The 68789-nt window shown below is 39.2% G+C and overlaps 2 protein-coding genes across 5 annotated transcripts; one reads left to right on the top strand and one right to left on the bottom strand.

The window, feature by feature from the left end:
• Nucleotides 8213-22789, top strand: LOC109837892 (zinc finger CCCH domain-containing protein ZFN-like). Of its 3 annotated transcripts, XR_002246476.1 has the most exons (8): nucleotides 8214-8439; nucleotides 8742-8899; nucleotides 13873-13935; nucleotides 17843-17962; nucleotides 18152-18442; nucleotides 20207-20530; nucleotides 21353-22044; nucleotides 22198-22580. XR_002246476.1 is itself a non-coding variant. In XM_020406272.1 (7 exons), exons 1-7 carry the CDS (start codon nucleotides 8367-8369, stop codon nucleotides 22225-22227), a joined length of 1059 nt encoding a protein of 352 aa, XP_020261861.1. In that variant the 5' UTR covers nucleotides 8213-8366; the 3' UTR covers nucleotides 22228-22789. The 3 variants fall into 3 exon arrangements, 2 of the variants coding, with proteins under 2 accessions (XP_020261861.1, XP_020261860.1); XM_020406272.1 differs by lacking the exon at nucleotides 21353-22044 and having other exon boundaries at nucleotides 8213-8439; nucleotides 22198-22789; XM_020406271.1 differs by having other exon boundaries at nucleotides 21353-22580.
• On the bottom strand, nucleotides 23852-27936 carry LOC109837890. 2 transcript variants are annotated; one of them, XR_002246475.1, is made up of 4 exons: nucleotides 27455-27936; nucleotides 25597-26940; nucleotides 25367-25446; nucleotides 23852-24023 (listed from the first exon to the last, which is right to left on the bottom strand). XR_002246475.1 is itself a non-coding variant. In XM_020406270.1 (3 exons), exons 1-3 carry the CDS (start codon nucleotides 27703-27705, stop codon nucleotides 25431-25433), a joined length of 1611 nt encoding a protein of 536 aa, XP_020261859.1. In that variant the 5' UTR covers nucleotides 27706-27936; the 3' UTR covers nucleotides 25290-25430. The 2 variants fall into 2 exon arrangements, 1 of the variants encoding a protein (XP_020261859.1); XM_020406270.1 differs by lacking the exon at nucleotides 23852-24023 and having other exon boundaries at nucleotides 25290-25446.

Below are 68789 nucleotides of genomic sequence, written 5' to 3'. Positions count from 1 at the left end.
TATATATATATATATATATAAAAAAGGTTATGTGCAAAATCCCAAAAAGTTTAGAGCATTTCTGTGGAATTAAATTAGTCATGAGAGATTATCTCAAAAACAACTAATGCTAAGGGGTTTTTTAGAAATTTATATATATATATATATATAAAAAAGGTTATGTGCAAAATCCCAAAAAGTTTAGAGCATTTCTGTGGAATTAAATTAGTCATGAGAGATTATCTCAAAAACAACTAATGCTAAGGGGTTTTTTAGAAATTTCCCTAAAATAAAAGTCAATAGAATTTTTTGTACCCGACATCATCGGAAGAAAAGGGTCAGTTATTGCTCCACTTTTCTCACAAGGTTTACGAGTAAAAGCTCGGTGATTCAAGATGCAAATATACATTATTTTGAGCACTAAAGAAAGTGTTCATGGTGAGTACATACATCTAAAATAAGTGCTTAGGACTACGGAAATTTTAAACTTAAGAGGCAGCAAGTAAAACAGACGACTTTTCGATCACTTTCAGCCGTCCTTGTGATGACAAGGAGGGACCAACTATTAAGATTGATGGTTATTGATTGGTGAGAATTAAAGTTGTCAATCGCTTTTATTTTTATATTCAGCAAATAGATTTTACATATTATTTTTTTAGATAAATTGGAGATAACCCTTCATCTATTAAATAATGCTAGAAGCACACTCCAAACCACATCTCTAACCACACCCCCTCTCTCATTCGCTACAGTACTCCGGGCCCGACATGACTTTTTAAAATTTAAAAACTCATGTGGGGCCCGGAGTACTGTAGCGAATGAGAGAGGGGGTGTGGTTGGAGGTGTGGTTTGGGGTGTGCCCCTAGTACCACTCTCATCTATTTTGGATGACAAGGAGGGACACAAAATATTAAAATTGATGGTTATTGAATTGTGAGAATTGTAGTTGTCAATCACTTTTACTTTTATATTAAGCAAATAGATTTTACATATTATTTTTTCTTTTTTAGATAAATTGGAGATAACCCACCATCTATTTTGGAACGATAATCCTTCATCTATAAGTTGAGGAGCACATACCACCTCCCCCCCAAAAAAAAAAAAATATACTTTGGGGCCCTCATAAAACCCCTTTGAGCTTTTCTTACTCGATACAACTGCATGTAACTTTAAATAAATAATATTTCCTTGAGAGAAAAAAAATAAAAATCTAATTAGCCGAGAATGTTATCTGTAAATAACAAATGATAAAATTTGAGATTTCTCTTTCTTTCAAATATATTTTAGTTGTTTACAGTGTTCAAATAGAAAAGCTCTGAGGAAAAAATGTTAAAGTTCAACAATATTATGTGAAATTGGCCCTACTTTTAGGACTTCAAGTTTACTAATCGAACTATAGGACTTGGTCTACCATGTGAACAAGCCGTTTGATTTTCCATTTTCAAATATTTAATGTTCCATTGTATTTACTGCATGGTCAAAACTATAATTTGTCCACTATACCTTACCTTATGACTTTTGGCGAATAATGAATATATTTTGAAAGACTCTTTTGGCAAGCTTACAGATCATATATATGTATAAAAAACAATGCCCACTATCATAATGGAATTTTGAAAAGAAAAGGAAACCCCGTTGACTTGTAGCACATGCTTTGTTAAATATATTATATACTTCCTTCATTATAGAGCACAATTATTCTTGTGCTCAATATATTTTTTGAAATTTACTAGGGCTCTTTCTCCTCCCTTCTTGATCAATCAAAATACTAGATCGACTAAATTGCACGTGCTAACTCTTTAGAATTTACAAGGAGATCTAAAACCTTCTAATTCTTTGAAGAGTAATTAAATAAGTAGTCTAGGATCTTAATAATTTTTTAGATGTTACAATAAGATTTTCTGCCAATCTAATAGAAATATGTAATTTCTCGTTGAAATATGACCCTAAAAAAATTTCTGAAGGAAATCTAGATTCTCTAAATCTATATAGGAAATAAATTTTAATTTATCTAGCCATTCTCATGCAATTTTAAATGAATTATACAGCTATGTATGAAAAGAAGATTTTGGTACATCCACGAAGTGTTCTTGATAATAAGTAAGAGATCGCTTTTATTCGTATGTATTTGATAATTACTCGAGGTCTTCTTATTTGTGTTTCATCACGTATGAAAAAAGGATTTAGTGTACAATCTCTTGCTCACGTACTTGTATGAGAAAAATGTATTTTATATATACATTGAGTGATATTGTGGTCCTTATAATCCTTAAGGAAAGCAATAATTATCATAATGGAAAGCCTGAAGCTTCTTTTGTTAATGACTATAGACCAATAAGTCTTCTTAATGTGATATACAAAATTATCATAAAAGTATTGACAAATAGGTTAAATCCTTTTTGATCTAGTTCATATTGGCTTTATAAAAGGAAGATATTTGCATGTAGGGGACAGCTAGGCAAGAGATAATGTTAATTACTTTTAGAATAAAAAGAAGGGTGGGATTCTTTTAAAATTAAATTTTACAAAACGCTATGATATTCATGATTGGAATTTCATTCTTGATGTGCTTAAAGCTAAAGGTTGTGGAGACAAATTACTTAGTTGGATAACTTTATATCTTAAAGGGAGGCTTGTAGGCTTGTAGCTGTAGTTTTAAATGGTAAACCCGGAAAATGGATTATGCCCAGGAGAGAGATTCGTCAAGGGGATCTATTATCACCCCTTTTTATTTGTTCTTGCTTCTGATTCTTTTACAAAAATGTGGTCTTTGACTACTGAGGCAAATCTAGTTAATGGCTTAGGGCCTGATAATATGTTACATGAGGTCATCTCCCTTCAGTATGTACATGATACTCTAATTTTTTATTAATATAAAAAAGAGCACCTAATAGTTTTGAAACTGGTCCTTTATGGTTTTGAGCTTGCAAATCTAATTGAAGGGTTAGGTCCTAATAATATGTTACATGAGGTCATCTCCCTTCAGTATGCAGATGATACTCTAATTTTTTATAAAAATAAAAAGAGCGCCTAACAATTTTGAAACTGATCCTTTATGGTGTTGCGCTTGCATCTGATTTATAGATTACTTTAATAAAATCCATCTTATTGCTTTGGAAGAAAATGTACCCCTTCAACAACAATTGGCTAATATGATGAATTGTAAGAGTGGATGGGTTCCTATTACACACCTAGGGGTGCCTCTTATAGACTTGGAAGATTAATTAGATATGATTGGTTTTATTTTTTTTTATTTTTTATTTTTTAATACAAAAGTTAAAAAAGATTGGTCATTTAGAAAGGTAGATCTTTGTCTAGAGGGTGAAGGCTAGTGTTGATTACCTGTAATCTTGTACTCTATGCCCATTTTTTTGAATGAGATTTTTCTTATTCCATTCATGAGTTTGTGAAAAAATTGACAGGATGAGAAGAAGATTTAAATGGACAAGAAATATATGGAACTTAAAGGTTTGTCTAATTTGGTTAATCGGGAAGAAGTTTGTAAACCTAAAAAAGGGGAGGAGCGGGTGTTCTTAAAATAAAACTTTTATATGGAGCTATGTTTGGCAAATGACTTTGGAATTAGGTTGATGGTTCTCCTACTCTTTGGAAATATACATAAAAAATTACGAGAATAGGAACTTCATGAGTTTTCAAGATGCTGGGAGAATCTGTTTATCTCATTTCTAGAAGAGTAACTTTGTTAACTTAGATTGTTTTCTTGCTAGTACTCAAGTCCTAATTGGTAATGGCATCCAAGTTTTATTTTGGTTGGATAAATGGACTGGGTACTCCACTCTATCCTCTCTTTTTTGCTTCCCCGTTTAAACTTGTTGCAGATCCTTCTCTGCTACAGTTTCTTCTTCGAGGAGAATGAGACATGGGATATAGGAATGGAACATTGCCTTTAAGAGATAGTCAATTGGTGATTTAGTTGTTTAATCTTTTTTAAGCTTCTCTCTGTTATCAATTCTATTCAGTCATATCATACTGAAGATAGTAGAAAGTGGATGGTGGTTTAAGATTTGGTTGCTTTTCTATTTGGTGGACCCCCCGCCCCCCCCAATCCCTCTTGAAGTCAAATTGTGGGTTGGTCAACACTGAAAAATAAGTTGAATACTATAAGCATAATTTTAAATAAAAAAAAGCATGCAAGTTTCTCTTACTTGTTGTCTATGTGAAGAGAAAGATGAGTGAGGCACATCTATATTTATTTTTGCAATGCAGATTTGTTCTTTCTTTATGGGGGGTGAACAATTCAATATAGGTTAGGCGTTCGTGAGGGATATTGTGAAACGTATTTGGCTTAAGTAGGGAGTTAATTTGGATTCCGAGGCTAAATTGAAAAGAGATGCGTTTTTTTGTGCCATTATTTGGTGTATTTGCTGGGAGCGTAATGATATACTTTTTGCTAATAAGAAGAAGAGAGCCTTGATCTTTTGCATATATAAGATCGTTTACTTTTTTAAAAAATTTAGGGCTACTTTCTCTGCCAGATTCCATGCATCATGCGCAGAAACACCGAAAAATAAAATTAAAGCGAAAATAATAGGAGGCTCATTCCAAAAGATAGCAATTCTATTGCTGGGGTGAACAGAGAGGATTGCTCACAAATCCTGCCTTCCTTGACTAGTGGAAAGAGAACCTTGGTTTTTATTTTTATTTTTTTGATGATATTGTTTTCTTCTAAGATGGAGATGGAGATGGTATGAGAAGTTAGCTTGCATTGGTTTGTACTGCTTATTTTGTGCAGGCATGTGTTTGTATTAAGGGAAAACTATGCGGTGTGTCACTTCGTAAGTCATGTAAAGACTATGAACTTGTGAGTAGGGGTGGTAAACGATCGAATCGAATCGAATACTAAGGTGTTCGTATTTGTATTTGTTTAAAATTATCGAATTCGAATGCGGACTCTAATATTCATATATCTAGGTTTTCGAATTCGAACTCGAATACTTGGTATTTGATAAATATTCATGAATATTCATGAATACTTATCGAATATTAAAGTATATTTATTCTGCTAAAAATTTTGATTTTCAAATAATATTAAAATTCATAAATAAAAATTATTCCTTTTTAATATATGATGTATATATATTTAAATCAAAATTTTAATTAGAAAATAGATTTAAGATTATTTTAGACTTAAAATCAGTATATAAAAGTTAAGTAGAAATGGTAAGTGAATTAAAAATATGACATCATATGTGCAATAATACAAATAATAAGCTGTGATTAAATTTTAAACGAATATTTAATAGACAAACGAATCGAATATACATCTGGTTAAATTCTATTCGTTAGTAAACTCGAATACTAAAAAGTATTTGTTTAGTAGTAAATGAACTACCAAATCGAATATGATCGAATAGTTATTCGAACAATTATCGAACTATTTGTTAATTATTTAGTTTATTTCCACCCCTACTTGTGAGCCTTATCTTTGGAGTTAGTAGTTTAGCTCTTTTTTATAACAACCGTTTAGTTAATTTAGCTGGCTAGGGGCATCTTTGATTTTCCATCCTCTTCTATCAAAGAAAAAAAATCATCATGTCATAATGAAATATCTATATGTTCTATATATTTTATATTAATGGTAATGCTGTCGTGAATCTTAATAGGGTGCTCTTAGGGCCTCGTGTGTCTCTAAGAAAGGATCTCTTTTTTTCGTATGTGAAGTCTATGTGGATTATATACAATAAGGTTAATTTTGACATAAAAAAAAAAGAAAAGAAAAGACCTCTGTAGGAACATTAGCATTATTAAGATGCTTGTGTTGTGTGTCTCTCTCGTCTTTGATACCTCAATTGTAGCCTTGGAAACAAAAGTCAGCGTTGAAGTCTAAAGGAAACATTGTGATCGGTGCTCACGTTCCCTCAAAGATGCTGATAACAATTTCTATAGGCTTCTCTATCGCTAGAGTCGATATGAGAGGGGCTGTTTGGTTGTTTTTTTTTAATTTAATTTAATAAAATGGGAGGAAAGTTAATGTAGCAGTAAATGATATACATCCTACTAAAGAGTCATAGAGTGCACTTTCAATAATTATCCTATTTTAGCTCAGAAAAATTTCCCAATAACCCAAAATATGGGACAAACAGGGAGGACAGGTGAGGTGTCCCCCTCATATTGCATAATGAGTTAGTCATCATTAATGATGGCCAGCTTATTATGCAATAGGTCGGGGACACCTCACATGTCCCCCCTATTGGTCCCATATTTTGGGTCCCTGTAGCAAAGTCATTTAGCTTGAAGTTAGGAGGCTGTTTGGTTGTTGTTGGTAAAGTTGTGTATTTATGACACAACTTGGAAAGTTGTTGTCCACCTCATCAATTTTACTTTTATACTTTTCTTTGTTTATTTTTGATTCCATTGGAATCATAAATTGCTTGTTTGGTTTGCAAATATAACTTTAATTGTTTGTTTGAAAAGTGTAAAAAGTGGTCCCTACACAAATGATCATATTGGTTGGAATTAATTTTTATTATTTTTTCCTGATTTTAATGCCAGCTTTCTCCTAAAATCATGTCTTTTTTTTATGAAATCACTTTACAAGCCACATCAGCATATGAAATCACTTTACATTATTTTCACAACTACAAACAAACAATTGAAAGTGATGAAAGCTGACATTAGGACCCACTTTTTTACACTTTCCATCCTTTTACATGGTAAAAACATACAACCAAACAGCCCCTAGAGGGAAAATATGAGAACAAGCCGTATCCACATCAGCTTTTCTTTTGTCAACCGAATAGTATAAAGCATGAAAAGTTACTTTGGTCCTACTTTGTCACTTCAAAAACTGAACAAAACCAAACACCCCCCTGAAAATCTCTCTAGCTCTTATTATTATTACCTTTTTTCCAAAGAAAAGAAACAGAAGCTTATGATTTTGATTAGCTGAAATAACTGATACATTGTGGAGAACGACATTATTCATAATTTTAAGTTGTAATTCAACTATAAGTTGGTATTGTATATCAAACTAACATGAATTCTCAAAACTAATAGACATTTCCCAATCGGTCGCAATATTATGTTTTTCATCCCATTGCTCTTCGGAAAAAAACTCGAGCTGTTTGCGTATTAATGTAAATTCTCCAACTGAGCATTATGAATTGCACGCTGCATTTCAATTTTTATTGAACAATCTACATCCCTAAAAGTGACCTTATTCATTATGGTCAAGAGATATTGATGTTAGAAACATACAACAAACGGAATATGCACAGTGTGACTATCAATGTTTAAGGGCATACTATTACTAATTAATCTAGCAATTGAATGATCTTTTGAGCTTATACTCTTCCAATAAACACTCCTCAATTCAAATATTTGCCAAAGCATGACAAAGTTCCGGTTCACAAATTTCATGGCATTGACAAATTAAGGACTAAAATATGATTCGTTTTGTTTTTGTTTGAAGTTTTTTTTTCCCTCTCATATGGCTATATATATCATATCTGGCAGCCGAAATCTTCTAAAACTTTGTTTCTCTTCATGGATCAAACCCCCCTGATGATAACAACTTACAAGGGGTTACATCACCACTTCAAACAATGAAATAAAGTAGCAGTGGATTTATCGTGAAAAAGAAGTTGCAAAAAGACCCTTAATACTGTTAATTACGGTTTGATCAAACTGTAAGACAATCCTTCTTGTGCAATTTTTAGATTTGTCATGGAAATTCTCAGTTTCTATCTTAGATTAGGGGTTTTATTTAAAATTTCCCTAGGTACAAACGTTCTTAAATAAAGTATGAGTTGTCCGAGATCTCTAACGATCTGGGCTTTTGCAAAAAAAATTTTCTGTAGTTCTTTCAAGAATATTTTAGTTTTTTCAATTTCTTGACATATACAAGCCACTCAAATTTGATAGATAATATTTTAAAAATAATTATTTAGACAATGGTTTGAGGGGGGGAAAACGAAATAAAAGACGCATGACATGCGATGGCCGATCATCTAAATTTTAAATGCTTCACGTGTTTCATAAATTTATTGTCACAGTCAAACGAATATGTAAAAACTTACATTTCCTATGTAAAATCGTACAATCTTTTTTTTTAATTACTGAGCAGCTATTTTAATAAAGAAAAACAATAATAATTGCAGTCTGGACCCCGGTTGAGGAAGGAAGGGCGAAAAAAAAAAAAAGAAACGACTGGCTGTCGGANGAGCGAGCGAATGGCTCGCTTTTATTCCTCCCCCCTCGTTTCTGAAGAGAGAAAAAAAAGAAAGAGAGAGAGAGAAAACAGAGACCAAACAAAAAGAGAACCTCCACCTCTTTCTCTCTCCTCTCATCTCTCTCTCATCGTCGATTCTCGTCGATTTTGATATTTTCCCGTCGGCAATCGCGTCCCCCTTGATGCTGTGGTGTCGATGGAGTACGGTTCTAGGGCGTCGGCCGTGACGGAGGCCTCCTCCTCCCTCTCGCCCACCGCCATTGACCAAGGTTAGGGTTTCACTTCTTCACTTCTCTGCTCCTTTTGACAAGATCGTGAATTGATGTAGAAGATTTGATTTTTTTAAAAAAAAATTGAAATTTCCGGTTTAAGCGAAGGTAATTCCTCATCTTTAGATGAAATCGCGAGCTCTCAGCCTCTTGTCACTTGAATTTTGCTTGAAAGACCAATTTCATTACAATTTTTCATTTTGCTTGCAATTATTCCCAAATTCTGCTGGATACACCAATGCCAATTGGTAGTTTATAAGGTTCTTTCTAATCTAATGAGAAGTCCCGTGGTAATACTGCAGAGACACTTTGGCAGATGAGGTTGAGAGGGAACGAAACTCTGGAGACCGGAGAGTATCCCGAGCGTCCGGGAGAGCCCGACTGTGCTTACTATATGAGGACCGGGATGTGTCGATTTGGGATGACATGCCGGTTTAATCATCCACCCAACAGAAAGCTGGTAACTTGATTTCTCACTCGATTGCTACTTGTGTCATATTGTATTAGGTGTGTATAATTGTCCTTGGTTGGTCCTGTGTAGTTGGATTCTGATTGTATCTGCAATGCAACTGCACGCTGATAAATTATCCATGTTGGTTGTTGGGTTTGGTTGGAACACTTTCTGTAGTCCCAACCAACCCTCTTAAATTCACTTGTGTTGAAACCTAAACTCGTCTGAAATTCATTATTAGTAGCAACAGTGGCGGAGCTTAGTTGTTCTTTGGGGGGGCGATCGCCCCCCCTTCGTTTCAAAATTTTTTTGATGTATTATATATATTTGGGGGGGCGATCGGCTTGTTGACAAATATTATCCTGCTGATTTTGATGGTCAAGATAAGCTCATTTTGAAGTTTCAACTGGAACATTTTGTCCTCGACGCCCGCAATGATCCAAAATTGAGAAGTCTTTCAATTATTTCCGAGTTATGTGTGGCATTGGCTGAAACTGAAAAGAAAAGTGAATATTTTCTTGTTGACCGCTTAATTCGCCTTGTTCTAACTCTTCCGGTGTCTACAGCTACTACCGAGTGAGCATTTTCTGCCATGAAAATTGTAAAAACAAGGCTCCGCAACAAGATGGAAGACACATTCTTAGCAGATAATTTAGTTATGTATATCGAGAAAGAGATTGTTCAAGAAATTGATACTGATTCTGTGATTGATTATTTTAAGAAGATGAAAACTCGGCATGCAAAGTTTTAGATGTTTATATAACATTGAATTAGTGATTATTTTGAATGAATTAAGTATTTATGAGTTTATTATGTAACTTCGCCCCCCCAAATTATTTTTTCAAGCTCCGCCACTGAGTAGCAATTGCATGGGTTTGGTGGTTCTTTTCTTCAGTGGCATAAACTTTGTAGGAGTTAGTTAGGCCATGTGGTGTTTAAGTACTGTCCTGATTTCTCACTATTTCCTAGCATTTACCCGCTTTGTTTTTGTGCATAGCATATGTACTTTGGGACATTGGGAACTTTGCCAGATTGTGCTTGTGGATCTTTTACAACTTTCTCTCAAATAAGGGGGAGTGTTTGGATTGATGGGAATGGGATGAAAGTGTGAAAAACTTTTCATTTGCAAGCGAAGCCCCATTATTCTGGTCACCAAATCAGTGAAAACTCTTTTTTTCCCCTTCTTTTTTTCATATGGAAGATGAAATAGGCAGTGAAAGAAGGGAGAAAGTGTGGTATTTTACAGTGTTTTTTTATTAGCTGTTCTTTATATAACATGTTCTTGGGCCCATTTTTCACTTTTTGATGATGATTTCTGGACTTTCAGGGATTAGTCACTCCTCTGCTTCTAAGACTTACTTTAATCAAAACAAACTCCCAAAGTGGTTGTGCTGCATCTTCACACTTCCGCTTTCAATCTAGTCAAGTCAAGCACCAGCGAAGCACTTACTGATTTTGACATGTGTCCTTTTTTTTTGCTTTCGCATGAACATTAATCTGTGTTAGTGCTGCCAGATTAACAGAATGCAGTTTCAACTTACTTGAGAAGGGAGAATATAAATAAGTACATTATGATACACTAGTAGCCTTCACATTTCCAACTGCATATTGGGAGATATCCGAAGTGTTGGTGTGGGATTAATATTGTTAGAGTGTCCTCTTCACATGATCTGTATTTTCTTTTCTCCTTTCCCCCTCATATCTTAATTAATTATCCCAGACTGCTCACATTTCACTTAGATAAGGTTGTCACTATTAAAATTGAAGTCTAACTTATCTTTAGAGGGCCACCAGTAACTTGTTTCCTCCACTTCTTTGACCCTGTTGTTTCTTTGTTAAAATGAAGGTCATTTTTGAATGTTGTGTTTGAGGGAAGAATAGAAAGCCAAAGGAAAAAAGAAAAAAGAAAAAGAAAAAGAAAACATACAGTCAATAGAAATTGGTATATGTAATTTGATAGACTTTGAATGATCTTCGTGAACTTTTTATGAGCGCTGGTTAAAACCAGATAACCTATGACTCTATCAAACTTTTGATGCAGACTGAGCCAGATAGTGAACTTGACATATTTTGGCTGTAGAATCCATTGTTTGGACATAGACGCAGTGCATACTTCTGTCCTGTCCCTTAGGACTTGCGTTGCACATGTTCATTGAATTACATTCGAAAAAATGTGGCCTACAGAATATTTTGGAAGCTCATGCATACAAAATTTGTAGGAATCTCGTTGATGATCATGGAACTTTTGATCATTTTACTAGTGCATCCGACCCAATTTGAATTACATCTTCTTGATTGTACACATTACTGCTCAAGACCATCTTGTTTGTTGTTTACTCGGACATTCTGAGGTGAGACCTTTATAATTTTTTCTCTCTAGAGATGACAGCTAACAGCTTGCTCTAAGTAACTTACACTTTGAATGTATCAATCCAATTTGCTTGCTTGAAATGTAAAATTAGTTGTTGAATGTATCTTTTTCAATGGTTCCCTCATCAATCATGTTTCAGCTCTGTTTTATCAGCATATCCTCGATCGAAGTTGAGCATCACTATGTCGATGCCCTTTATAATATTAAGATGGGCTGTAGCTTTAATTTTTCATATGACCATGTTGGATGTAAAACACAGCGGGATCAATATCTTTTGACTTGTCTTATGCTTCTTGAGAACCGGTCTTTGGAGTGGTACCTTTGATCTTGGTGGTTTTTAAATTTACGATGTATCTAGAAGCAGAGGGCTAGTCAATAGAATTCCTATTTGACTTTTACTTGGCAGCCAATATGACCTGCTTAATCTCTATCTAGGTACACCAGAATAGCTTTCTATAGGGCTGTTTGGTTCACTGCAACTGTAGCTGGGACATTTTGAGACAATTGCAGCTGTTTGTTTACTGCAAACTAATAAATAAAATTGCATTTGCAGTTGGAAAAGGTATCCCATTGTGATTGTAGTCAACGACTTGTGTGGATTTTGCATAAGTCATATTTGCATCTTTTTAAGCTATAAATGGGGATATATTTATGTATATGTATGTATGTATATATATGTATATATGTATATGTATGTATGTCCCAATAACAGGAATATATTGAGCTTCCAACCTTTTTATACCTCCTGGGTTAGTAGATTTAATTTGTGCTCCAGTGCAATTTTATGGTCAATTGGACTCAAAAGATAGATTTAGCTGAGAAGCCAAATTGGTTTATACGTAAAACCACTAAGGTCTTTTTTAAAATAAAAGTGAGAGGTAAAACCAACCATTCAGATCCTTGCTGATGTGGAAATTATCCACAGATTATTGCATACTGAAACTTTAAAATCGAACTCCCACCTCTGATTATCCATCAAGTAGCAGGGGAGTTGAACCATTCTTCACAGAGCAACATGCACTATACTATATATATATATATATATATATACTATATATATATATGAGGCCGAATGAGTCATGCCTTGGTCACCAAACACAAAAAATGGGCTAGTTTGTGAGGCTGGCCCATAATCCCCTCCACTCATTCAAATGGCTTGCATATCCCCATGTAACTCAATTCAACCCATGTTTGAATATGGTTCCCCATTTGAATGAGGCGAGGGCATATCCACCTCGCTACCAAGCCACAAAATTTGTGCTTGTAACCAAGCATACCCATATTTCTCTCTCTCTCTCTCTCTCTCTCTATATATATCATAATATATAATATATATATATAATATATATAATATAATACATATATATTATATAATATATATATATAGAAAAATGAGAAACTCGGTACAAGTTGCCAAGCAACTTCCGTACGCTGATATTGGCCTAATCTTCTCCCGATATCTACATTTCAGTGGGTGAAGCCGTGCGTTGAGCTCTATTCTCGCACATGGTTGATGTAGGACGGGCAAAATTAACGGCCACATCATTACCAAGGTTACTTAAGCAACTTGGTACCAATAGTCCCCATTTTTTCTTCATATAATAATATAATATTATATATATATATATATATATATATATATATATTATATAATATATATATATATATACATATTGAGGAGTTATGTCTCTATAAGTCACGAACAAAATGAATGTTTATAGCACGCCTCGGGAACCTTCGAATCTGTCTAACTTATAAGACCAAATCTGACTAATATGAATCCTAACAAAAACGCCTGCATGAAAAATGCGGTTGTCATCTATACAATGGGGATGGAAAATTCCCATTTTACCCCCTATTGTTCCGATGCATGGATGAGAACAACCGACTTGCATGCGGACGGTTTTGATGGGATTTGGACTCAAATCTGATATAGCCTATAAATATAGATTGTGAAATTCTACTAATTTTTTTAGCATATTCCAATCAACCAACTAAATTCATCCTTTCGGTATGTGATTTGGAACATAGTGGCAAACATATATATAATTTTTTTCACAGGCTTCTGCTGCTTTATATCAAGTTAGACTAAAAAAATAAAAACGGACTATACCATTTCTGCTTTTCACAATTTATCCACTGGATTATCGTATTGATAATAGTTCACTTTAACAAGTAAAACTTGATACTCCCTTGTGTGTGTACTATATAACTGGCTCTACACACCTGAACACAGGAATTTATGTATTCTGGTATCTAATTTTTTACTCAACATGGGTATGTATAGGCCATCATTGAGATTTGAGTGAATATTAATGAATAACTGCAAGAATGTGAGAATATATTATTCTCCTCTTTTTTGCATGTCCCTTTTGAATTAATTGCCATATCATTCATCCTAGAAAAAGTCTCATTTCAAAATAAAACTTCTATATCCTGGATAAGCCTATGCCGGAATTCCTCTGCCAGCAGTTTGTTTAATGTCCTTCACACATATAGACACTCTAAAGATTTACATGATACTTTGGTTTTACAGGTTTCTAGTGTTATTGACTGCTATATGAGTATTCTGTCTAATTATTGATCTTGACTAAACCTTGTTAATTGTCAGGCTGTTGCTGCTGCAAGGATGAAGGGTGGATATCCTGAAAGAATAGGGCAACCTGAATGCCAGGTATACATGTGCTATATCCTTTTTCCTTCACACATAAAGGAGGATATATTGTATCAACTTGTTGATGCAAATCTGTAAGAAAATTTTTTGGTTGGTAACTTATGAGTTTGAAGATGGTTTACTCATTCTCAGCATCTGACGTATGATACCTTAAATTGTAAATGTCGTGTATATATATATATTAAGTAATTTCCGAACATAACCTTCTCCAGAATAGGGATTTGAGACTTTCAGTCCATTGCTTGTGGTATGCTTCTTTTTTATTGTGGTTGACTTTGGGGTAAACAGTTTACTGTTCAACAATGTTTATATTGAATTCTCATCCTTTGAACCATCAGGTAATATAATTCAATTTTCTTTCTTACAAAGGTTTGACATGTGCTCCATGAAAGTGACACCTCCAAGCTATGCAACTTTTGTCTTAGAAAGGCAACCGGTTTACTCATTTACCTGGTTCATTTTGAAATTTTAAATATGAGGTGTATCCTTCTGACCTCCGCCCTATAAAGGCTAGAAAATTTCCTCTCATAATGTTTGTTTTGGCATATGCCTTGTACGTATGCTCTCCCTATCACAAGTCACATGCCTTCCCTCTACCAAGTTTCTATTTCTTAATTATTCTTTTTTATTTGGAGACTTGCCTTTTCCATTTGAGGGTTAATTTGGAAAAGGCAGAAGGTCAGAATCAGAGGGCTTTCTTGCGAAGCTTTAATCAACAGAACTAGGGCCCAGAAGGATGACCAGGTTAAGAACCACAGCTGATGCTTGAATTGGGATTTAAGATATAAACACTGTTTCTGGATGAGATGCACTGCAATTTTTTACGCTTACAATCAGTAATAGCACACTCAGACAACTATCCATGCCTATTAACATGATGTTCGAATAAGTGACACAGTAACTTACCTTTACATATAACAGGCTTTTATATTGTTGTGATACCTGCATTGTTGTCTTGATGACTCAACTTCTTGATTACTTGCTTCACATGGTTTGTGTTAGCCCCCCACCCCACCCCCAACCCTATAATTTCAATATGCTGTGACATTTTTCTCAGTGTCTGGTATTTCATCTATGCATATGCTTCTACTGCCATCACTTGTTATTTGTTTGTTACGTTCAATTGCAAAATTACTCGCTAGGAAATGAAATATCATGGTTAAATGATATTGTTTTGTAACTTAAACCAAAATAGAAAGTCACCATATTTGGTATGGTCTCATGTCATTGAACTGATAAAACACAATAGTTCAATAGATCAATTAACTAAGGGTTTCTTTGGATCTATATAAGTCTACAATAGGTACTTGGGAGTAACTCTTTGTAGAATCACTGGTCTTCAATTTCTGATGAATACTTTATTTCATGAAGTCTTTGTGACCTCTAAAGATAGCTCAAAAAATCAGCGAGCTTTACAAGAAACTTATATTAGGCTCGAGTCGAAGGGTTTCAGAGTTCCTAAACATTTCTGATATTATTGGTTCATAGATTTCTCCCCTCAATTTGGGGCATGTTGTGTATAGAATATCTTTTTGTCCTCTTTGGGTGATAGCCGAGACCCCTGAAACTTGTGTTTTAATGCCTAAAGAGAGGCCAGCTAGAGCCCTTTATCTTTTATAGGACAGGTAGTAGATGTGCCATATATATTTATATGATTAATAGCCCTCCCTTGCCCCTCCTACTTCTAGCTGCCATACCACTTTTGAGAGCGGGAAAATGCTTTTAAAATATTGAATTTAGGCGTCTAATAAATTATGTCCCGAGGGTCTAAACAATTAATAATGACTAAAAAGTTATGGATTATAGCTCACGAAATCGTGAATTTTGACCTCCACAAAATTATTTGCTAACTGGTCGAAACAACTAAAAATGATAAAAAATCGTGTGTTATAGCTCATGAAATTGTAAATGTTAGCCTCCGTAAAATTATTTGTCAATGGGTTGAAACAACTAATAATGGCTAAAAAATCGTGGGTTATAACTCATCAAATCATTATTTTTGGTCTTCACGAAAATAATTGCTAATAGTTCGAAATGACTAAAAATGGCCTAAAAATCGTGGGTTAGCTTACAAAATTATGAATGTTGGCCTCCACAAAATTATTTGCCAATGAGTCAAAGGGACTAAAATGAAATAACTAAAAATGGCTAAAATGATGGATCATAGCTCCGGAAATCTTGAATTTTGGCCTTTGCGAAATTTTTGTCAGAAGGTCAAAACAAGTAAAAATGGCCAAAAATCGTCGGTTATAGCTCAAAAAATCATGAATTTTGGCATTTGCAAAAATTTTTACCAGCTAGTCAAAACAACTAAAAATGACCAGAAATTGTGAGGTCTAGCTCAAAAAATTATGAATTTTAGCATCTGCAAAATTATTTGCTAGTGGGTCAAAATGAATATAAATCGCTATAAATCGTGGGCGCTCACGAAATTATTTTCAAACGAGTTGAAATAACTAGAAAAGACCAAAAATTATGGGTTATAAGCTCACGAAATTTTGAATTTTTTCCCTTGCAAAATTATTTCTTGATCGGTCAAAATGACTAAAAATAGCCAAAAACTATTGGTTAGCACACGAAATCATGAATTTTGACCTCCGTGGAATTATTTACCAACTGGTCGAAACGATTAGAAATGACCAAAAATTGTGGGTTATAGCTCACTAAATCGTAAATGCTAGCCTTCGCAAAATTATTTGTGAACATCGAAACAACTAATAACGGCTAAAAATCATGGGTTATAACTCATGAAATTATTATTTTTTGCCTTCACGAAATTAATTGCTAATAGTTTGAAATGACTAAAAATTGCCTAAAATTGTGGGTTATAACTCACAAAATTATGAATTTTCGCCTCCATAAAACTATTTGCCTACGGGTCAAAGGGATTAAAATGGTGAAAAATTGTTGATTATATAGCTCATGAAATCGCGAATGTTTGCCTCAATAGAATTATTTACCGACGTGTTGAAATGACTAAAAATGCTTAAAATTTGTGCATTATAGCTCATAAAATCATGTATTTTGCCCTCTATAGAGATATTTGCCAGTGGGCTCATGAAATTGTGAATTTTGGCTTCCACAAGATTATTTGCTAACCGGTCCAAATGACTAAAAAATAAAAAAACATCATAGGTTATAGCTCACAAAATCTTGAATTTTGAACTCCGCAAAATTATTTATCAATGGATCGAAACAACTAAAAATAGCAAAAAATCATGGGCTATAGCTCTCGAATATTTACAAAGTAAATGAATTAATGTTTCAAGATAGGTTAAAGCTGTGATACTGTAACGATGCCGCACAAGGTCTTTCTAGGTAATAAATGCCGTTTCTATATATTAATAGAAAGGGAAATGCTCCTATGAGGAAAATGGCATGCAGGAATTTAGTCCATGATTTGTCCAATAATTCAGCTAAAATGGAGATCATACTCTTCTTAGGGAGGGGGACAGTCTAACTACATATGCTAAAATAAGACAGCTTGGAATCTTTTTAAAGTCGATATTTGAACTTAATATAATCTCATATTTTGAATGTTAAAAAAGAACATAAAGGAATTAGCTTGGTACTTTCTGTATGGAGAAAACAGAAAGCTACATAAGAGTGACTACTATCTTGAACATTGGATCTCTGTGTTTTACATTGGGTAGGAGGGGACTCAGAGGCGTTCTGGGGTCTGATCCATCTGATGATAGTTGAGTTTGTGAGGCTGTTATCTGTTTGGATCAGATCAATATATATATCTTTGTATGCAGTCTATTTGTCTAAAATTTATGTCTAAAAACTTTTTCTATTAATCTTTAGGCTCATGCTTTTTAATGTCTTTGTGATTATTTCAGTTTATTTCTGTTGTTATTTTGTATGGTACATTGTGGTTAATTTCTTTCCTTTTTCCCTTTTTCAGTATTACCTAAAGACGGGTACTTGCAAGTTTGGTGCGACATGCAAATTTCACCATCCTAAGGACAAGGCAGGAATTTCTGGAAGAGTTCAGTTAAATGTTTTAGGCTATCCATTGCGTCCGGTTTGTGCTTCCTCTAGCTAATATCTTAGCCTTATACAACTTTTTTCATTTATATTTTAATAGATGCTTAATTTAATTGATTTATGCACTTTTTAAAAGTTCTAATATGTATGTCATACATTGCTTTAGTAGAATTTTTCGTCAAATTATATATGCTTTTGTTTTCATTATTGTCTTTATGCATTGTAGAACGAAAAGGAATGCACGTATTATTTAAGAACTGGACAGTGTAAGTTTGGGAGTACTTGTAAATTTCACCATCCGCAACCATCAAATGCGATGGTTTCACTCCGTGGTTCTCCTATTTATACTTCTGTACATTCACCTGCAACGCCTGGTCAACAGTCTTATTCTGGGGGAATGGCAAACTGGCAAAGGGCTTCTTATATTCCAAGTCCTCGCTGGCAAGGTCCATCAAGTTATGCACAACTAATACTTCCTCAAGGACTGGTTCAAGTTCCTAGCTGGAATACATTTTCTGTAAGCTCTGCATCCCCTCTATATTATGTTATTTTCTTACATCGTCCTGTTCATAGAAAAGCAGATGTATCTAGTCATGGTTTACAATGAAGTTCAAGATATATTCTTTTTCCTTAAATTGTTGTTCTGGCATGTTGTAATGTTGTCTAGATTTTGTTTTCTTGTGAACCTTTATTCTCGTATTATACGGTTATTTTTTAAATTGCCAAAAGTTTAGTGGAAGCCCCTGATGTAATGGCCTAATATCGTTTGGGTTCTTAATGTTTGCAAGTCATCAGTGGGGATCCTTAATGTTACCTTTGTCATCAGCCTAGGACCTTTTTACAAACTTCCCTTAAATCTTGCTGACGTGACGGTGATATGGCAGGACAAACTTGTCATTTCACTACTTTTTTGCTTATATGACAGGCTAAATTTGGACTCTCACTAATTTTTTTTATATGATGTGGCAGTGATTAATAGGTAGACTTACACTTTTTTCTGATGTTGTAGTGACATGACAGAGCCACATCATCGCCACATCAGCAAGATTTAACGGAAGTTTGTAGAAGGACCTAGACTGATGACAGAGATAATGTTAGGAATCCCTACTGATGACTTCTATACATTAAGGACCCAGAGGATATTTGACCAATATATCAGCAACCTCCATTTAAGTTTGCCTTTAAATTTTATTTGAAACCATGTTTTTTATGAATTATATTATTGTAGCTCCATTGCTTGGGTTTAAATGTGATTGATTATGCTCATTATTTAGAATACATGTTTCTCTATAATACCTCCGGCAGTATCATTGTCAAAGGTCCCTACCAGTAAACCTCAAGTTGTGGTGAGGGTAAAGAGTTATAATTTTATATTCTACATGCCTCTTGTAGGTTGAGGTCACTTTCGTGATCGAAAGCTAGACTCATGGAGCGGGATTTTTTTATTTTTTAAAACCCACTTTGAATGTGGCCACTAAGTTTCGAACCTATGATGTTCTTGGACCATGTCGGAGGTTCCTCTTGCTGCACCAAAACTCCAAAGTGAGGGTTAAGGTTTATACTTTATCCTCTAACAACTATCACATATTAACTGAGTTTCACGTACAAATAGTAGGCACAAACTTGTGTTTCGTGCTCTGACACGGAGAGGAGTGCTAGACATGTCAACTGTTCAAAATACAGACAGAATAGTATGGTATATTTTGTGCATATGCCATCTATACATATGTATACTTTAACACGTATATTTGTGTATTTTTTTTGTTATTCATATATAAAAGAGTCTATTTTCAATAAAATGATCTACAAATAATTCTGTTTTGTCACGGGGCGCATATAATACTATATCTCGAGGTAATTAGTGTTTTACAAATTTGAATGTGTCAAGATAAAGATGGGCATAAGCCTCCTGCTTAAACGACTTGATCATGAGCAGAAATCAAAATTGTTTAATGATGCCAGTGTTCTCTTATATTAATTTGGTTCATTAGTAGCTGAACTTATGTATTTGACATTAAGTCTGATCCTTTTACAGTATCGTGCTGTTGAATATTTTATTTCCTTCTTCCGTCGATTTTCTTTAAGATAATTTATTTTATAATGTAAAACTGCATAAACATTTGATTTTCTATTTCCAGAATTTTTTGTTATGGCAGTTTCTTTATATATTGTTCATCTCTTGTGACTTGTCCAAACAATGGACAAATATTATCTTGACAGTATAAGTTGCTTATTAATTTATTAGCAAGGCCAAATGATTGTATCCTATATCTTCCTGCAGGGACAGTTAGGATCAGCATCATCTCCTGAGAGCCAACAGACACCCAGTAGTAATCAATACTATGGAATGTCTCATCAAAGTGAGACAACTACAGTAGCACAAGGAACAGCTGCTCCTTACCGTTCAGGTTCAATGCCAGTAGGTCAGTATGCAGTGCAGACAGAAAACATATTTCCTGAAAGGCCTGATCAGCCTGAATGTCAGTTCTACATGAAGACTGGAGACTGCAAGTTTGGTGCAGTCTGTAGGTTTCATCATCCCCGGGAGAGATTTATTCCTGCTCCCAATTGTGTTCTGAGTCCATTGGGCCTTCCACTACGCCCTGTAAGTTATATTTTCAACCTCTTTATGTTGTAGAATACTATACCTGTTAAGCCCATGCTTGTACCATCTGTGGCATCTATCTCATTGTCCTTAGAACGCCTTTTATTACTGAGAGGAAAAGCTGAACCATTTGACCTCTTACACATTGTTTAGGTAATTTTCACTGTTTTCACTGCTTGCCAAAATATTATGTTATGCTGTAAATGTGAATAATGGCACAGTTTGTAATGAAATCTTTTGTTGCAGTGCCATATTGAGTAGGAAATAGGAATGATGAAAACTATAATCCTGATTTAATTTGATTACTCAAACAGCGTAAGAATAAAGCAGAATCCAATTCAGATTTTGGATGTGCTAATATAATCCAAAACAAGACCATTAATATTTTCGCATTGAAGCTTATGTCGGCAACTAAGAGAACCTTTCCCAGCCTGCCTACTGGATTTATCCTATCAAATTGATCTGCATGTACTCTCATTATACACTTGAGAAGGTACATTAATGCATTCAATCTGTAATTGACCTGTCTTTCTGTATGTTACTTCTATTATGATCTGTTTTTGCTACATTTTCTTGATTGTAAATGCAAAGCAAATGGGAAGCAATTGCTTTTAGAATCTAAGATTATATACCTCCTAATAATATTTGTCATGATTTTATCATGTCAGAAATCATATCTAGTCAGCAAACTGTACTTAGTAATTGAATACAAACAAGTATTCTTTTTCTTCAGTGAGGAACATCTCCGGAGCTATTCAACAAATTTTTTATTAAGTTGTATAGCCGACTTTGAATTACTTCATTCCTTCTAATGTTCAACAGGGGGAACCCTTATGCGTCTTTTACTCTCGCTATGGTATTTGCAAATTTGGGCCAAACTGCAAATTTGACCATCCAATGGCAGCTCCTATGGGAATCTTTGCATACAGTCTTTCAACATCCTCATCACCTGATATTCCAGTGGTTCGGCGTCTATTGGGATCCTCTGCTGGACCTCCAGCATTAACATTGTCGTCAGAAACTTCTGTTGAAGCTGTCCCTGTGTCCAGAAGAATCTCTCTATCCGACTCACGGCAAATGGCTTCTGGTGATGAAAATATTAATACAGAGGGTTCACATGCCAGTCAAAGCATTGGTCAAGTTTCTTCTTTTTCATAACCTTTTGAGATCAAAATGGATCTCATCTGTAAATCAAGTTCCAAGTGGTGGAATTTACAATTCTCATGCTGGTTGAAACTGTTCATCCTGAGCTGCTCGTTTTTGTTTCTGTTGTCTAAATCTGCATAATGTTTCAGTACAGTAGGATAATCTGTTAAGGATCAGTCTACGCCTTGTATCTGTTCGCTACAACCTCCGATCTTTTTATGTATCCTGGGTAGTATCTCACTCCCTCGTGTCATCGTCCTTGCATGTTATTTCCTTGTTGAAGTCTGCCCGTCTGTTTTTGGTCTAGTTTGTTGGATGTAGTTTTTTCTTCATCCAGTACATATCTGTAGTATTCCCCTTATTCTAAGGTAAATCCTCCCTCCCTCAATCTGTTGTAGATATATTGGAGAATTGCCCCCAGTTGTGAAACAACTTGGTTGTTAAAAATTGCTGTTTGAATTCTGGCGATCAACCTTCGAATCTCACTATTCAAAGGCAATTTTTTAATATATGTTTTACAGGCACCATGTTCATGCTTAACTTCAGCTTGAAGCTCGGGAAATGGACCTGTTATCTCTGGCAGATTGCTTCTCGGTTTTCATGACGAAGTTCTGCAGCATCAAGCTTTGTTTATCTCAGCCAGATTCATGAATTTTCGTGGTCTCTTTGGATAAAGACTAACAGCGAGAAAAGTTGCTGAACTGAAAATTTCACTCATAATTGTATTCTGGAAGGCATTGTAAGAAATACATGAAACGATGTGCCATTCTCTTTTATGTTCAATGAATAAAGCGCATCTGAATGGATGATCTGTGATGCAATGGCGCTCATCAATGTTTTCAGAAACTTACTTGCACCTTTATGGGCTTTCAATAATTACTTGGCTTCAATGTTATGATTGTTACCATATTGTATCCGTGTTGGTTTGTAATTATCGGCTCAGAAACTGCAGCCTGCATAGGGCATGAAACTGGAACCTCAGTAGCAGTAGTGGTTCAGATTCATGCCCTCTAGTGTGCAAAAAGAATTGTTGAAATCCAGATTTGGATGCGGTTATGATATGATAGCAGAATTGTATGTTGTAACAGAGTAAAAATAGAAGAGCCTTTAAGTGAAATTTGTGTGCTATTCCCTCTGTTTATATTTTAATCACACAGGCGTACTGCAAAACACAGCAAAAGTAACTATGTACTATCAATTATTGTTCTTCGTTGGTAAATTTATCTGAACTCAGAATCCCCAATTTCTCATAGGAGACTTTGTAGTGCTCTGACAGTGAATGCAGCCTTCAGAAAGTTGCAGGTTGTTGAAGCCCTTTGTCAGTTGTTGAAGCATCCTATGTGAAATGTTTCCTTCTGCAATTTGAAGCTATATAGTAACTTCAGCCACCAATAGTAGAAGAAAATTTTATCTGGCATAGCCATAGGACATTTTCATTTAGGATTTTTCTCTGATCACACCACCAATCAACTTTACAAATGGTGCTCTAGTCTGATCACCGCAGAAGAATCCATAGAGACGGTAAGTCCTTTTGCAGAAGGTTCGCCTTTTACAATGAAGTCAATTCATCAGAGATTGCTCATATTTTCACCCAAATCACATGCCACAAAGGACATTTGAAGAAGATACTTTTACTTGCCTCATGTTCAAATTAACAGCTGGGGAGGACATGGGAGAGTGGGACTCACAATAAAGAAACATCACTTTTTGTTCACATTGTCTTCAACAAGTTTAAAGTCCTATAACCCAATCACAAAAAGAAAAGAATGAAGCACAGTCACAAAGCAAAAATCACAAAGTGAGAGAGAGAGAGAGAGAGAGAGAGAGAGAGAGAGAGAGAGAGAGAGAGGGCAAAATGTCTTCTAAAATCCTCTTCCTCCTCTGTTTCATGCTCATCACAGCATCACAAGCGACTCCTCTTTCTCCTAAGCATTCTGAGTCACTGAGGCCACTAATGAAGACCGAGCTCCGGCGAAAGCTCAACAACTTCCAGGTATGCGCCGTGTGCACGTGCTGCGGCGGGCCCAAGCGGGTGTGTGTCGCGTCGCCGTGCTGCTATGCCATCAACTGCAACATACCCAATAAGCCATTCGGGGTCTGCTCGTTCACTCCCAAGGCCTGCAATTGCCTTGGTTGCCATCTCTGAGAGGCTCCTGCTGCTCTTACTGTTCTCCTTGTTTTGCAAGTGGGCACTGTTCCATTGTTGGTTGCATGAGGTTCTGAAGAAGTGGGCATCTGTGTTGGGTTTAGTTATTTTTATTAGCCTGTCTTCATTTCTGGTTGCAAAAAATGGGAAATAATTTGTTTGCAATGGGTGCGATGTGCAATAATCTCTTCTTCTTCTTCCCTGAAATTAGGCAGGGTAGGTAAAAGGAAACGAGGCTTAAAAGAACATTTAGTTTTCAGAACCAGCATCTCAAAAGACAACAAAAACACATGCATCCATCAGCAGTAGTAGGGCGATTTACTTCTAGTCAGACGAAAATATCAAAAATGGGCATAGACAAAGGTTAGATGGCAGGTCGGTGACAGCCATTAAAGAGCCCAATAATTGTCTGCCGTACGACAGGCTCTTGCAAGTGTGCGCTATCAATTATTCACATCCCCATCAATGCGAACCGAAGAAAGAAATGTGTCGAATGTGAAAGCAAGTTAGAAGGGCAGCTACATTTTGCCTCTAGGCCTCTGCTACCCTGGTTCTGATCTCACTCAATACTAAAATCCTCATAAAGATCATAAAATTACCTTGAAGACTGTTTGATATTTGAAGCAAATGAAGGGCTGATGTGCATGACCAAAGAATCCCAACTAGCTGGATAGTTCACATTGACTGGCCGATTTCACACCGCCCCAGTTAGATGTGATAAGAAAATTGCTCGGGGAGGCGTTACAATAATAGCGTTTCCCAAGACTCCTTGACCATTACATGCACAACTGAAAACACAAACGGAAAGCCTGGACTACTCCTATAAATGTTATGTTCATATGGTATACCTGTAGAATTCCCCAATCACCTCTACATCCAAGAATCACTCCTGTAAATGATACGTGCGTATGGTACAATTGTATAAGCCCTCAATCGCCTCCAGATCCAGCAATTACTCCTCAACATATTCCTGTAATTATCTTGAGTTCATCGTATAATGAGAATACCTACGCCATACAAGTTGTGTTGGCCAACCTTACCTCTCTTTCTTATATTTCTTCATTAAGCTTTCTTGTATTCCTTCACTTAACTAGATGCAGAGACCTTGATGCTTGATATGCTCGAAAGAGAATTTCGAAACCTGTTAATAGTTGCATAATACATAATAGAACCCTTTTTTCACCAACTACTAGAACATTCCGAAATTAAAAATGCCTTGGGCTTTGAATTGAATGCTTTCTGAATCATGCAAGAAACAGCTAACAGACAGAAGGTTGAGGCATACCCAATTACTCTTCATAGTATTCCATGACCACGAGTTAAAGGATTCATGATTATGTTGAACATGTAAGGCCATGCTAAACTTGCAAGTAACAAAACGCCATTCTCAACAAACAATCCAAATTTGAGATCTTTTGACAAAAACAAATGCCATTTGATACCCATACACCTTTCAAACCTCGAAAATATCAAATAACAGGATTCCTCTTTTCATAGGATACGAACCAAAATACACAAATTGCAGGACTGCTGATTACAATTACCTTAACATAATGTCAGACTTTTTCGGTTATCTGTTCAGAACTTTTTTTTGTTGAATTTAGTTTGTCATCTTATCATCACTCTGCACATAAAATCACAAACAGAAGAAAGAAAAATGAAAAAGAAATCAACACATTCAGTAGGGAAATAAAATGAATTTCACAAGAAGATATCAAGACAAAAGAATGGCCTTTGGTTTATCATTTCCATATGCCTGCGTCAACGATTCCACCTTGGAGATGCCTGAGCCGCACTTTCACGAGGTCGTGGAGGCTGCTCTGAGCTATTCCTCTTCTTCATGCTTGAGGAGACTGTAGGGCTGAAATAATCATGACTTCTCTGAGGTAATGAAGCAGCTTGTGAGCGTGTTTTTCTCATAGGAACCATACTCTGTTGCTTCTGCAGTGCTGCTCTTCTTGCTGCTGAATTTCTTTGAGTAGAACTAGAATTCCACCTGCTATAATTCACACAACTCTGACTCCTACCAACTTTCTGAAATCTGTTCTCTTTAGGGCTTGGGAAGTTCCTGCTCTCCATAGTTTCAGCCGAGTGCATGGTATCCGCGCCACTGCTAAACCCATCTTCATCGTCGTGTGCTCCAGAAGCTTCAATAGGAGATGAACTAGACATAACCTCACTGCAACAATCACCATCTTGGCCATAACGAAGCATACAATGACCCAGTTGCGGATTGTAATCTTCTCTTGCTGGATTTGCAGATTTAGGATCTTTGGCATTGTTTTCATTAGAGTCCATTAGCAATTGTTTTAAGGGCAGTGGAAGAACAATAGATCTCGGAATTCTAGGAGGGCAATTTGTATCCAAAAGATGGTTTGGACTGGTTTCTTTTCTCCGTAATGGCCCGGAAGTCAGCTTAGGAGATTCAAAGATCTCTGGGGTTGGAATTCCCTGTTCATGGGATGTATTTGCATTGGCTGAATTGTTTGATCCAAGCGCAAACCTAGGTTTTGAATCTATCTGTGAAGATGACGAGAAATCATCATTCTCTCCTTCCGTGGACTTGAAAACACGGCGCTGGGTGAAAGATGCACTTGAGTGCTCACTCTTTTGACCGGAGGACATCAATCGGATGAGAGGTAGTTTAGGTTTACTAAGCTCATCCAAGCTGCCCTCCCAGTGTTGGTGGAACCAATCACGGATGATAGGAATTGGGATTCCAAATTGCATAGAAGAATCCTTCTTCCTTGACAGTGATGAAGAGGACGAAGTTGAGGCAGAAGATTTTGCAGTGGGAGATGTCGCAAGCTTCATGGGATCACAAACCATGAAGGCTAGATTTCCTTGCACATCAAAGCCTGCAGACCCAGGGGACCATGTTACACCATCAGTCGAGAGCTTGATTAGGTTGTCTGTAGCTATCACTAATTTACCCTCGCCAACCACGAGCTCCTTTTTATCTGTATGCCCTAACATGTAGACTATGCTACCCAGGTCAAGTGCTGGATTGCAGCAGGTTTTGATATAATGAGGCTGGTGTCCCTGGGCAGCTGAATCAGCATCCACAGTGTCGAAGCCGACAATTGTGAGGTCAAGAATAGAACTGGTAATAAAAAATCTGCATCAGGAGTTTAAAACAATGTCAGTGCACTTGACAGGGATTTAACACATGCTCATGAATAAGATTATGAGACTCCAAGATCATGTCGCAGAAAACTCAATGAGCATAAAATAATTCAATGAATCAACAAGAATTGTTTATAAAAAGAATACTTTGTTTGCATCAACAAAGGTGCAATTTGTGTTTTATGAACCAGCAAAATGTATGAAACCATCAGCAGATTAATTTAACTTCTATTTGGCATTAACCTCGTTTCACTTCTAGCTTTCACCCCAGTTGCAGACTGAAAACACCCAATCCTAAAATCTATATCAGGTGGCCAAATTATGCAACCCGCAGGCAAAATAACTCATGTCAACAAAAACGCCTCAAAACTCAAGCTTCAAGTTATAATAGCACAATCATGATAACAAATACAATGCCAGTTCCAGGCCTCAGCTAAAAACTTGAGCAGATTACAAAACACCGCCCAAAAGCAAAAGCCATCCAACGCAGAGGAGAAAGTGAGAACCTGAGAGGTACCAAGCAAGCCAAATCTCGACCGCGATTGATTCGAACCTCCGCCGCCTCCGCCACCGCCACCGACGGGATGTTAGCATGCGTAGTGAGCAGAAGACTCCGGTGAATGAGGAACCCAGTTCCTCCGCCGGAGATTTCAGCCATCGCCGGCGACTTGCCGGAAAATATGCTCCCCTTGACTCTCTCCGATTTACCGCCGCCGGAGCAGAAGCACCAGCTGCTCTTGTCTCCCAAAACCCCCATCGATTCCTTCCCCTTCTCGTTTCTTTGAATTTTGATTTCGGTTGTTAAAAGTAAAGGAAAAGATTAACAAAAAAATCCAACCCTAGAAATGCTGCGTTTGGTAGCGTGTCGCCCGCCTGCGAGCGGCGTTTCGGAGCGGGTCGGATCTGGCCGTCACCGGGAAAGGAGGAGTCTGTCGTTGAATAAGACGGGCATTATTTTATACATCACCGAACACCCACTCTTATTAAACCGCTGTCACGCGCAAAATTGAATCGCTATTTAATTAGTGTCACGCTTATTATTAAGGGTGAGCAGAATACATCGATTTACTTTTGATCAGAGGAAAAAATAAATAAGGACAAAATATTAGTCCCGATTAAATGAAATTACTATTATTTATTTATGTTTTACAGAACTTATAATTTCAGATAAAATCAGTAAATACTTAGATAACTATTATAAACTTTTCATCGTTATCAACTTATCATAGAACCGTCGTTTAATTTTCTGACAAAGTATTTTTTTTTTTTTTTGAGAGCTTGCAATGTTTCTCTAATAAAAATTATTCATGACTTTTTTTTTCTTTGTACTCATTGGTTGTTCAGAGAGTGCGAAGATAGACACGAGAATCCTAAGATGAGTTAATGATAATGCTTTGAGAAATCACTTTTTGAGTCAAATTATAAGACAGATTATGATACAAATGATGCATGCCTTTATGTACAGTTAATTTTAGTTAGGATTTCAAGAAAGGACAAATTTTCAAAACCAACCCATTTGATAAACTAATTGCAAAAAACGATCCGTTTCAGATTTATTTAGAAAAACCGGCCTGGTTTCAGCACTGTCGCTGAAACCAGGTCGGTTTTTCTAAAAAACTTTACGAAACTTCACGGGAGTTCAACTCCCGTGAAGTTTTTTCTCATAACAAAACTTCACGGGAGTTGAACTCCCGTGAAGTTTCGGAAACTTTTTTTTAAAAACCGACCTGGTTTCAGCGCTGAGGCTGAAACCAGGTCGGTTTTTGCAAATAATACTGAAATGGGTTTTTTTTTGGGAATAGTTTATCAAATGGGTTGGTTTTGAAAATTTGTCCTTTCAAGAAAACTTATTGTTATAGTTGAATTTCATGAATTTAAATTTAGAACAAATTTTCAAAACAACTCCAAAAAGATTTTTATTTTTCAAAATTCACCCGATTTTATTTATTTATCAAAATCGACCCACTTTTTACCACGTAGGCTTCATGAAGTTCCTAAACAGTCGGGGTTGGCAACCCCGACTGTTTAGGAGGGTGTTAAACCCCAATAGTTCCTAAACAGTCGGGGTTGGCAACCCCGACTGTTTAGGAGGGTGTTAAACCCCAATTAGAACCCTTGAACCCGAAATTTTTATGTCCTAAACAGTCGGGGTTGTCAACAGTCGGGGTTGACAACCCCGACTGTTTAGGAACGTCATTAAGCCCACGTGGCAAAAAGTGGGTCGATTTTGATAAATAAAAAAAACAGGTCGATTTTAAAAAATAAAAAACTTTTTAGGGCTGTTTTGAAAAATTCCTCTTTGAATTTAACTAAGGAGTGCTTTTTAGTACTTTCAAACTTTAAAGGGACCCACTGATCACCTGGTGAATATTTGGGTGTAAAATGATTTGGTTGTTATAATACGAGACAGAGCTAGCTTGCGGTGGAGACATGGGTTGGGCTTGGGTCCGAGCTGGATCCAGGTTGGGGCCACAAAAACGTGAGCATGTTCATTTTCATTAAATCATCGTTATCTTAGCCCTCACTCCCATGACCTATCATTCCTTCTTTAATTGAGCATATCTTCAGCACTAATGAGAATGTGTGTGTTAGCTTTTCAAGTGTTACACAAAATAGGTGTTTGGTTCGACTTCGATCTATAGTTTAAGCTTGGATTCTTGAAGAATGAAGAGGTGCTTGTTGATGTAAGGTGTCCAAAAAAACCCGCCGGTCCGGGTCCGGTCGAGCCCGGCCCGGCCTGCCCGGAAACCCGGGCCAAGTCCGGGCTCCGGGTCGGGCCCGGCCGCCTCTTTGGTGCCCGACCCGGGCCCGGCCCGCCCCGGAATAGTGTTTTTTTATTTTTATTTTTATTTTATATATATATTATTATATATGTATAATATATGTATATATAAATATATATAATATGTATAATATATGTATATATAATATATTTTTATATATGTATAATATATGCATATATATAATATATATATAATATATGTATATATAATATATTTCTATATATGTATAATATGTGTGTATATATATACTCTCTCTTAGTATATAAGTATACTCTCTCTTATATAAGTATATATAAATATACTTTCTCTTATATAAGTATATATAAGAATACTCTCTCTTGTATATGTATAATGTATATGTATGTATATATAATACACTCTTTACTTATAGTAATATGTATATTATAATATACCTCTCTTATATAAGTATATATAAGTATACACTCTCTTATATATGTATAATATATGTGTGTATATATATATACTCTCTCTCTTAGTATATATGTATATATAAGTATACTCTCTATTATATATGTATACTCCCTCTTATATAAGTATACTCTCTCTTAGTATATATGTATATATAAGTATACTCTCTCTTATATAAGTATACTTTGAAAGTGGTTGTATAAATTGAAAATAAAAGGTGATTTCTATAAAATTACACTATTGTTAAGGTGGTTTCTAGGGGAAAAAACCTATTATAAAAACCCCTTAACTTTGAATGATTATCAGAAAACGCCGCTTCACTTTGAAAATATTAGCATTAGGGATTATCATAAAATTTCTTTTACCTTTGAGATTTTATCAAAAACCAACCCCCCCCCAAACCCCACCCCCACCTAAAAAAAAGTAGGAGGCTTTCTAATAAAATTTCAAAGTTAGAGAGAGTTTTCAAAATCTAAAAGTTAAATGGGAGTTTTGTGATAATCCCTATACTTAAGAGGGATTTTTCTGATATTTTGGAAGTTAAGGGGGTTTTTCGATATTCGTCCAGAGTTAAAGGGAGTCTTTTGATATTTACATCATGTCATGATTCATGCACAGCAGGAGATGTTTGTCCAAATAAAGGATATGTTGGCTCAGCTCCTTGCAGAGAAAATCCAAAAGTCTGAATCCTCCCGGAGGACAATTTCAAAGGGAAAACAGAAGGCGCACGAGAATACGGATCGTAAGACTCACAACCTAAAGTCTTCCTCCGAAAATGAGAAAGAAGTTGATAAAGAACAAAATCCTCCGTCATCCAAAATGGACGAATTAGAGGCTCGCCTCAACACAATTGCCAACAGAAGCGAACTTCATGAAGAAGGAGTAGTACGACCTTACCCCGCGAAATGGAACGCAGCTCCCTATCCATCAAAATTTAAGGCCCCAACTTTGTAACCTTTCGACAATACGGGATCACCAAATCAACACGTCTACTACTTTAAGTCGTAGACCAGAGACGTAGTGGCAAATGACGCTATTCTGACCCGATTGTTCATTGGCACCCTTAAGGGCATTGCTTTCGAATGGTTCATGAAGTTGTCTGCTGGGTCTATTCAAAAATGGGTAGATCTAGAAAGGCTATTATTAGCTAGATTTTTTTAGGATGATACAGAAGTATCTATCCTGACCCTTCTCACCACCAAGCAGAGAAATGGAGAATCTATCAAGGCTTATGTTGAAAGATTCCGTAGTATGGCATTGCGATGCCCATCAGGTATGACTCAATCTACTTTGGTTGATACTTGCAAGCATAACTTATAGACTCAGCTCCTTGCTCAAATGGGGGTAGCGGAATGTCGCTCCTGGAGACAATTGGTTTCGTAAGGAGAACAAACTAAAGAAATCGTTGCTCGGGTCAAGACTGAGGAGGTTACTCAACCAAAGCTACAACAGTAACGCAACCAAAACAATGCTCCTCGATTTAAGGGAAAGGAGACTTTGGCTGCCGATTCCAGCACACGAGCATCACCTGCTAAGAAAGGCAAAACACTGAATCAGCAAAGAGCGCCCAAGCAATACTCGTTTAAAGAGGAGCATGTGGACACTTTGTTCCAGCTACTTCAGAAAAAACAATAAACTGTAACTTCCCGAGATCAGGAAATCAGATGAGGCAGGAAAAGCGGATGACCCTAATAACTACCGTTATCACAGGTTTCTGGGGCATCCTACCAGAAAATGCTATGTTTTTAAGGATGTCCTACAAAATTTGGTGAATGCCAATGTGCTCACATTGAAGCCTGAGCAGAAGACTGTATCTACTAATTTGATAGCGGTCCATTTCGGCGATTTCCCTCCTATAACAGCTGCAGATGGAGTTATTCCCGTCCATAAAGGAAAAATACATATGAAGAACACTAACCCACACGGTCAGAAAGATAAAGGATTAACTCCCTTTACTACTCCAAAAGGGAAGATTATGCGGGTCCATCCCGATCTGGTTGAAGACTAATAGTGGACGAACACCTCGTCCAAAAAGAAAAGAGGCAAGGCTAAGTTATCCAATATGATTATCCCCTCTATTAATGAGGATGATGATTACCTCAAACCTCTCACTGATTCAGAAGAAGAGAGAATCGTTCTTACAGCAGACCAAGGAGGCAACCCTGGCACCCGATCAGGAAACGCTTATCTAAGAAACTATGATCAATGTGCTCAAGAAATAGAAGAACAACCTTAAGACGCTGGGGGTTCTGTCCCTCATAAGTCAACCGACAAAGGGAAACAGAAAGAAACCTGATACAATAAAAACCTTTTCCAGGAACCCGGAGAATCAAGCACTCCTTTCTGATTCAACGACATGGCGCAGTTGGCCAACATACCGGCCATGATTACCTTATACGAACTCCTGCGATTATCTAAAACCATAAAGAAAGCCCTAATTGAAGCCTTAACGAATGCGGAAAGCTTTATTACACAGGTTACTCCGACTCTTGAAGCTTCGGAAGCCAAGATATGTATACAATATCTACAAGCAGCAAGAAGTTTACCCTGCATATCATTCACTCAGGAAGATATACAAGTCAAACATAAGCATGACAGGCCTTTATATTACACAGGGTATATTGGGTCTTCGGAGATCAGTCGTGTCCAAGTTGATCTAGGCTCAGCACTTAACATTATGCCTTACAGAGTCATGTAGGTCTTAGGGATTCTCACGCATCGGTTAAACACCACCCAGACTATCATCTTCGGTTTCAATACCAACAGCACTCAGCCCCTGGGGAAGATCAAGCTCAAGTGTCAAATCGGAGATCTTAAGTCCGAAGTGACTTGTTACAATTATAGATGCAAACACATCTTATAATTTTTTGTTAGGGAGACCATGGATTCATGCGAACCGCATTGTTCTGTCTACCTTACATCAGGTTATGAAGTACGTTAATGATGAAGTAGAAGTCCGAACCCTGATTGCTGAGAAGCACCCTTTCAAAGGGGTAGAAAACTTCCACACAGATTCTGTCTTCTACCTGGAATCTCAAGAGAAATTTGAAGAAGATGATGACAGTGACCATGAAGCCGACATCGAGCCAGATCCTAAGGAAGATTGTCCATGGGAGTTGAATTTTTATGTAATGGGTCAGATTGGGAGCAATAATAATGTACCGAGTAAGGACGAGTAGTGCATTAATAAAGATTTTATTTTAGCATACTTGTCCGATGTGTCCTCTAAAAATAAACAAATAGAGAATGATATTGATACAGGTACCGACATATGTCGCACATTATGCGTAGAGACATCACTCATATTGCTGGTTAAATCATCCTTCGCTACATGTGAAAAAATCAAGGATATCCGAAAAGGCTTTCTTCAAAGTCTCGTCCAAAAAGAAAGGGCAGAAGCCTATCTATTTTGAGAGAGTCAAACATGAACTCCTCAAGTAAGGAAGTTTAGAAGAAGATAATAGGGTTCCTTAATCCCATTACCATGAACCCAATTCCATCCATTTAATAAAACAAATGAGTTATGACTTTAATGAAAAGAGAGGTTTAAATTTTGGGAAAGGAAGACGAACACCCGTTCGAATGTCTCTCACTCCGGAAGGAAAACCTCCTGATTATTATCAAAAAACTGAAAGATGTGTGGGTTATGTCAAGACCCCTTCTCTTTCAGAAAATGAAGCCGATGATTGTCTGTGTCAAGACCATTCATCCGGGACGTCATCATGGGAATCAGACATTAGCGTTGGAGCCTTCTTTAAAAGTTTGACCGTGAATATGGTTTCGACTAGCCACCCAGACGAAGATGCAGGGGGTGACGAAGAATTGATTGAATCAACCAAGGACCCTTGAATCAAACGTCTTAACATTTTGTGGGATATACGCTTCGAACAGCGTGAGCTACCCACTGAAGATAAAGTAATCCAAGTTAATATAGGAGACGAATCTGGTCCTAAACTAATCTTCATAAGTGAAAGGTTATCACCATCTAAGAAAGAAGATCTTATATCTCTCATTCAAGAATTATAGATGTCTTTGCCTGGAACTATAAAGATATGTCTGGACTTGATCCAAAAGTAGCCATGCATCATCTTAACACCGATCCAGACACAAAACCCGTTAAACAACAACAACACCGGTTTCGTCCAGATATCATGGAAGCAATTAAGTCGAAAGTCAAAAAACTTATTGACTCGGTCTTTGTTAGAGAGGAACAATACCCTGATTGGGTAGCCAACATTATTCCAGTGTCCAAGAAAAATGGTAACGATGAGGTGCCTGCAAAAATAAGAACACCGTCGGTGTCCTTAACCGGCGACATTTTTGGAGTTGTTCCCACGACTTTCTTGGAGCCCGAACTCATCCTTCGTGGCGCCATTGATGTCGCTGATCGAAGAAGGCGGAGATCGTCGAAGGTTCTGGCGAAATTAATGAGAGCTCTTGTTCATAGAATCAAGACGAGAGTGGAAAGAGTCGAATGACTCTTGATTTTACCACTCAGGTCTATTTATAACAACCGTCAAGCTGTTAAGGCGGTTCGAGATTCTAGGAGGGAATCCTAACCGTTTTAAAACGTAATCTTCAGCATTAATGGATAAAATCAGTTAGACTTTAACCTTAACGCAAAGCTCACCCCTGCGTTCAATTTCCAAACGCTAGGCTCAGACCTGCGTTATGAGAGTTCTTAACTTTGTGTTTCGAACCTCAAACACAAAGGTCATCTTTGCATTGCAATTATTCCCAACGACCTTACGTTTTTAAACATGATACTTATTTTCTAAGTTCATGAATTCTTTTAATAGATCGTTGTTAAACCTCTGTATCTCCTCAGTAGAATCTAAGTTATTTCAACTGACAAAATTCTCGTTAAGTTAATACTACACTCTCGACGATCATCATCCCCATAGAGTTTGAATTTAGCTTGCATTACTTCCAATGTGATGACAATTCCTCTATCACAATAAACTTATTGATTCTCATCAATAGAACGATAAGTCCTCAAAATCGTTCAAATTATGATCAATTTATTAGCTCTCCCTAGCAGAGTAATAGATGATTAGCTTATCAACCCTCTTTAGCAGAGTGATAAGTTTCCAAAACTTGTTTAAATCACAAGTATCACAAGTCATCGCTTTGATGATAAACCACTTGGAAATTCTCCTAAGCGAGACACTAAGTCCCCCAAAAATCTTGTTCAATATTTTTCTGTCACGTTAATATAACACATCTGACAAAATTAACTTATTGACTCTCTCAAATAGAGCGATAGGTCCTCAAAATTACCCTGATCGTAATATTCTTTCTGTCACGTTAATATCACACATCTGACAAAATCAACTTATCGACTCTTTCCAATAGAGCGATATGTCCTCAAAATTGCCCTGATCGTAATATTCTTCCCGTCATGTTAATATCACACCTCTGATAAAATCAACTTATCGACTCTCTTCAATAGAGCGATAAGTCCTCAAAATTGTCCCGATCGTAATATTCTTCATGTCATGTTAATACCACACCTTTGATAAAATCAAATTATCGACTTTCTCCAATAGAGCGATAGGTTCTCAAAATTACCCTGATCATAATATTCTTTGTGTCACGTTAATATCAAATATCTGATAAAATTAACTTATCGACTCTCTCTAATACAGCGATAGGTCTTTAAAATTGCCCCGATCGTAATATCCTTCCTGTCACGTTAATATCACACCTCTGATAAAATTAACTTATCGACTCTTTTCAATAGAACGGTAGGTCAACAAATCTCTGTTATGTTAATGATATACCTCTAACAGTTAAACCCTCCAATGAACTTATTAATCATTTTTCAATAAGAATAGTAAGTTCTCATTATAAAATCCCCAATAGGGTAAACTTTTTCCAAAATTACCCTTAAGGATAATAAGAAAAATCTCACTCTATATGAAAACTCGTGCCAAGTTAATACTACACCTCTGGCACTTATAGACTTCTTTCAGTGTTTAAAGTAAAACATAACATAGGAAGAATTCAATTGATCAATCCTATCCTAAGGGAATGACAAGTATTTATCCCCAGCAGATAGAAATTTTCTGGAATTATCTCAAATGATAATAAAGATAATTTTTTAAATCAGGCCTATTGTGGAAATCTATGCTAAGTTAAAATCACACCTCTAGCATTTCTCAGGTAATTTTATTGCTTCAAGTCAGAACATGACACATGCAAGAAGTAATGGAAAGCCAATATCACTTTTTATTCAAAAGATAAAAGAAAGTGATACAAAATAGGGTTGTTCTTATTAAAAGAACAATACAAGATCAAGTTCACTCATTCACTAAATTAAAAAGCAGTAAGTTGAGATTTGACTTCAGATAGGCAGCTATCTCCTTCTTGGCTCGCTCCAGGGCCTAATCCTCCTTGTGATAATTCAAAAGAGTGTCCGCATTCTTAGCGCTGAGGGTATTAACGATGGCTTCTTCACCAGAAAGTTGAACCTTCAGTCGTAGCACTTTAGCTGCAACTTCAACGAGCTTTGTACGAATGAAGCCTAAAGAAGCAGTCGAAAGTTCTAACTCATTATGCCTCTGGACGCTCTGCTCCCACAGGTGTGCAACCTGACACTCTCTTTCAACCAGATCCCGCTCCATCGCCTCACGGCAAGCCACTTCTTCAACCTGAAGGTCGGTAAAAGTAGACACAATTTGCGTCTGAATATCCATACGACCCAGGGCCTCGAAGTGCTGTAGCTATGCTTCCAAATGAGAAATAGCCTCTGAACAACGCTCAAAGCATTAAGCATCACTCACACTCTTAACTCCATTCAAGCTCACCTCTAGAAGAGGCTTGAAGGAGCCAAAAGTGCCCCGACCAGCCATTACAACTTCAATCACCTTCTTTGCGAGACTGTTCAAATACCCCAATGGAATATGGAGGAAGCCAGGTGCATCTATGGGTCTTGAAACAATAATCGTAGATGATCCCCTAGTCCCTGAGATAGGCGTGTTAAAGCGAGGAAACCTAGATGTAGAAGTCGCAGAAGCAACAGAAACATCCAGGTGCGAAGGGCTTAATGTCAAAGCCATCATGGTCCCCGCTTGAGATGGATCCGGCACACTGACGATCGCTGTTGGTGTAAGTGAAATCCTCTTCAGTGTTGCCGGCGGGGTCGTTGCCAAGCTTGACTAGGGTTGTTCTTGCTAAGGATTCGCCGCTTGTATAAGTGGCTACTTGGCGGGAGGAGTTCCAGTGACGGTCTTAAGAGTGGGTGAACCTGCATTCAAAAACGGTCAGAATACGGAAGGGGGATGTAGAGAAATTCGAAATAAACTAGCCTTACCGGTGACAGAAAAAGGCACAAGAGTGGATGCTTTGTCTGACGTGGTCCTAGGGACGTCATCAAAAGTGGTGATATCGCCTATAAAATCATGCTCTTCGTTCCCATTATCACCACCTATGTCAATCTCAGCGTTTTCATCAATATCCTCTATGGAGGAAACTTTATAATCTACCTTTTCCTCATCATCATGCTCAGAGGAACTAATGGCCGTAGCCGGTCTAACCAAGAGCCCTGTTGTCGGGCTAAGCATTGACTCACCAACCTACGGTATCAATATAGAAGGAGAGGGAGGGTGTTGCTCCTCGTGCTCCCTTGGTGCTGATACCGGAGCTTGGGGAGAGCCCACTATTGACCTAGATTCAGCATCCGTAGCTATCAATTCTTCTTCTTCCTCTTCAGGAGGATGATAAGAAGAAGCTTCACTGGACAAAGCAGGGCCACTTGAACAAAGCCTAGGCCTATGTGAAAGACCCACAATTGAAGTCTCTTGATGTTCTTCTTCTTCTAGAGCCTTGAAAGCATAGGTCATCAATTTTGGCTTCTGCTGACCTTTAGTAGGAAGGGACTCAATCATCAGCTTTCAGCAAGTCCATTTCTCACACTGGCCAACCTCTTCTGTCGTTCGAGCTCTTTTCCTGGTAGCTCTTATTGAAGGAGCATCAGCCACTTGGGGTTCTTCCACCTCAGCTGTTTGTTCCTCCTCTTGTTCAACAGACGGGTCCTCAAAATACAAATACTCGTCGATCCCTCTCAGACAAGAAGTCTTAGACCCTTATAGACGTCAAAAATTACCTATAGGTCCCCGCACACGGCTCGAGACACAAAGAAGATGATGAACATCATTATTCGAGTCACAAAAGCTTAATCGACATTAACAAGCACATGAAGTGAGTCAACGAACCATGCGAAGCAACAGAACTTCGGAATAACGGAAACACAAACTAATCGGGAGCTCCGCGTCACTTACAAAAGATGAAATACTCCCCATGTCCCATCCACTCCATAGATGATTCAATCATTGGAGCTTGTAGATCTTCTTGATGGCTTTCCGATGTATCTTGAATCACATGATTCCGAGTTCGGACGATGAAGATACGGCTAAAATAGACAAGACGCGTAGAACTACATTCCGAGCCTCGGCAAGACACCAAGATGAAAGTTGTAGATCTCCTTGTTAGCTTTCTAACGCATTTTGGATCAACTCATTCTGAGATCGTATGAGAGTGATAAAGTCAAAATACCAACTGCCTCAGAATTCTGAAACAGTGTTGGTGTCTCAGAGAAGAATGGAGATTTTGGCAATGATTCGATTTGAATATGAAAAAGCTCAAAAGACAAAAGTTGTATATATATTCGTCAGATTTCCAACACATCTTGAATCATATTATTTAGAGGTCATATGAGAAAGTTAAGACCAAAATACCCGAGACACCCACTGGTATCTCGGCCAGGCCGAGACACCCAGAGGTGTCTCGGCTTGGCCCCGAGACACCCACATTTGTTCGCAGCCCCGAAAACTGATTTTTGGTAGTTTTATGCTGTTTTTCAATGTTAACCGTCTGGATTTGTTCTAATTGATAAAATATCATCCAAGAACGTGGTTAAGTGGTTGCAACTGAGGATAAGAGTGAATCAACTGTTCTTATCTGAAAACATGGGTCCCGAAGCCTATAAATACACCCTCAGTGCCTTTATGTTTTCAGATCTAGAATTCTCGAGCGTCGGTGAAGCCCTGCTGAATTGAAGACTAAAGAGCCATGAATTTCAGAGAGGAGGAGGAGATATCAGCGAATTCTTCGGCATAAAGAAGAGGAGTTCGTCAGATCTGTAGCCCGGTTCCTTCCCTTGAGATTGCCTCATTGCGGTGATCTCAAGAAGAGTGATTATCTCGCTGTTGCCGAGATAATTGCTTTGGTTTCTTGATTCCTTCGCGAATCAACGAAGCTCCGGATCTGATCTGATCATTTGGTGGTCCACGGATATCAACGTCCCCGTCACAGGCAAAGATCTCATGCAAGCAGCAGGCGATAAACACCCGTTGTGTTTGTTTGAAGGAGATTATAATTTTAATTTTATTGTGTAAAGGTCTTATAAAAAGACCGATTTTTTTAACTTGTTGTAACGACTGAAGTTGTAATAAGTTATACAATGAAGAAATCGATTTCCCACCCAAACAAGCTAGCGACCACAGTGAGAGCCAACAGCCTCACTGCCGAGGTTATCGTGTCGTAGCCGACAATCAAGATCCTCGTACCTGAAGAGGTCGAATACGAGTTCGACCAACAGAAGTTTGAGGAGTACGTCTCCTCCTCCTCCTCCATATCTGCCTCTCTTCACAAGTGTAGGAAGGCCTCTTCTTCCCGGAAGATCCGTTGGTCTTCAGATCTGAATACCCAAGAAGACGATTGTAGGCAATAAAAAATTACCTTTAATCCCTATCAGAGAAGTTCAGAACAAAACTGCTAAAACCTCACCCGAAATAGCAAAAAGGGAAAAATGCTAATATCTCTCAAACCGGAAGGAATTTAGAAAAATGGACAGAAGCAAACCTAACCCTATGGGGTTGGTTTGGTCGGCTTCATCTCGTCGAGATAGTCAATTTTCATATATAATCCGTCCAATTCCGACTTACGGTTTGAAAGTTATGGCATATTCTTTGAAGCATGTTCAGTAGCTCGCCTAAAGGCTGAAGCTCACCTGTAAAGGCTGAAGCTCGCCTGCAAGAAAGTCCGTCTGTAAGTATAGAGCTCGCCTAACAGTGTTGAAGCTTGCCTGGATGAGATTCGCCTGCACAGCTCGCCTGCACATTGAACCAAGCTCGCCTAAAAAGGGTGAAGCTCGCCTGACAGCTCGAAGCTTGCCTGTTTGGCCGACTCGCCAGCACGAAGGTTCAAGCTCACCTGAAGACCAAGCTCGCCTGACAGCTTGCACCTCGCCTGCGCGGACTAAGCTCGCCTAATAACTAGAAACCCACCAGGATTATCAGCTGCCCACTTAGAGTATGGGAACAGTCACATCAGTGATTAAATCCCACGAATCAAGGGAGAAAGCATGGCGCTCCTCACCTAGCAAGAATAAGATGGCTGACAGGACCCCCTAAGTGGTCACATCCCACAGCTAGGGCAGCTGGCTCCCTCACCCTAAATAGTGGTCAAATCCCACAAATCAAGGGATGACTCATGCCATCCCTTGCCTATTTAAAGCCACTTTCAGTCAATGTGAAAGAGGTTGATTAGCTGCTACTGGCTTGGCTGGCTAATCTTCCAAAGGTTGAACCTTGGCTCATTTGCTAAAGGCTCCCTCATTTGAAGAGACTCATCTAAACTCTCAGACTTGAGGCTCTTAGGCTCTTTGCAAGCTCTTGCATGATAGCTCTCTCCAAGCAGTCAGTCGACAAGCACAAGCTCCCCGTTTGGCCTCTGGTATAGTCAAACTTGATCAGCACAAGCTTCTACTGCGTACTGAAGCTTGCCCACAACTTCAATTGGATCGTCTAAGGGAAGCAAACTCGGTGCGAGAACCGAGCGAGGCGTCCTATCGCTACTAAAGTCCCCACGTTAAACAAGGAGGGCATTCCCTCCGCTTTTGTTATAATTTTGATTCATTAGTTTGTAATAAGCTATTCTTATCAATACAAACAAAATCCCCATTTCAAGAAGTCAAAATTTACACCTACAGAAGATGGCGACTACAGTGGGAGAAACCGTTTCTTCAACCGAAATGTGTGGTGGCGCAGTTCGACGAAATTGCAGCGGGGACAACTATTGAGTCCCTCGTGATCGAGTTCAAAGAGTACTTATCTTTATCCTCTTCTGGCGACAATGCGTCTCGGAAGTGCTATAGAGTTGTGCGTGTGGCCCAACCCCAAGTGGTCGAGGCAACCACGCCGGAGAACTCCGCCCGAGAAAGCACAGGGGGTCCTATCTCCCCTAAGCCTATCACGACCGAGCCGAAGGCAAAGGATGTAGGTTAAAGGGATGCTCGATGGGTCGTTGAACGATCCTCGCAGACCCCCATACAAGAGGAGATGCTAATTCATGTCGGCGCGGACCACGCCTTCGCCGTTAACATGAATGCTCCCCTCTCCAAAAGAGCCAAGCAACGGCGACGACAAGTTCTCTCCCACCAAAAGACACAAGCCCTCGTCTCTAATGACATCCTAGATTACTATTTAGGCCTGAAGAGATCCAAGCCAAAACACAAAGTTCCCAAAATTGGCGAATTTAGTGTTTTCGGCGAGCCTAGTAGTTCAAGCGAGCCCCATGAGCTTCGTTCCATGAGCAAGGTTCCCAATTTTGGCGAACCGCTCAAATCAGGCGAGCCCACCTGGCACCTATGCATGCAGGCTCTGTTCTTCAGGCGAGCCTCCCAAATCTGGTGAGTTTCGCAAATATGGTGAACTCTGTAGTTCAAGCAAACTTTATCAAGTTCGCCTAACGGCCCAACTTCGCCCATAAGCCGACCTTCGCCAGAAAGGCAAAGCCATAGCTTGCCCAACAGGCGAGCCTCAACAGGCCAGACCTCTCCAACACATGTAAACTCGCCAACAGATGCCAGCTCGCCTAACAGGCAAACCTCGCCAGACTGAGCCTCACCGACGAGCTCAAGTATGCCAAAGAGACGAACCTCGGCAAGATCGCCTAACAGCTCGACCCCGCCTGCAAGAAGCGGTAGGTCGCCAAAATGCGAACCTCGCCTGAATGAACAGATGGCTGAACTTCGCCAACAGGCCCAAGCTCGCCTGTCTAGGCAAGGTCGCCTGAGTTCAACGCTTGGGAAGTTTCCCAGGTGTTCCTATTTGGACTCCCTTGAGTCTCCTCCATTTGAGCGTCAGCAGTCTACCGAGGCTCATGCTCGCCTTGAACCTCGCCTAAACGACCAGTCGGCTCGACCTCACCAACAATCGGCAGAAGGTCGCCCAAATGCTCACGGTCGCCTGCAGTCAGCTAGAGCTCGCCCACATTCCATGCCTCGCCTATCTCGGCGATGTCGGTTAGATCCGACACTTAGGGAATTTCCCAAGTGTCCTCATATCGGCTCCCTTGAGCCTCCTTCATACGACTTCATGTCTCATCCTTCCGACGTTGGGGGTTGCCACTATCGACCTACATGGGATCTCAGATGACACTTGACTTGCAAACGCACGCCCTATGAGGCTTCCGATGAGGTGGAGCTCCCCCTCATAATTATCAACGTGACAGGGAAGTCCAAGACCTTTGAGCGTGAAGGAATCTACCAACACGCTCGCACCCGAAGGGGGGTGGCCATTCCGTTTGACTACACGCGCCTAGCATCCGTCTCTGATGACAACGATGATGATTGTTCAGCAATAGCAACGTCGCAAGCCTCAAGCTCAGTTCAAGGCGAGCACACAAATGTGCACATAACCAAAATCCCCGACGAGATATCCAGGAGACTCGACAAGCAACAAGCAACCATCAACTCCCTGAAGGAGATGTTGGAGGAGCTTCTGAGCGAGAAGAAGAAGAAGAAGAGAGAGAGGACTTCGCAGGCTTCGTATAAATCCTTGAAGCACAAAGAGCGGATGTCTACTCCTTCTCACTCCTCATCCGAGTCATCTAGAGGAGCGTCATCTTCGAATCATAATCCAAGGGACAAAAGGCTCGATGAATTCCAAAGTCAACTCGATACCTTAAAGCTCCAGAAGCACATGAACAAGCTGGGGGTTGTCAGACCGTACCCAATCTAATGGGATATAGTCTCCTACCCGGTGAAGTTTCAGCCACTGGACCTCCTGCAGTTCGATGGCAAGGGTTCTCCTACCCAGCACATTTACTACTTCCAGGCGCAAACTGGACACATAATGGGGAATGATCCCATTATGACTCGACTGTTCATTGGTACCCTCAAGGGGGTCGCTTTTGAATGATTCCACAGATTAGAGCCTGGATCCATCACCTGCTGGAAGGACATGGAAAGGCTCTTCATGGCCAGGTTCTTCGACGATGATAAAGAAGTATCTGTGACCACCCTGCTAACTGCAAAGCAGAAGAAGACAGAGTCTGTAAGTAACTTTGTCAAGAGATTCAGGAACCGATCGCTGCATACACACGATCAGGTTTCTGAGGCCACCCTCATTGAGATGTGTTGGAACAATCTCTCCATCGACACCCTATCTAATATGAGCGCAGTCGTAGCTCGCTCGTGGAAAGACTTAATCCCCTAAGGAGAACAAGTCGAGAGCATGCTCAAGCGTATGGATGCTGAAGAGCCATGTGGATTTGAAGGAGATGATGACCAAAGCAATTTCACTTTAGTAGTGGAAACCACTTCCCTTCTTGATGCCTTCCAAGAATGAGAGGTCCACTTTCTGGACGATCAAACTTTCTCACAGTCCGGTGCATCCTAAATTTTTTTACTTGGTCAAACCTTCCTACAGTTAGGACTAAAGCCAAATTCCCTCGTCAACCTTTCTAATGAGGTGGCGGGTCTCCAAAACTATCAAGTTAACCGCCACCTCTGATAGCCATTTCTCCATCAGTTTTATTCAACTGGACGATGGATCTGGTAAGACTATCAAGTTAATCATTACCTCTAATAGTCTCCTTCAAATTTCCCCCGTCGATCCTCTTCAATAGGACGATGAGACTACTCCCACTGTCATGTTAATAGTCATCTCTGACAAATTAACTTATCAGTCCTTTTCAATAGGATGGTAAGTCCACAGAGTTGCTCAAATCATAACGAACTCTCACTGTCATGTTAACACTACACCTCTGACAAAATCAACTTACCAATCCTCTTCAATAGGATGGTAGGTCCTCAAAGTCGTTCCGATCACGATAATCCCTGTCATGTTAACATCACACCTCTGACCAGAATCTACTTACTGACTCTCTTTAATAGAGCGGTAGGTCCATAAAGTCGCTCCGATCACGACAATTCATATCATGTTAATGATTACCTCTGATAGCCAACACCGTCATTCCCACAAATAGCGTTGTCTGATCAGTCATCACACTCATACATCCCTAAACGACCTGATCCATTCCGAGTGTTCTAATATCCTTAGAGCAATCGATGGGTAGTAGTCACCATGCGGTGGCTCCTATAACAATCAATCGTCACACTCATACGTCCCTGAACGATTTGATTCCCCAAGCATCGTCTTTCCCACAAAAGGCGTTGTTATTTGATAATGGCCTACCAAGTGATGTGCCTTAATCTAAATAGTGGCCTACCATGCGATGTGCCGCTATTTTGGGTTCGTTTTTGCCCTAAGAGAAGACAAATCAGGGTTCGTCTTTGCCCCAAGAGAAGAAAAATCAGGGTTCATCTTTGCCCCAAGAGAAAAAGAGCTTCTCCTAGACTCCAACGAGTATACGAGAATAAACTGTTTCCCTTACCTCTAACTGGTATATGAGGCTAAACTGTTTCTTACCTTTGATGGGGAGTTCCTAGAGAATATTCTTAAAGGATAACCCGACAACCTCCAACTGGTATATGAGGCTAAACTGTTTCCCTACCTTTGACGGGAAGTTCCTGAAGAATATTTTTAAGGATAACTCATTAACCTCCAACTGGTATATGAGGCTAAACTGTTTTCTTACCTTTGACGAGAAGTTCCTGAAGAATATTCTTAAGGATAACCCGTCAACCTCCAATTGGTATATGAGGCTAAACTGTTTCCCTACCTTTAACGGGAAGTTCTTGAAGAATATTCTTAAGGATAACCCGTTAACCTCCAACTGGTATATGAGGCTAAACTATTTTCCTATCTTTGACGGGAAGTTCCTGAAGAATATTCTTAAGGATAACCCGTCAACCGCCATACTCTGATAAGTATACGAGTATAAACTGCTGCTTCTTTACTCCAATAAGTATAAGAGTCTAAAACTGCTTCCTTTACTCTAATAAGTATACGAGTATAAACTGCTCCTTTCCTCCAACCGGTGTACGAGGTGAAACTGCTCCTTTCCTCCAACCGGTGCATGATGTCAAACTGCTCCATTTCCTCCAACTGGTGCATGAGACTAAACTGCTCCTACCCTCCGACTGATATATGAGGTTAAACTGCTCCCTACGCTCTTAATCTAAACGCCTCAAAAGGCTAGGGATAGAGGAGAAATTTTAGCATTGAGCCTAAGAGAAACTCCTCGACAACTTACCATGCTAAGGGCAAGAGCATGGCTAGTCCAACTCAAACGACAGTAGGTAAAAACAAATCAAGTCCGTTAATAGATGAGGATTTGCTCAAAATCCTAGAAGGCAATCATCAGCTGCGAGTGAAGAGGTCAACTTCACCGAGCTCGTTGGAGGGCTCCTCACTCCATCTGAGCAGGGATCACTTTACCGGTCTTCATATCCAAAGTGTTCTAGACCCCATGCGGCCTGATTCAGGTCTGAAAACTTTGGAGGGGATTTTGTAGGTAATAAAAATTACCTTTAATCCCTATCAGAGAAGTTCAGAACAAAACTACTAAAACCTCGTCCGAAATAACAAAAAGGGAAAATGCTGATATCTCTCAAACCGGAAGGAATTTGTAAAAATGGACAAAAGCAAACCTAACCCTATAGGGTTGGTTTGGTCGGCTTTATCTCATCGAGATAGTCGATTTTTATATATAGTTTGTCCAATTCTGACTTACGGTTTGAAAGTTATGGCCTATTCTTCGAAGCATGTTCAGTAGCTCGCCTAAAGGCTGAAGATCGCTTGTAAAGGCTGAAGCTCGCCTGCAAGGAAGTCCATCTATAAGGATAGAGCTCGCCTAATAGTGTTGAAGCTCGTCTGGATGAGATTTGCCTGCACAGCTCGCCTGCACATTGAACCAAGCTCGCCTGAAAAGGCTGAAGCTACCCTGTAAGGAAGTCCATCTGCAAGGATATAGCTCGCCTAATAGCATTGAAGCTCGCCTAGATAGGCTCGCCTGCACATTGAACCAAGCTCGCCTGAAGGCCTAGCTCGCCTGACAGCTCAAAGCTTGCCTGTTTGGCCGACTCGCCAGCACAAAGGTTCAAGCTCGCCTGAAGACCAAGCTCGCCTGACAGTTTGCACCTCACCTGTGCGGACTAAGCTCGCCTAACAACTAGAAACCCACCAGCATTGTCAGCTGCCCACTTGGAGTATGGGAACAGTCACATTAGTGGTTAAATCCCACAAATCAAAAGAGAAAGCATGACGCTCCTCACCTAGCAAGAATAAGGCGGCTGACAGGAACCCCTAAGTGGTCACATCCCACAGCTAGGGCGGCTAGCTCCCTCACCCCTACTAGTGGTCAAATCATATAAATCAATGAATGACTCATGCCATCCCTTGCCTATTTAAAGCCACTTTCAGCCAACGTGAAAGAGATTGATTAGCAACTACTGGCTTGGCTGGCTAATCTTCCAAAGGTTGAACCTTAGCTCATTTGCTAAAGGCTCCCTCATTTGAAGAGACTCATCTAAACTCTCAGACTTGAGGCTCTTAGGCTCTTTGCAAGCTCTTGCATGGTAGCTCTCTCCAAGTAGTCAGTCGACAAGCATAAGCTCCCCGTTTGGCCTCGGGTATAGTCAAACTCGAATAGCACAAGCTTCTACTGCGTACTGAAGCTTGCCCACAACTTCGATCGGATCGTCCAAGGGAAGCAAACTCGGTGCGAGAACTAGAATCCTTATACTTTTTTATGTTTTTTTATCAAGTAGATTATAAATTGAAAGATTGATTGTTTTTGAACTACATATCCAGACGTCCCTCCAAAATCATACTTATGAACTAGGTATCCGCTAAAGAGAACCTGTCCAGCGCACGCTCTTGTTTAGTTGTTATGCTTATCCTTTTTTTTGCAGCTCTTGTTTAGTGGTTACGCTTATCCTTTTTTTTCTTCCTTGCACTTGTTTTAAAGCAAATAAATTGTTCGAAATGGTATGCCTGTGATCTCACTGATGTTTTTTAAAATTTTTGAATATACATGAGGTTTGTAAAGAGAGGTCAACGTTGTGGTATTTTTTTTATAATTGGGAGGAATGCAAATCTCAAGTTGATAGATTCCCAAATGCCTCCTACAAAGGGTATGCAACGTATGAAGAGGCTTTGAGTGAATGGGAGAAGCACTTAAGCGCGCGTGATTCAGCATCCAGCTCAAGGCATGTGCAGCCACATGTTTGTGTTCAAGAACAAATGTTTTCAGAGGGGCATAATCTTCTTGAGGACAAGGGAAAACCTGTTGAAACTGCTATTAAGTATAACTTGGGTCATTTTGTACTTTGTTTGTACTTAATTTTGAGCGTTTTTGTGGTCAGTTTGTATCGTGATTTGTGCACAGTTTGTACTCAATTTTGACCTTTTGTTTGATTTCTAAAACTGAATAATGTATGCACAGTTTATACTTAAGATTTCTAGAGTTTGTGCATCTTATGGTAGAATGTCAGGTACTAATATCTTATTATGTTTTCTTTATGTGCTGTGATCTGAAGCAGCTCCGAAGAAGAGGGTTGCTGCGACCTCATCTTAAACATGATCATGCTTTGAGACTGTGTCAGGCAGAGCAGCATAGGCTTTTGATTTATTTGTATTTGTGAGATTTGATCTTGTTAAGCTAAAACTTCTTGTTGTGCTTATTTATGGTCTATGAGGCTTGTTAAGCTAAAACTTCTTGCTGCAGCCTAGGCTTCTTGCATGCTATCCTTTAGAAAATTTGAGATTCTTTATCATCAGGGCAATTGCCAACTTGCTCAAAGGAAAATGTACAGGAACAATAACGCAAAAAGAATTGTTAGGCTGAAATGCAAAAAGAAAAAAAACCAATTGAACTTAAATCTTAGTACAATAAGAATTGTTAGGCTGAAAAGCACAACAAATAAAAGTCACCAATGGAAGGATCATCAACCTAATGTTAGGCAATCTTTGACTAAGGCAAGATTATCAAACAGAATTCTTACAAAATGCTCAACAAGTTTTTAAATGTGCAATCTACCCATCTTCTTCCAACAACTTACTGTAAAATACCAATTTATACATAAAATTTGGCTCCGCAAAAGCCCTATTCTTGAATATAAATGTGCAAACACTGGAAGTTTTCTGCCTAGCTCAATTCAGTACTCATTCTACCATGGCATCTACTGAAGTAGCACCCTTCGGCTTGTTTGCAGATTTCTTTTTGCTCTTACCTACAAAAAAGAAAATAGAACGTTAACACAGTAGGATAATTAACTCAATATGTTAAGTAAAGCATTGAAGGTTGCAAATGAGAATAGTCAATGCGCCCATGAAGCTAAACATATAAGAAATTCACAATAAAGCAACATACAAAAAAAGTAGTTGAGAGAAGCCAGAAGACTTGGCTCGTATGGAAAATGGTGAGTAGATTTCCTCAACTCTTCTGCAAGATGTCAAAGGAAGAAAAAAAATTATTGCATGACCTTACAATCCATCTTCAAATATCATAGGTGGAATAGCTAACAGAACTTATCAAATACAATCTGTTTGTAAACCTCTCTATAGCCAGCCAAATTCCTGGGATAACTGTAAAGTGTAAACTTCATCAAAGCTTAACACTTTCAAAATCACCTGAACAAAACGTCTTCCAGAGGAACTCTTGTATAGTCTAGTATTGGGGTTTCATGGGAATGTCTTGCCCATGGGTTGCATGTGGGTTTGGTAATTAAAAGCTAAACATATAAGAAATTCAGCAAAAAGCTACATATAAAAAAACCCATCAACAATGCGTAATAGTTATAATAGGTATAAGCTTCTTCGTAAGTATTAAACTTCATTCCGAGTAGTGGCTTAGGAGCATTTTATGTATTGACAGGAATTTCAATTCCACTAGCACTTAATTTAATTATTATTAATTAATTCTGTAACACCCCAAATTAAGGATTAATGAAGAAAAAAATCGAATGTTGGGAATGGAAAGAGCTGCAAAATGGAATACCTTGACGTTAGCTCATCTTAAATGAAGAAAAAATTGGATTAATGTAACAAAGGAGCTGCACATGACCATTGTACCTAACCTAATTACTGATCTTAATTTGAGCACACAAATTCAATTTCAAAATCGTGTCTGACCTAGAAAGTGAGTATCCTTGCTAATTGAGTTTTCTGCTAATTAATCAAGACAAATTAGAGATGAATGGAATAAAGGAGACAAATTGGACTATTGTTAAAAAAGAGTTATACAGACACGTGTCTTGGTATCCAGTAGCTAACACCAAAATACATGAGATCAAGCAAAAAAGCAATTCGGTTCATATAATAAATTAAACTGAATAATCCTGAAAGTAGACAAGACAAAGGAGTTATATTGGAGCAAAAAATCATGGATGATTGACAGAATCAAATCCCTACAACTGAGAACAAATTGGAGATGAATGGAACAAAGGAGCACACAAATTAATCACGAAAAATTACTGGTCTTATTTTGAGCAGTAAAATTCAATTTCAAAATCGCGTTTGACCTAGATTAGCGTACTGGATCTCGTGGAGGAGGGATTCGTGGCCGGAGCCTGGATCTTCTTATGGAGGAGGAGCTCGTGGCGGGTGGCGGGGGAGTGGATCTCGTGGAGGAGGGATTTGCCTAGCGCACTGGAGATCGTGGCGGCGCGAGAGAGATCGAACCTGCGGAGTGCTGCTTGGGGGAATGGAGCTCGTGGAAGCAAGGGATTGAGAGATCTGAGAGAGATTGAGGAAAAATGGGGATAATATGAGTTTTTGGGGAAGAGAGCGCTGGGCAGTGAGACCCCATCACGTTGGTTTTTTTCGAATAAACCAGCAGCACTCAGCGCGGGCGCTTGGGCCAGTGCTTCTATACAGTTCTCTCGCTCTCCCTCTCTCCTCTCTCTCTCTTCTCTCTCACTCTCTAGTATATATACCTGATAGCTATAACTATATATATATATATTATTATATATATATTATATACTATACATCATATATATATATATTTTATATATATGAATATATATATATACATTTCTCTCTCTCTTCTCTCTCGTTTTCTTCTCACCGCCTTCAGACCCCCATCTTCTTCTCACTCTTCTCCTTCCCCCTGTAGACCCTACTCTCCGTAGCCACACAACACCACCTCACTCCTCTTTCATCTCTCTCTTCCCCTCTGTTCTTCTCTTCCTCCCCCTCTCGCATCCAGCTACCATCATCAACCGCTACACACCACCCATACCCTACTGCCTCAAGCCCCAAGCTTCTGACTACCGACCAGCACTCCTCCATACCCGCCTACTGTCGCCCTTGGCCAACCCGCTGCCTTCGGCTCCTCACCCTAGTCCCTCTAGCGACACACACCCCTAAAATTCTCCCTCATCACCCCAACACCCGTTGGTCACCCATCACCGCCTCCCATCCAGCCGCTCCCAGCGCAGCGCCGTCCAATCCTTTGCTATAAACCGCCCACACCCAAAACCACCAACCAGCCACCATCGCGTCCAAGAGCCTCCCTGCCACTGCCCGCTGTCCCGTCCTCCCTCTGCCGCACGCTTCGGCAACACCTCCCACCTCCGCACAACCGCCATGAGCTCCACATCCGACACACCATCCAAATAGCCCCCATCAACAACATGCACCGCCCGGTTACATCCACCCTCGTCGTTCAGATACGACCTCGCCTCCATCAGCCGCGCCTCCCCCATCGGATCCTCGCCAGCCGTCGGAGCCATGCCAGACCTCTGATGACCCCTTGCGTTCGTCGCCTCCCTTCCCCATGCCGTGTGTGTCACCGAAATAGCAAGAAACGAGCTCGAACAGTGAGCAGAAAACTACAGCCTTATGCTGACTTCACACGCACTTTTCGATCACCTCCGGTCTCCGTTTTCACCACCATCTTCGCCGGTGTGTAGCCCTTTATATTGTCTATCACACGGTATCTTCTTCTCACTTGGGATCATTTTCTACCTCTCGTTATATCATTTCGAATATCGCTAATCGCTACTAACACCTCCAGTATTCTATTGCACAATTAACTTTCCGATGAGCCGCGAAACCCGTTGTGACTCGTACAGCCACCCGACAACCTCCACTGCCCTCTACGACATCCTCAACAATATTCTCGAGGCAAGATCCCAATTCCCGTTTTGTTTCGTTTTAATTCTTATATTTGTCGTAAGTGCGAATTTACTTTTTTAAATTATTTATTAGTATTTTAGATCTGTTAATAATTATCTGCATGAGCTTGTTGATAAAATTGTGAATTATCTTCTAATGTTAATTTGTGATTAAATAAATTATAATTGTATGATAGATAGTATTTTTAGAATAATTATAATAGATTAAAGAATTTATTTTAACAACGAGGTTATTTTAGAATAATTATAATTTTTTGAATTTATTTTGTGAAAGGAAATCATTTTAGAATGATAAATATTTTTAAAAGAATTTATTTTGGAAAGAATAGACTATTTTGAATTAATGAGAAATTATCTTGTAAAAAGTTTATTTTGAATTTATGAATTTATTATTTTAAGAGATTATTTTTAGAATAATTATGGTGAGAGATATTTTGAAAGAAATTTATTTTGTAAAAAAATTATTTATTTTAAATTAATTTAGTTTATGATCGTGTGATTGATGGTTGTTGACCGTGATATTTTATGTGCAAAACAATCGTCGATTCCATGATTCTTTTTTTAATTACGTGATATGCTATGACACCGTTGTATATGATTGGTTGTTTCATTTATTATTTCTTATTATGTTTGAAAACCTTAGTAGTTCATGACTTAGTGGCCTTGTGCATCATGAACAAGACTCAGTGACATGTGTGGGTGTGTTGACTGAATTTAGGAGGTGAACCAGATATATAGTGTGGATTATGATGTTTGACTTAGAAAAACGATAAGAGTTAGGATGGGGAAGTCTTTATTCATATGATCGGATGTGATTGTTGATGTATCTTCCAGGCCCGCACCAGTGAGTTTGTGTAGCACTGGGGTTTGTTTGTTGAATCAAAGTGAAGTTTGTGTAGTCACTTTGGTTCGTGAGTTTGATATTCACCCGAGTTTAGGTTGAGACCGGACCAGACTGAAAACGGATTGCGTGTAGTCCTCTGACCGAGTTTGTGTAGCGGTATTGGATGCACGTAGGAGATTTTTGAATAGTCATTTATCCGATAATATGAGCATTGACTCTGTGTGAGATGTGAACCAGTGACATGTTATAGAATGGCTAGTTACATGACCTCGTTTCTTGGTTAAGTATGAATTCTTTTGAGATACGGACCAGTTGTATTTCTTTTCATACATAGATCGGGATTAATATTTAATTATCTACAATTTGAGACATATGGTATATACATGAGTGTTTCCTTATTTGGATTATTCCGCTCAACGTACTACGTCTCTTGTTATAGATTTTTATGTAGTAATTCCATCTAGTTGTATGACCTTGTTACTTGGATGATTATTCTGATCGCTAGCTACATGATATTGCTACTTGGTTGATTTTCTTGGATTCTTCTGATTATTATACTCTAGTGATAGATTACATTTAGATTATTAGTATTCTAGTAGCATGCTTCTATTATAATTATTATTGTTTTTACCTTTGTCGTTCGGCTATATCTATTTCTCTCTGTGGGATCTTGCCGTGTGCCATGCACGCTGACGTACACCTATTTTCTCTGGTGTACGTTAGATTTAGGAGACGGACAGCCTTAATTCGGAATCGTACAGGAGCCAGATGATTCTCAGTAGCAGTGCCTTGCAGATAGAGTTGAAGAATAGGCCGAAGTTTAGTTATCTCTTCTTAGTTGATGGTCTTAGCTTACTTTTGCAGTACTTCCTTTCTATTCCTGTTGAACGATGTATTTTCATATTTCTTTAGTACTTTTTGGACTGTTTTGTAATAAGCGCATGTTTGACCCAAACTCTGTGACTTCATATTGTTATTTCTTGACACTTAGCGTATTAGATTGAGTAGAAATGGTCTAGTACTTATTTCTCCCCAATCTAATACGTCACGGGCTTGTTCACGTTCCGATTCCCAGGTATTTTAGGAAGCGGGGCGTGATACTAGTATATCGAAGGTTGGCACCTGAGGACCCTATGAGCAACATCCTCATCCTCTCCTAAGCTTTCATCCCAACCTCGTTGACCCGATGAAGATATAAATACTTAGAATCCGGCCTTGGGTACGAAATGTCTCCTCTCGACCGACTCTCTTCCCCAGGTGATGTAGTCGACTCAGCTGGGGGGTCGTAGGGTCCCTTCTCTTCCGTTGTTTCAGCGCGCTTATTTTAACCCTAGCCTCAGGAGTGGCACTCCTCCTCCTCTTCCCGGAGATGATGCCTTCATCACACTGGATTGATTTCGGCCTTGCTACCTCGGTCACCCCTTCTCAGGTAACAGCCGGCTACTGATCTTGTGAGCGCTTCCTTACATGCCTCTCAACTTGGAGTAGCCGAAGGCAGCTAGGTCTTGCCGACCACAGCCGATACGTCGATCACTGTTCACGAGTCGCTACAACCTCCCCATAGGCCACGTCTTGACGAAGCCTCTTCACCGACCTCGCTGACAGCCCTTCTTGAGACTCAGCAAGAAGAGTTTTTGGTGACCCAACAACTTCTTCTGGAGGCACGATTACCCTAGCCAACCTCTCCTAATCCTTGGCTGTAGGAGGCTTGGCAGATATACCGACCACTCGCAAGACAGAGTTGTAGAGTAGATTCTCCATCTTGTGAGAGTCGGTATACACCCTAATCAGGTCCAGAGCTTGTCTCTCGCACTCGACATATTCCTCGCCATCAAGTCCTCTCTCGCTATCTCGGGCCAATTAGAGCAGCACAAGTCTGAATCGTCTCCTGAGACCCATATGAATCTCTCCTTCCAGTCTTTCTTCGAGTTAGGGAGGTCGAGGATGATTCTGAACTTGCCCACCACCTAGAAGTGAAAATGGGCATCTTCCTGGTGCACTTTAAAACCAATCAGGTTGTCCAACACGTTCAAGGACGGTTCTATCCCCATCCAGCTATAGGTCACCACGAACCCTACTAGCATCGTGATGATGTTCAGATTCATCTGCATCTGCAATACCATCAGAACAGTAAACATGTGGCGGAGGAAGGGGTGTAGAGGCAGACGCAGGCCAAACACCAAGTGTCTTAAGTAGAGAGGAGCCTGACTATTGTCATAGTCATAAATCTCATGTGACCTCGTTGGTGTCGTTAACTTATAACAATAAGGGATATTGTATTTCCCGTGGAGAGATCTTAGCTAGGGTAGCGTCACTTTGGAATGGATCTCTGCCAGCATTACCTGTCTAGTGTTGAGAGCAGGGACTACCATTTGTACTCTGGATTATCGCTGGAGAAGATGATCAAAATATTCTAAAAATTTAGATTCAGAGTTTCAAAGGGCAGTAAGCACTCCTTTGGATAGCCATAACGAACGAGCTGAACCCCAACCAACAGTCCATATTAATCCCAGAATTTGAAGCAGCCTTTCCCGAATCGAGACAAAACACACTCGCTTTGGATAGCCCGCAATCCTACACGAAACACGAAGCGACGATAGTTGAAAAGTATTCGCTGACGCCAGCCACGTCGTTTCTAAAAAAACTTTTCAGATCCCCCTCATTAATGCTTCTTGTGACTCTGCAAGACCTGTATCATTTCACTCGTACCCATCCAAGGCCGACTCCAAGCGAACGGGGCCAACTGTTATAGCCATTTAGGTACCAAAATGTAATCCCCAATTAATAGCTGACAAGTGTCATAGATTATGCATGATCGAGCTTTGAGCCCCCTCCTGCGTACTGACAGTTGACCACCTCGCAATAAATATTATTAAATGCATAATCGGCGCTATCATTTCTCCATCCCCAATAATCTTTAAAACACATCGGACCACATCGGCACTACACACCTCTAGTCACTTCGTATTAAATGTGGAAGTGGCCTCTCATCCACTCGTCTGCCAACACATGTAGAGTAGATGCTAGTTTGGCTGCCAGCCCATACTCGGCCAAAGTTACCATCCTATCCCTCTACTATCCCTATAAAATAAGGATACTATTTTTAATATTAATGTAAGATCTTTATCTCCACATACACAGTACTTGAGAACTTTGACTTTGATTGTTTAATTACTTCTCCACTTAAGCAACTTACTGACTTGATTACCGGAAGAACAGCCGGAGAACCCATCTCTGCCCTCTTATGATTTTCTACCTGTACAGAGAAGAACAACCCTCTTTAGGATCGGACATTTCGGAGGGTTAGCTGACCTCCGTCAACTAATTAATTTCTCTCGGTAATTGTTTGATATATGCCATGAACAGTAAGTATCATATTTGATTCCTAGAATCCTACTCCTTTCCTTTATCCAATTCCTAGAATCCTACTCCTTTCCTTCAATCTACTTATTATTTCTTTCTCCTTTTAAGATTAAACTGAAGGAAATCGTGCTATGTCTACATGCATAATACACAGCGGAAGACATGTATGTACAAAAATACTAAGCATGTAGAGAGCATGAAATATTCATATGGATCGTCTAATTAAATCTAACATGATCCTTATTATTAAGTGAGCATACAAGAGTTAGAAAGTCATATTTTCGTAGCGTGATTCGATGGAAGATCAAATAACCCCTAGCTCTTGCTCCTTGTAGTAGAAAATCTCCTTGTAGTGGATCTCCAAGTCTTCAAGTGAGCTTGATAAAATGAGAGTCTTCTTAAGACACAAGGTAAGATATCCACCCCGGGGTTCTTAAAATCCTACTACTTCCTCTTGCTCAAAGATTGCTAAAGTTTAGTAAGAGGAGAGCTCTCTTTTATTCTCTTATGAAAAAAAACACTTAGCTAATTTTTCATTAACCTTTCCATAAGAAAAAGAGCTCATATTTATAGAGTGAAATGTGTTCATGATATGAATGACTCATCCTATGAGTCATGCAATGAATCATCAAAAATTAATGATTAATCAAGTGAGTCATGCAATGAATCATCTTATGAATCATTACATTTCAAAACCATGTGCTAATAAACCATGTGCTCAAACCATACCACTAAGTGACTCATCTCATGACTCATTATACATGGTATGTGTATTTCATAAATGAGAATACCAAATTATTATCACTAATACAGTATTTCATAAATACGGTATATAGTATTATTCCAATCTTTAACTAATTAGTCACTATATGACCAAATAAATCAAGAGTTGACCAAAAGTCAACTGTTGACCAAAAAGTCAACTAGTTGACTAAAAGTTAACTTTATGGGAAAAATACTGGAATTCATTTCCTAAGCACATAGCATTCCGATTTTACCGATATACATAACCGTTTATGTGTATCCGGAAGAAATCATATATGCGTATCAATCATACGCATCACTCCATAAATTGTGTTTCATAGGATTCAAGTACGCGCTTGGTGTGACTCTAGGGCCCAACTTAAAAAACTCGGTAGTGGATCATATCCATAAGTACAACAGAGGTGCTAGCTACACATGAAGACCACCCGGGTATAAGTTGTGATAAAGGTCTGCAAGATGCTTATCCAATTTTATCAGGACCACTCAATGATAATACCGTACAGTCCGGTCTCTTCGTCAAACCATGTCAAACTATTGAGCCTAGGGTATGGCAAACTGTCAAACCCTAATAGCTTGATTAGTGTTTATTGATATTAAACTCATAACCTATAAGATCAAACTGACACTCAGTTTATCTTATTCACCTTGGCCAAGGATTTCCAGGCTATAGTTATATCAAACAATCTTATGACATCAACCCCTATACTGGGAGAGACGAATCCCTTCTTGGCATCTCAATATCTACTTATGTCTCGGGATGTACCCAACAAGAACCGTTATGCACAATTCAATAAGAACTGTGGTTAGGTAAAAGTCTAAATACATCTTTACTGACATATAAGATATTGCACTCATGCCTCAGGTCAAGAGACTACTATGTACTATATCACTTGAGAACTTCTATTTGACAGTTAAGTATATTACCAACTAGATGTTCTCGGCGAGTCGTTCAGTCAACTCATTCACTAATGAGTCACCTGTATACTGTATCTTGATGTCTCACATCAATGATCTAAGAGATTGATCATCTCCTTCAAAAGGAGAAATAAAGCATACACTAGTCTAAACCAAAGTGATGATGTCCTATCTCAACACTTCATCAACTAGGAACATTTTAGAATATACGTTACCGACTAATCAGATCTCTTCATTACGATCACTATCCGAAATGTCTGATAGTCTAGTATTTATTCTAAGGACATTATCTGTATATTTAGAACATCAGATAAATCTGACCAAAATAGCATACTATCATTTTGAACAAGGATGTTATATACATATAGGTCCTGTTACAATATACAATAATTGCCTGCAGGGCACCTATATCTAACAAACTCCCACTTGCACTAAGGCCAATTATAGTATCTAATACCCAATAGCTCAACAAGTTTCTCAAATTGTGAACGAGCAATTGCCTTTGTGAATGGATCTGCTATATTATCTTTTGTGTCTACTCTTTCAATCTTGATCTCCCGGCGATCAACTATCTCCCTGATCAAGTGATACTTCCTCAGAATGTGTCTGGACTTATGGTGAGATCGGGGTTCCTTTGTCAGAGCTATTGCAGCATTATTATCACAGTATAAAGGTACTGGATCTTTAATGGTGGGAACAACTTCCAGCTCTAAAAGGAACTTCCTCATCCAGACAGCTTCTTTAGCTGCATCATTAGCTGCAATGTATTCAGCTTCCATAGTCGAGTCTGCTACTGTATCCTGCTTGGAACTTTTCCAGCTGACAGCTCCTCTATTGAGGGTGAAAACATATCCTGATACAGACTTACTATCATCGATATCGCTCTGAAAGCTTGAGTCGGAAAAAGCCTCCATTCGGAGGTCACTTTTACCGTATATCAAAAATAACTCTTTAGTCCTTTTAAGGTACTTAAGTATATTCTTGACCGCTTTCCAGTGCTCTTCTCCATGATCAGATTGGTATCTACTTACCAAACTGAGTGAATAAGCGATATCTGGTCTAGTACATAACATGGCATACATGATCGATCCTACTGCCGAGGCATAAGGAATTAGACTCATGCGTTTCCTCTCTTCATCAGTCCGGGGAGACATCTTTTTAGAGAGGGAGATTCCAGGAGATGCAGGTACAAAACCTTTCTTGGAATTTTCCATGCTAAACCGTTTTAGCACTTTGCCAATGTATCTAGATTGCGATAATCCTAACATCCTTTTAGATCTATCTCTATAGATCTGAATACCCAGTATACAGGATGCTTCACCTAAATCTTTCATGGAAAATCTTTTTGATAGCCAAATTTTAACCGCTTGTAATGACGGTATGTCATTACCGATTAAGAGTATATCGTCTACATATAAAATAAGAAACGATATAATACTCCCAATTATCCTTTTATACACACATGGTTCATCTGGATTTTTGATGAAACCAAACTCTTTGATAGCATCATCAAAACAGATGTTCCATCTCCGTGATGCTTGCTTCAGTCCATAAATAGATTTAAGCAATCTACATGCTTTTCCACTACTCCCACTAACTACAAAACCCTCTGGTTGCGTCATATATATGCACTCTTCTAAATCACCATTTAGAAATGCAGTTTTAACATCTATTTGCCAGATCTCATAGTCATAGTGAGCAGCTATAGCAAGTAGGATCCGAATAGACTTGAGCATAGCCACTGGAGAAAAAGTTTCATCGTAGTCCAAACCAGGTCTTTGACGAAAACCTTTAGCTACCAGTCTAGCTTTAAAAGTCTATACTTTTCCATCTACACCCAACTTTTTCTTAAACAACCATTTGCAACCTATGGGTATCACCCCTTTAGGAGCATTGTCTAATATCCATACTTTGTTGGTGTACATAGAGTCTATTTCAGATTTCATTGCATCATGCCAAGCAACAGAGTCCCTACTCTCAGAGGCTTGCTGATAACTTAAAGGTTCGTCATCATCTATGACGTGATCTAACATGCCACCTTCAACTAAAAAATTATATTGTGTCTTAGGTGCATGAGATCGCCTTGGATATCTGTGGAGTGGTTGAGGTTCTTCTGGTATAACTGAATTTGCTGGTTCCACTAATTTATCAGTAATATTTTGTATCTCTAAAATTTCTTCCAGTTCTACCATGCTCCCACTAATTTCTTTTTTAAGAAATTCCTTCTCTAAGAAGGTGACATGCCGAGAAACAATTATCTTTTGTTCATCGATGTGGTAGAATTGATATCCAATGGAATTCCTTGGATATCCTACAAATTTGCATAATACTGAGCGTGCCTCAACTTTTTGGGATCTTGCTTATTTACATAAGCATGACATCCCCAAATCTTAATATAATTAAGATGTGGTTTCTTCCTACTCCATATCTCATATGGAGGTTTAGGTACTGTTTTAGTTGGAACCCTATTCAGTAAGTGTGTTGCTGTTTCTAATGCATACCCCCAGAATGAAAAAGGTAACTCAGTGTTACTCATCATGGAACGTACCATATCTAATAGGGTACGATTCCTTTTTTTTGACACGCCGTTAAGCTGTGGTGTAAAGGGTGGAGTAACCTGAGAGAGAATCCCATTCTCTTTTAAAATACCTAAGAATTCCGAGCTCAAGTATTCACCTCCTCGATCCGATCGAAGAATTTTAACTTTCTTGTCCGTTTGGTTCTCTACTTCATTTTTGTACTCGATAAATTTCTCAAGTGCTTCAGATTTGTGTTTCATCAAAAACACATGTCCAAACCTTGAAAAATCATCAGAAAAAGTAATAAAGTAGGAGTAGCCACCTCTGGCCATTGTAGATATAGGACCACATACATCACTATATATCAGTCCTAAGAGTTCTGTAACTCTTACTCTAGTTCCTGTAAATGGAGTCTTGGTCATTTTACCTTTAAGACAAGACTTGCAAGTCTCATAAGACTCAAAGTCAAATGGATCTAAATATCCATGCTTATGAAGCTCGCCAAGTCTTTTTTTATTAATGTGACCAAGTCTGCAATGCCATAAGAAAGCGTCATTCATAACTGAGTGCTTTCTTTTATTAGTGTGATAAGTGTTCAGAATTGTATTTTGATTAAGAATATAGATGCCATTGCACAATGTTCCATAAGCAATCAACTTTTGATTAAATATGATATTCATAACATTGTTCTCCAACTTAAATACATATCCATCTTTATCTAATAAAGATATGGATATTATATTACACATCATAGTTGGTACAAAATAGCAGCTATTTAAAATCAAAACGTTTCCATTTGGTAAAGCTAGATGAAAATCCCCTACTGCAAGTGCTGCAACTATTGCACCATTACCAACTTGCATAGTCATCTCTCCAGCTCCAAGTTTTCTATAACTTTTAAGTCCCTGTAACAAATTACAGATGTGAGATCCTGATCCGGTATCTAATACCCAGGATGTATGATTTATAGAAAAACAATTTTGAGTAACAAACACACCTGTAGATGAAGCAACAACTTGCTTATTCTTGGTGAGTGGAAGAAGATTCGAACTCCGACGCCTACGAAGCCAGTAGAAGGTTGCTGGACGAGCTCACATGGAATCGTCCTACAAATGCTTACTCGCTTTACCAACAAATGTTTAATATTTTGAGAAGAGGTTACTTCTAGTTTTTACCTAGTCCTAGCTACTAATTTGTCACCTTGCTAGAGATTAATTCTCAGAGGAAATGATCTTGTTACAAGGGGCTCTTCTTGGCTTGTCGTGGGTGGTAGAAGTATTGATGTGCGGCAAGATACGGTATGAGAGAATGAACGTGAGCACCCCAGAAACCTAACAGCACTCTCCTCGCCCGTTGGGTTAAGGATCCCATTAATCTGAGAGTCTAGAATCCGGATCATTAATCTTGTTCATGCCACTTTCAGCTCAACTATCAGAGAAGAAGCTGATCATAATACTACGGGTTGTAAATCTTTCTTAACACGCTGAATATTTGGTGTGGCGAGAAAGATTATCTTGTTAGGACATAGTTCATACAATAGCTCTTGTTTGAGTAATAACAAACTCTTATTCGGTACTAATATTTGTTTGAGATAATATAGATTAGTGCAAAAGTTGATTCCAGCCTTCTCGCCATCGATAGTGGACAATCGATGGGAAGAAGGGCTCATTGATGGTCAATATGCGTCATCGATGGTTTTACACTAGAGAATTTTATATCATCGATAGGCCTCTCAATCATCATTGGAGCCTCGATATCATCGATGGTCAAGAGGCACTTGTTGTGCGTAGCGGAAATTTCGGCAGAGTTTCTGGTGCACAATAAGAGAGAAAGATCAATAATAATTCCTGTCTCACCAAGGAAACAAGAATCTGAAGCGAATATCTCAACAAAGTGAGATATCGGCTCTTCCTTTCATCAGTTTTAGGACTGACTTGTCTAGGGACCTAATAAACTATTACAATGGTCATAAACACAAATCACACAAGTTTTACGTAGTTCGGCAAATTGCCTACGTCCACGGGGCAAGGAGGGGGAGATCTACTATTAGAGGGAGATAATACAACTAGGGTTTACAATCACTCAATCTAAACCCTCACACAATTTCTCAAACCTCTCACACAATTATCTCTCAAGGGGATGCACAAAACCCTCAAAAGGGACTGCTCAAAATCACGTGGGTCTGCCTTCTGCTCTTGCGCCAAAAAAAAAAACTCTCTGCCGAATAAACTCAGCCGAAAGCACTTGCAATCACCGTTAATTATTTTCTTATACCCTGCCTCTGCTCAACGAAAGACCTAGGAGCATAAACTTATTTATAGGAGAAAGAACCAGTCCAAAACCGAAACTGGGCCTGGGCCTGCGCTTCCGCACTCTCCCCCGTGTATTGCTTCCCGCTCAACTCACGTGGGTGTGGCGTGTGGCCCCCACTAATTCCCACGAGTTCACAATTCTCCACCTCAGTGAAGTTTCTTTCAAAACTGAGCCGACACCAGAGCATCCAAATGTCCTACTTGTTGTGTCCAATACGTCGTGAAGTTAATTCATGACAACGGACTCAATCCATAACAAGTCGGGAACCCAAACGAGAGTCCAAACAATCTCACCCCCATCAACTAATCCAATCGGCTGCATCGTAAAGACTGCCTACGTATCCTCTACCCCAAGGAATCAAACCTCATATAGTTCATCCAAATGGCCATGAATGACCTCAATCTAATAGAAGAGTTCGCAACCATTCTCCAATTTTGTCAACTCTACGGCTGATAGCACCTCCAATGACCTCAAACTCCTTCACCTGAGGCGAACCTATGGCCATATCCAAACTACGTCTACTAGCTGCATTTGAATCAAAACCTAATTCATCATCTGCACCTAAATTCAAATGATCCCTAAGCTGTGTCACCTCAGCTAGAATCCCAAACAATGCAGTATGATCTGGAGTAATCTTCACCCAATGTGGAGTAGCATCACACTCCACCCGCTGCGATACCTCTAAGGTATGTACAAAACTCTCCACCTGTTGAGAGTCAAATAGCTCCCTCATCGAAGCCTCAACCGAAGTGACACTACCAGACCAAACACCTAATTGAGTTTTACCTCCTATCACAGTAGTTGACAACTCTTTAGTAAGATGGCTCGAATATGTCGAACCCTCAGTCCAGAAACTCTTCTGCAGACTATTGCTTGATAACAAACACCGATCCTCCTACAGCAAGTTACGGTTCTCTAATTTTGCCACCCTATCTAGTTATCCCAAGATTTTCTTTCCAACGAAGTGTCTCGAAATGCCGTGAGCTCGGCTCCAATACAGAAACAGGTCCATCTTGTACCTCCCATCAAAATCAGAATGAAGTACCTTCACCTTTCTGTCTATTACACACTTCTTCAATCTGTTGGAGACTACTAGGACTTTCTCCAATGGAGATTTGGTTGCAACCCAAACACGCCTAGAACAGCCACTAACAAAGGAAACCAAACGCCTATTACCTCCTAATGATGCCCTCTTGGGAGGCCCCAAAACATCCACGTGAACACCTCCAGAACGATCCTTAGCACAGTGAATAGAGGTGCCAACTTCACCTCGGTCTTTTTGCTCACATCAACATGTTCACTGGACTTCAAACTGCAGGTCTTCACACCCTCTTTCAGTCTATGCGAGGAATCAATACTGGAATGGCCAAGCCCCAAATACCGTAGTCTAGTCGAATCAATAGAAGTCACAACTTCTTTACCTGCCACTATACCTCCAGTCAAGTAATACATGTTATTCCTCATGACGCCCTTCATTACAATCTGAGAGTCTTCCATAATCTTGAGAACCATGTCCTCAATTCGAACATTCAGACCCTCTCCAACCAAAGCTCCTACAGAGATCAAGTTCTTCTTCAAGGAAGGAATATATCTCACATCATATACCTCCCTAACAATCCCGTCAAACATCTTAATGCGAATTTTTCCTATCCCAAGGATCTGGCATGCACAGTTATTAGTTATGTACACCACACCACTATCCATCTTCTCAAAACTGGAGAACCATTCCCTTCTAGGGCACACATGAAAGGTCGCACCACTATCCAACATCTATTCAGATTCCTCCGAATAGCTATCTGTAGGACTGATAGAAAGTGAATAAATAGAATAGTCAGAATTATTATCATCCGATATAACGATGTTTGCTTCTGATGATGGTTGCTTCCCTTTTCCCTTCTGCTTATTATTCATCTATTCTTCGAGCTTTGGACAGTCTTTCTTCCAATGACCAGTCTCCTTGCACCAAACACACTGATCTTTTCTAATTGTAGGATGTTCTACTCATTCCGGTTTGGACCCTTCCCTCTTACAGCTAACGCCTCTGCTACCGACTCAGTCGAAGTCTCCTTATCCTTCTTCCGAAGTTGATAATTCATAAGTACAGCGGTGACCTCACTATATGAAAGGGATGCCTTTCCATTAATAAGAGTAAGAACGAAGGTATCATATTTCTCGTCAGACAAGGAACTCAACAACAACAACGCTTTGTCCTCATCCTCAATCATAACATCCACATTCGTCAAATCTGTGTAGGCATCGAAAATTGCCTATAGGTCTCCACAACCGGTTCAGTGTTAACGAGCGACAATGAACATCACTCGAAACCCTAAGGGTCAACGCCGGCCAACGCGTAGCCCTAGGTCAACGCCGGTCAACGCGTTGCAACAAAAAGTCAACACGCAATGGTCCGAAACCCTAAGCCAGCACAATGTGGCGGAGGTAGTTCCAAGTCAACTCAATGACACGAGCCAAACTCAATTCATCAGCTGCAGACTCGAGACGCCGACGACGGCCAGACGATAAACGCAGCGCCGGAAGAACCTCGGCTATTCGTCAAAGCATCGGATAGATCGAAAATCGAAAGAGTCAAGAGTTGAAGCTAACTACGCCGACTGAAGGCCAGATCAATCACATCCAATATAAAGGAAACGAGTCCGGAACACTTTGGAGGGGGTATCTGTAGGCATCGAAAATTGCCTATAGGTCTCCACAACCGGTTCAGTGTTAACGAGCGACAATGAACATCACCATCCGATCCACATGAGCCTGAATCGACGTCGACGAACGACTGAAGTGAATCGACGAGCTACATGAGCAGATAGGACTTCGGAATCACGAAGACCCGGACCAATCGGGAAACCCGGCACTGTTCACAAAAGGACAACGCCCCTCGTGCCTCGACCACTCTACAGATAATCCAATCACCAGAGCGGATCGAACTCCTCGTCAAGCATCCAACGCACCCGGAATCATTTAAATCCGAGTTGGGACGATGAATCAACGGCAAACACACCCGGAAGGACCTCGGACCAAACTGAGGCACCCGGGGGTGTCTCGGCAAGCTCGAAACACCCGAGGGGTGTCTTGGCAAAACCAAGACACCCCAGGGGTGTCTCGGCCAGGCCGCAGTGAAGAGTGCCCGTGTGCTTCAACAAGAGGAGGAGAGGTCTTGATCAGAGCCTTCATCACCCGTCCGAGCCTTAGTATTAGCCTTTAGCGTTAATACTAAGAAGAGCTATTACCTCGCTTTAGCCGAGGTATACGCTTATAGCTTCTAGATCTCACGCGGATCGACGAAGTTCTGCTTCTATATCCCTCCGCGGATAGACGAAGCTCTGCCCGATTTTCTCGGAACGGATCTGATTGCCCCGGTGGTCCACGGATATCAACGTCCCCGTCACAGGCCAAAGACCCACGCAAGCAAGAGATGACAAACAGCTCTTGCGTTTGTTTGAAAGGAGTTGCCTTTATTTTGTTTTCATTGTGTACCGGTCTTATAAAAAGACTATCTTTTTATTTCATTGTAACGATCAAAGTTGTAATGAATGCAGCAATGAATACAGCGACTTTTTCCGCAAACAAGCTGCAAGAAGCTTCGTGTAGTGATTCATATGATCTCTAATTGAGGTTCCCTTCTTGAGTTGGAAACGATAAAGTATCCTCTTCAAATGCAAGCGATTCTCAACACTCTTTGTCAGATACTTGCTTTCGAGAATCTCCCAAATCTTCTTCGCAGAAGTCTCATTCATCACATCATATTTTAGATCTTGAATCAAACAAGACCTAATCACACCACACGCCGTTCGATTCATCTTCTTCCAAACCTTCTCTTCAATCTCATCTGGCTTGCCATCTAACTCCAATGTATCCTCCAAATTCCAAAACCTCGCATCTTCATAATCCAAAGTTATTTGTGCCATTAAACTTCTCCACATCTATCTTCATAGAGTGGATATTCAAACTCTGAATGGTCTTCGCGTCAGAAGCACCACCCTTGACACCCGAAGCACCTTCTTTCTGCGACATCTTTCTTAACGTACGAACGAACGAAGAATAGATCCAAAACTAAAAAGATAGAGTCTTTACCAAATGATCCCACCTTTATCACCAAACGAAGCCTTAGACGAGCCTTCAAATTGATCTACTCCTCTAAATAGCCCAAGCGTAGCCCGAGCTCTGATACCACTTGTTGTGCGCAGCGAAAATTTTGGCAGAGTTTCTGGTGCACAATAAGAGAGAAAGATCAATAAGAATTCCTGTCTCATCAAGGAAATAATAATCTGAAGTGAATATCTCAACAAAGTGAGATATCGGCTCTTCCTCTCATCAGTTCTAGGACTGACTTGTCGAGGGACCTAATAAACTATTACAATGACCACACACACAAATCACACAAGTTTTACGTGGTTCGGCAAATTACCTACGTCCACGGGGCAAGGAGGCGATCTACTATTAGAGGGAGAGAATATAACTAGGGTTTACAATCACTCAATCTAAACCCTCACACAATTTCTCAAACCTCTCACACAATTATCTCTCAAGGGGATGCACAAATCCGAATCGTCTCCCGAGACCCATATGAATCTCTCCTTCCAGTCTTTCTTCAAGCTAGGGAGGTCGAGGATGATTCTGAACTTGCCCACCACCTAGAAGTGAAAATGGGCTTCTTCCTGGTGCACTTTAAAACCAATCAGGTTGCCCACCACGTTCAAGGACGGTTCTATCCCCATCCAACTATAGGTCACCACGAACCCTACTAGCATCATGATGATGTTCGGCTTCATCTGCATCTGCAATACCATCAGAGCAGTAAACATGTGGCGGAGGAAGGGGTGTAGAGGCAGACGCATGCCAAACACCAAGTGTCTTAAGTAGAGGGGAGCCTGACTATTGTCATAGTTATAAATCTCCTGTGACCTCGTTGGTGTCGTTAACTTATAACAATAAGGGATATTGTATTTCTCGTGGAGAGATCTTAGCTAGGGTAGCGTCACTTTGGAATGGATCTCTGCCAGCATTACCTGTCTAGTGTTGAGAGCAGGGCCTGCCATTTGTACTCTGGATTATCGCTGAGAAGATGATCAAAATATTCTGCAAATTTAGATTCAGAGTTTCAAAGGGCAGTAAGCACTCCTTTGGATAGCCATAACGAACGAGCTGAACCCCAACCAACAGTCCATATTAATCCCAGAATTTGAAGCAGCCTTTCCCGAATCGAGACAAAACACACTCGCTTTGGATAGCCCGCAATCCTACACGAAACACGAAGCGATGGTAGTTGAAAAGTATTCGCTGACGCCAGCCACGTCGTTTCGAAAAAAACTTTTCAGATCCCCCTCATTAATGCTTCTTGTGACTCAGCAAGACCTGTATCATTTCACTCGTACCCGTCCAAGGGCGACTCCAAGCGAAAGGGGCCAACTGTTATAGCCATTTAGGTACCAAAATGTAATCCCCAATCAATAGCTGACAAGTGTCATAGATTATGCATGATCGAGCCTTGAGCCCCCTCCTGCGTACTGACAGTTGACCACCTCGCAATAAATATTATTAAATGCATAATCGGCGCTAAATGGCTATGCAAGAGATGAGACAAATGCACGATCAACGAATCCGAGCTTTGTCAAATCAGCTAGTTGAATCCAGCCGTCGCACCCAGAACGCCGCAGTTGATAGTGATCCGGAAGTGGATGAAATCATCATGGCCGACGTCTCTCATCCACTCGTCTGCCAACACATGTAGAGTAGATGCTAGTTTGGCTGCCAGCCCATACTCGGCCAAAGTTACCATCTTATCCCTCTACTATTCCTATAAAATAAGGGTACTATTTTTTAATATTAATGTAATATCTTTATCTCCACATACACAGTACTTGAGAACTTTGACTTTGATTGTTTAATTACTTCTCCACTTAAGATCTTTATCTCCACATACACAGTACTTGAGAACTTTGACTTTGATTGTTTAATTACTTCTCCACTTAAGCAACTTACTGACTTGATTACCGGAAGAACAGCCGGAGAACCCATCTCCGCCCTCTTATGATTTTCTACCTGTACAGAGAAGAACAACCCTCTTGAGGATCGGACATTTCGGAGGGTTAGATGACCTCCGTCAACTAATTAATTTCTCTCAGTAATTGTTTGATATATGCCATGAACAGTAAGTATCATATTTGATTCCTAGAATCCTACTCCTTTCCTTTATCCGATTCCTAGAATCCTACTCCTTTCCTTCAATCTACTTATTATTTCTTTTTCCTTTTAAGATTAAACAATTCCATCTAATCCAATTTTACCTTGTTATTTAATTAGTGAATTTTGGCTTAATTGTACTTAAATAGCTTATAGTTTATCATACTTTGTACTTATGTACCCTCACTTATCTTTGATAGCATTTATATACGCTAAAGTTTTTAAATTTGCATAAAACACCCTCTTTTATTTTTGCAGCACTTATATACCTAAAGTTTTTAAAATTTTGTACTTAGAAACACTAAGGTTCTTAGAACTTACACTTATATACCATATAGTTTTTTTAAAATGTGCCTCTAAATATCCTAAAGTTTTATAATT

The sequence above is a fragment of the Asparagus officinalis genome, chromosome 4, assembly GCF_001876935.1.
Source record: "Asparagus officinalis chromosome 4, Aspof.V1, whole genome shotgun sequence".
NCBI classification, from domain to species: domain Eukaryota; kingdom Viridiplantae; phylum Streptophyta; class Magnoliopsida; order Asparagales; family Asparagaceae; genus Asparagus; species Asparagus officinalis.
This window is presented reverse-complemented; position numbering and strand designations above follow the sequence as displayed.

What these genes read in the sequence shown, in the direction of transcription:
- LOC109837892 (XM_020406271.1), top strand. Translation starts at nt 8,367, where the DNA reads ATGGAGTACGGTTCTAGGGCGTCGGCCGTGACGGAGGCCTCCTCCTCC. An exon ending in TAGGCTATCCATTGCGTCCG is followed by an intron (nt 17,963 to 18,151) that starts GTTTGTGCTTCC and finishes TATGCATTGTAG; the next exon opens with AACGAAAAGGAATGCACGTA. An exon ending in TGGGCCTTCCACTACGCCCT is followed by an intron (nt 20,531 to 21,352) that starts GTAAGTTATATT and finishes AATGTTCAACAG; the next exon opens with GGGGAACCCTTATGCGTCTT.
- LOC109837890 (XM_020406270.1), bottom strand. Translation starts at nt 27,705, where the DNA reads ATGGGGGTTTTGGGAGACAAGAGCAGCTGGTGCTTCTGCTCCGGCGGC. An exon ending in GCTTGCTTGGTACCTCTCAG is followed by an intron (nt 26,941 to 27,454) that starts GTTCTCACTTTC and finishes CTCCTGATGCAG; the next exon opens with ATTTTTTATTACCAGTTCTA.